A 72,089-nucleotide genomic window follows, 5' to 3' on the forward strand; every position below is an offset into this window, starting at 1 on the left:
TTTGTGAGGTGTGATTGGAGATTTTATACATCTCCTTTTGTTAATTAGCTAATGGAAGTAAGGGTCACTCTACTATTTTTACATTCATGCAATTCTTCTCCTTCATCTCCTTTCTAAGTGTTGTTTTCTCTTTGTGTGATTGCTGATTTTTGCATCTTATTATCCATTTCATGTGTTTGATAGTCTTTAGGCTATCATTTGGTATCAAATCCATGTACTAGAGTTGTTCCCACAACTCTAAGTCTTGAATCTAAGAAAATCTCAACAAAAAAGAGTGTAGAAAGTCGAAAATCTCACAAAAATAATTGTAAATCCATTTTTGTATTTTGGCAGATTTTTAAATCTTAGATCTACATGTTTTTTGTGTTGTTTTGTTGGTTTCAAATGCTAGATTCTTGTTCCCTAGCACCTAGGGAGTTTAGATCTATATTTGGAACAAGATTTGGTTGTTTTGAGCTAGATCCACCATTGTTGTGACTTGTTTGAAGCTTTTGGAGGTGAGATCCATTTTGGATTTGTGTTGGTGACATAGTTTGTGGCTGGTTTTGTGTTGGTTGCACTTGTCTTGGCAAAAAGAACCTAGATCTAAAAGAAAAATTGAATTCGGGGTTCATTTGCCCAGTGGTCAAACCTTGGTCAACTCTTGAATATTCATATTGTTCTTCCTCAATCTTGATATCTTGTTGGAGAAGAATATTCAAAAGTTTTTGTTTGATTTTAAAAAGGGAGGAAAGAGAGTGTACTAGTTGTTCAAGACAATTTCCAAGAAGCTTCCCAGTCTTCCCAAAAGAAGAAAACAACAAAGACAAAAGGAATCTTCAAGTACAATTACAAGTACAAAGGGGGGCCAATTCATTTCTAATCCATTTTGAAGCTTGAAAAGGCTTCAAACTTGAATATTTTCCCCCCCAAATGAATTCTCTTCCTTTCGTAAGTGTTGTTTGGCTGAGACAAGAATTTAAGAATCGAAAATTTTGAAAAAGTGACGTCCAATCACAAGCTGCCACATCATCACTATATAAACAACCAAATTGTTCTAAATTACATTTCTAAGTTTCTATTTGTTGTTTCTAGTTGCTTTTGTGTTGATTCTATCACTGATTAGCAAACTAGTAAGTACCTACTAGGCTGATAACTAGTATTGAGTCTGTTTTGTTCGTGTCTTTGTTTTTTGTGTGCTTTTCTTATTTTTAAGCCGTAGTATTTTGTTGGTTCAAGTCCATGCATAATTTTATTTGAGTCTTATCAAATAAAAATCAATTCTGGACCAAGGCATATTCACCACTCAATTCACTTACCAAGTATCAACACTTGTAAGACCAAGTGTGAGGTAAGATCCGAGTGTGAGTGTGTGAGGTTATTTGAACTAACTTGTTTGTTGTTTTGTAGGTGTTTTCTCTTAGTTCCCTTGACAATGGAAGGAACAACATCATCCACCCCGAATAGTTATAGTATTTATACTACCTCGGATCCTTTTGAAAATTTCTATCAGCACCTTAAAGGTCTACGCCAATTGATAATTCAAGCATGCCATATAAGCCAAATCACCACTAACCAAGATACTAGCATTTTGCCTAGTATCAATTCTCCTTGTTTGCAGGTTCAAGTTAATATACTTCCACCGAAGGATTCGGGGAGAGTTCCTCAATAACACATGGTTGATGATCAAATGGAGCTCTTGGATAAGAATTCTAACTTTGGAAAAAATGACAAAGAGGTGATGCAAGGAAGAATTCTTGACAAACTCCCTTGTAATGAGATATTCCCAAAGGAACAAATAGGTTGCCATGATCCAAACCTAGGTGAAGGCCATACCTCATGTGAGCTAAAAAGTAACAATGTTATCTCCTACACTCCTATAAATTTAGAATGTCATGATGTGGCTAGTAGTAGCTAAGTGGATGTAGTTGATGGTTTGCTTGGAGGAGAATTGCATGAGTTTTCCCTTTGTGATACTCTTGATGTTGTTAGGTTGAATAAGGACCAAACTCTTGTTGTGAGTATGCAGGCACTAGTTGATCTTTTAGACTACAAAATCAATTATTTTCGTAAGAATGATTTGTGTCCATCTAGTGCTAGCACTTATAACTTGAATAAGGTTCCATTACCAAGTGATAAAAGTATTCACACACTAGTTGACCCTTGTGAAAACCAAAGTGAGTCTACATTGGTATGTGAGTTGCCAACAACTAGTGAAGATGTGAATGATAATCAACCTACTCACAAATGTAGCCCACTACTTGAGCATATGTGTGGTATGTTTGATAAGTCTCAAGTTAGTGATGAAATTGATGGATTTGATCATGGGATTGGAGATGATTCTTTGAGCATATTGTATGATGAAAGCCATATTGCTAGATTTGCACAAAGAAACCAAGAAAAGGCACAATCGGGTGAAGGTGACCTTGAATTGCTTAAATATTTAGGAAACCCAAATTGTGATTCTTCTTGTGAACATGTTTTTGTGTATGATCCCTTTGCTGCTCATGGTGATTTATATCTATGTGGGGATTACTCTCTTAAAATAGAAAGTGGTGCATGCTTAGAAATTCTATCTATTTCTTTTTTGTATGTTCCTTATATTGAGCATCCTAGTGGTGATGAACTTGGAACTAGTGAGTACTTGTATAAGGGCACCATATTTGAAGTTGATTTGTGTGATACCTTTCTCTATTCTCTATTTGCCTTTGATGATGTGTATGTTATTGTAGAGAGTATGTCTTTTTAGATTGGGTAAAGCTTATAAGGGAAAAGAGTATTGTGTAGATCCATGTCTAAGGCCACTCTTTCCGTTTGACCCCGGTGTAAAATATGGATATGATGATGTTTGTACAACCACCTTGTTGCTTAGTCTACATGACAAGCAAAGTATTATTCTTGAAAACTTGATGGCAAAAGTGTCATTGTCATCTTGGAATAATGTTTCTAATTATGCATCCTTACTTGACACACTTGTTCTTAAATTGAGTAAATCCCAACTTGTGGATGCCAAGTTGATGTTTTACTTGAGGGGAAGAAGTCATATGTGCTTAATTGATTTAATTCCATCCTTGCGTGCCTTATGTGCTATATCTTTTGGACCAAGTGACCCTCTTGTAGATGACAGCACCTTGGGTGATGTCTTCACACATGATTCCTTTCTATACTACCTCTTTGCCTATGATGATAACCATGTTAGTTTTGAATTGGTATTATGTAGAGGTAGTAAGTTTGGTGGCTGGTTTTCTTGCTTGAATGATGATGATTGTGAGTTTGGTAGCCTAGTGAAAGGGTGGGTCACCTCGGATTAACCCCTTGTCTTCTACTCCTATTTGACCCCGGAATACTTTTGAGTTGTGGAAGGTGTAGTTTTGGTTCATACTCAATTCCTTTTGATGTTTATGCCATCCACTTCTTTATACCTTTTTATGTAAAGCTTTTATGTCAAATTTTAAAGATATGTGGGTGTATATCAAGTGTGATCAACCATGGGTTGATGACATGGGTGTGGTACTAATACTAACCCTCCTACCAAGAGGATTATGTGCTTGTTTTTCTCTATCTTTGGTTTTACAAGATCTGAATTTGAGAACAAATTCCTTTCAAGATGGAGAGGATGATACAAGCATAAAGAGGCCAAGGTTTACAAGGTCTTGTAGAAGGTTTAAGATTCGGATTATCAAAGGATCAAGTCTCGAATTTGCAAGTGCTTGAAGACCTTTTGGAACCATTACAAAGCCTTTTCAAAATTAAAGAGAGAATAAGGGATTTCTACATCACATAGGCGCCTCAACTAAGGGCATTGTGGTCTTTTAAGACCTCCCTTTTACACTCCAAAGGAGCACCCTTCATTAAGGGCATTGTAGTTATTGTTATGTAATAGTATAAATAGACCTTTTAGCTTCTATTTTCATTAGACTTTTGATGACATTGAATATTACTCCTGATTTGGAGCTTAGTCTTCTAGTTTTAGAACCCTAGAATCCAAAACTAGGTCCTTGGACATTTGAAATTGGTTTTTCACTTGTCTTGGATAATTTGGCAAGAAAGGTGTGGTTGAGAAAGTATGAGTCCTTTGGGTCACCTAAGAGAGTGGTTTGAACTTTCATTTGTGAGGTGTGATTGGAGATTTGATACATCTCCTTTTGTTAATCATCTAGTGGAAGAAAGGGTCACTCTACTATCTTTACATTCATGCAATTCTTTTCTATCATCTCCTTTCTAAGTGTTGTTTTCTCTTTGTGTACTTGCTGATTTTTGCATCTTATTATCCATTTCGTGTGTTTGATAGTCTTTAGGGTAACATTCACACTCAGGGGAAACCTTAGGTGCTTATAGACAAAGAGAATAAGGCGAAGGATTCTCAGGGGTATCAGTGACAAGGAGAACAGGTGGATAAATAGGCTTGAAGGCATGTGTTACTGAAGTCCTATTGTGTATGTTGTGTACTGTATGGATGCTTGAAGATATTAAAGACTGCATGGCTTTGTCATCATCAAAAAGGAGGAAATTGCTAAGTTCTTAGTTTTGATAATTGACAAATTGTATGTTAAGACCTGTTTCCTGGAGAGTGTGTGATGACAAAGCTGCTATTACGTAGGGAACAGATTTGGCTTACCTGTCACTATCATAGTTAACCTCATAGATAGACGAAAGTACAAAAAGTTAATGAAAAGTTATTGTCACCTTTTTGTCTCAGCCAATGGATTTCTCTTAGGTCTTCTTGTGTCATGCATCTATTGCTCATCTTTTCTAACAAGAAAACAAAGCTTTCATATACTTACAACATATATCTTTCTCGAAGCTCTTGGATCAAAGAATCATTTTGCAACAAGAAACTGATAGCTCATCAAGTTGTATTTTACTTTCTTGTTGTATTTGAGTTTTTGTATTATGATCCTAAACGTTCCCTACTTCTACTTGTTTGATTATTAGTAGGTGTTGTGGTGTAAACTTTATTTCTGTGTAATCATCTAGAGTTAGGTGATTCTCAAGCTAGAGTTAGCTTGTCATTCCAGTTAGAGCTAGCTGGTGTGTGGGTGTAGTAAAGTTACTGTACATCTTCTGTATAATAGAGTTATTACTAGGAGAAAAAGCATTAGGAGTTTAATCCTTGAAGTCTGGAGTCTGTATTCTAGTTGCTTGAATATAGTGGAGCTTTGAAATCCTTGAGGCAGATCTTGATTTTTCTTCCTTGAGCAAGAAGTTTCCACGTAAAATTTTGGTGTCTGTTATTTACTTTTCCCATTCAATTTATTATTAAGTTTCTCCTAGTTTTTATTGTTTGAGTCTATCTAGAAACAGGTTCCAAAGTTAAGGATCAACCCAGTTTAACTCTTCAAGTTTAATTTAAGATAGACTTGATAAGATCGGCTTACATGAATGTAAAGGTTTGATCACCTTTTATTAAAAATTTGGGTTGTCATTTTAATGTGCTCCAGAGATTCATGGTGTATGCATGACAATAAAAACATTTTTGTTAGTATCACAGAGTTTGCATAGATTTAAAGATTTAATATCTGTTGTATGGGTTTCAACCGGAGTCTATTCAATCAGAAGTACTTTACTTTATAGACATTGATTTTTGCCTCACGTCACTACTTATCAATTCAAATCACAAACAATTAAAATTAAGTATATAGTCCTCGCTTTACACAAAAATTGTTCTTATTTTTTACCCTTACATAAAAATGGTCCATTTTTTCACTTACTTCCTTATCTAATATTAAAGACTCATTTGAAGTTGGGGTTGGGGTGGTGTCCCGGGAAGAGTGTGGGGATAGGGTCTAGGATTGAGAGTTGGGGTCAAAATAGGAAGTCAAGGTTGGGGTCGGGAGTTAGGATCGTGTCTTCGATCAGATGTCAGGATCAAAACTCAAAAGTTAGGGTCGAGTCCTAATGAGTGGTGATTTTACCACTCACTCTCACTCAATGTTTATACACATTACCTTGTTCTGGATGAATAAACGAGACATAGTTATAATTAAATGCACTAATATCCACTCTTTGAAGGCATAGAGTTGAAGGGATGGAAAGATGTGGAATGGAGCTCAAAATGATCATAAAGGGAGCAAGAAAGTGCATATGAAGACCTGGAATAGAAGGGCCGCAGTTACTGCGGTCGCGGTCTGCTGACCGCGATCGCAGCAGTCAAACAGGGTCAATACATCGCAGTTGTATTTACCTATCGTGGTCGCGGAAGCTGCGGGCGGGGCCATGCTGGCGCGATCACGGCTCAGAGAAAGAGTTCAGCCTAAGGGGAAATCTGGAAATGTACGTGGCTGATCCTAATTTTGGCCAAAAAGACCCAAAACCTTGACTGAAAATCTTATTCCATCTTTCCCAATAATTTTTTAGCTTTTAGCTTTTGTAGTTGATAAGCCTTCATTTTTGGAGAAGAAAATATTGTATAATTTTTGGGTGAAGAATATATTAGAGACTTTCTAAGTGGAAGACTAGCTCACTTCCATTGTTGATTACTGGGAGTCTCAAGTTTGAAGTAACATTCACCTAATCTTTAACAAGACACTTCAATGGAGATTTTGGGTATATCTATGCTTATTTATCTTATGTGTAGCTAGATTTCCTACTTGGGGTTATGTGTGAATAGGGGTTAAAATGTGTGTGGGTTGTTATTGATTAGCTTCTACTTAGTAGTTCATGTTTATGGGTTTTATCATTGCTAAGCTAATTTGGTTGGGTTTTGATGGGCGAAAACCCCAAATACCCATATGGGTATGATGGGTGAAAGCTACATGCTTTAGAAAACCCAAAGCATCTTCGAAAGAAAGGTTTTGGGTGAAGTTTAGGAGTTCATATCATCCTTGAAAGAGGGATGTGGAGACCAAAGCAATGATAGACAATTGTGTGTGTAGTTTGCTAAATTTTCACTATCTTAGACATAAAGGTAAATGTGAGGTTGACTACACCAGGTATCATCTTAGAAATAGGGATGCCTAGATTGAGGTTGTGGTTACCAATTGTTGAACACCCCTATTAGGTGTTTGAAAGAATCAATAGGTGAAAGTTTGGTGTTTTGTTGAAAGACTAGCATCAAAATCTATAACCAAGCCTACCCATATTTGGCTACTAAATTGATGTTGATTGCTAAAACCCACATATCACTCCTTAGTAATGCATAATCCTAAGATCCGTGCATAATTGTTAAAACTCTAATTATTCGTAGCCCCGAATTTGTACTAGAAAAACCCATAAAGAAATAGTAGTGTAGATATCTATTTCCCCCAATTTTACCTTCTTGTAACATTGATTTGGATTTAGCTCGCATCTATTATTTTGAAGTAACTTGATTGCCACTCACATTGTTCCTCGTGGATTCGACCCTGACTCCAAAGTTGGGTAAATATATTGACGATGACTATCTTGCACTTAAATCGACGTGTAAGTTGAGTGTTATTGAAAAAATGGCGCCGTTGCCGAAAAATAATTTGGCGTATTAAGTTAGTTTGGAATTTTAGTTCCTTGCTTGGATTCAAGATTGTATATATTTGTTTATGAGTTTCTTTGTTTCATGTGTTAGGTAGATTTTCTTTATTTTTGTTTATTTCTTACTATGGCATCAAGGAATGAATGTGGGTTTGGTGGTTGGAAAGAGTATCTTGATAAATCATGTCCATATTATGGTATACCTCACTTTTAGCAAGATTTTAGACATACTCCTCGGAGAGAGATGTGTGCACCATCTCAATCTTCTAGGGAGTATATTTGTTCTCTATGTAGTGGTCGAAATGGACATGAGAGCGATTGGAACGAGAGTATATTTGTTCTCTATCAAAGTTCTTTTCATGACTTTGATAGGACTTATGAGAAAGCAAGGGAAGAAAAAAGCACGAAAAATATTAGTGTTGCAGTAATGCTTCAACGTATATTGCAACGAGCGAAATCAACGGAGGACGAATTAGAACATTAAAATGATTGTTCAAATACCCCCACCCCTCGTAATGCTATCCCAAATGCAGGTTCTTCTTATGATTTTGATATGCCTTATGATGAGAATAAAGAAGAACAACCTATCGGGTCCAAAAGATTTGAAGCTATGCTTCAAACTATCTTGGATCGGGTAACTACAATAGGGGAGAATATGCAGGACATACATCAATCCAATGAGGCATTTGGAAGGGAGATTGTCAAAGTAAAGGAAATGGGCAAGGAAATAAATCTTGCAAATGCCATTACCCTTCTCATTTCCCAAGATGAGGTTAATCAAGAAGAGAAACCAAGCTATAATGGTGAGCTTGCCAACAAAGAACCTTCGACTTCCCAACCAACCAAATCAAATGATGACGAAGATGCCAAAATAAAGAAAGGGTTACTAGAGTCAAAATAAGAATCAAAGTACATCCCGTATGACGAATCTAGTCTACTTTGGTACGGGAAATAAAATCACACCAATCGTGGTAACATCCGTAATCATATACTTGACGTACATAAGGAAAATAAATCTGAATGGGTCCAACTTAGACCGACTAACAGAATCATCAACTGAAGCACCACGCACACTATCTCTAACTGAAGATGCCACAACATCACGGGTTGATCTGAATGAGCTAAATGACTAGAAATTCCATGTCGGGGACACTTTTTAGATCAGTAGTCGATATCCCTATAGTTGTAGTAATTCCTGAAGCATCAATATGACGGGGACACAAACTGAGATAAAATGGCTGGACAACTAATGTTGAGAAAAATATCTAGAATTATATCCATACTTTTGTAATCATATTCTATCTCAAGGACTCTAGGCTAACGGAGAATACATGTTAACTCCATCTGATAAACTATCTCATAGTCTGAAATACTAACTACGAAGAACTGAGGGGTTGTAAATAAAGGTAAACTCTATCGAAAGGATCCTCACTCCCGAATACGATACCAATAGCACTATACTAATGACATGGCCTCTTGCCGCCACTTTCATAAGCCTCAATACCTGTGCTCTCTATGGTCCTGTAATACCCCGTACTTTTCCCTAGCTTAAATTCATCCCAAAAATGTCAAAGACTTGCTTTAAAGATGAATACACTTTTAATTGTGTGGAAAATTGAATAAGCTTTCCATTGATACCAAATTCGTCCAAATCCGACACTCGAGCGAAGAGTTAGAGCCATTTTAGTAAGACAGTGTACCACCTGGTACTCTAGCGCGTCGCGGAGGCAGTCCAAATAGCATTTGTCATATTCCAGTGAGACAACGTGATACCACCGCATCGCGCCACTATCCTTTTTTCCAATTGTCACTTTTCAGTGTGACTCCACGATCATGGCGCATCACGCCAGAGGGAAAATTTGCAACCAGTGAGACACTGCGTCGCTCCATCATCCCAGTTTCTAATCGTCAGTTTTCAGTGACACGGTGCGATAGCGTCGCGTCGCACCAAGTTCCCAACTCGGGTTTTCAGTGATGAAAATTAAAAACTTTCTAGGGGCAATAGGGTCTTTTTCCATGATCCATATCAGCCTTTGAACATGAAATTATGCCCTAAATATCCTATTATGTCATTTTTCCTCACTTTCTCTCAAAAACAAAATCATTCTCTCTCAAGAGGCAGAAACCCTAGTTCAATAAATTAAGGTCAAGCCCAAGAAATCCTTCAAGAATCTCACAAATTAAGGTATGTTAGGTGCTCATCTATGGGTTTCTTTTACCCATAGAGTCCAAGAATCCATTTTTTCAAATATACAAGATCTCATATTTATGATTTCCATATCTGGACTATGTTGAATTCATGTTTATGATATTAGTTGGGTTTCAATCCATGATTTATGTGAAAGTTTCGTGAAATTGAATAGCATGTGTGATGAATATGTGATTATCTTGATAAACTTTTGAATTTACAAAGTGATTAATGTATCTATGATGTTAATTGGGTTTTAATCCATGATTTTTATATGATTCATGACATTAAAATAGTATTTAGGGGGAATTATATGAATTATATGCTAAACCCTTGAATTTGCAATTAAGTATTGTATTCATGATGTTTTATGTGATGACCATTATCATATGAAATACTCATGCTCCCCAAGTATTTGCTAAAATGCCTATGTGAAGTAGATAGAGGAATCATGAGATGTTATTATGAGATCTTAATCATGTACAAGCTTACGCCCTACAAGTGTTTGATAAAATGCTTATGTGAATTGACTAGTGAAGGCATGACATGTTATTATGTGATCCCATTCATGTACAAATTAATGTGTTACAAGTGTTTAATGAAATGTCTCTATGAATGAATTATGACCAAGTGAACATTGTTATGTTATTCAAGATTATGCTTTGCTTTACTTTTCACGCTATCGAGTCCTGGGGGTATTTAATAACCGATAATTTAGCTGTTTACTTAGAGCCAGTGTCAGTTACAGAATAGTATCAGTCATGTCATAAACAGTAGTACTCTCAGTCAGTTACAGAACTCAGGAAAACTCAGTAAACTCAGTCTCAGTCCAGTCCCGTTCAGTATACTCAATTCAGTGTCTTTCAGTTGGGAGTAGAATTGAGCACCGAGCGAGTGCAAGGATAATAGCTTCCCAATCAGATAGGCAGAGTCGTTAGTAGCAGTCCCTGTACTCTAGAACAATGTAGCTAGTGCAGAATGAGGAGTCACCCATCAGACTAGGCTTGACTACCTCCCAGGTGTCACCCGTCAGATTAGGCTTGGCTCCGCCCAAGTGTCACCCGTCAGTTAGGCTTGGCATTCTGGTTTTCTAGTGTTAGTACCCGTGGCACGGTATTAGTACCCTTCCAACTGAGGTTACAGGTTAGACCCCTATCAGCTCAGATTTGGGGCATGTCGGTTAGATAATTATCTGCCATAGTTTTCGTTTCAGTTTCGATCTTCAGTAGGGAACTCAGATCAGTTCTACAAAATTAGGACTATCAGACACAGTCAATTCAGAACCAGTAATTCGGTTATCTGTAACTCAGATATCAGTTACTCAGTTATTAGAATTTACTACTTAGCTTTAGAAAATCTCAGTCACAGCATGTATATAAATGCACAGTATTGCATACTCAGTATTTGCCATAGTTCAGATTATCCATGTACTCTCATGTTCAGTTATTCTATATCATTTAGTCAGTTATTATTCATGCATATGAACCCTTGCATTCAGCCTTACCTCATCTAGCATACCAGTATATTCCCACGTACTGATGTATACTTTTCTGCGCTATGATGTTTCATATCATAGGTTCGGATACTCAGGTTCCCGACCGCACTTAGACAGATTCAATCAGCAGTCGCAGATTTAGTAGTGAGTCTTCATCTATCGAGGATATGCTTTTATTTTAGCATTTCAGTAGATTCAGCATTTTTGTTGTTGGAGCTAGTTGGGGGCTTATCCCATCAACTCCACTTTCAGACAGTTCAAATTAGAGGATTTCAGACTAGATTTTCAGATAGTATTCAGTTTTACGGATTGTTATTTTGGATATTATATTTTGTCAATATTTTAGATTTTGAACCTTATGGCATTTCAGCCTAATTTCGTATTTATTTCAGTATTATTATCCAGTGTTCATAGCAGATATCAGTCATGGGTTAGCTTGTGGTCCTTCGAGATCGTAAGCACCATGTGACGACTAGGGGGTAGTCTCGGGTCATTACAGGTCCTTTCATAATTTCCAACCTGAGGGAAGGAAGACTCAACTTCTATCAAGTGCTCTGATGCCAAATAGAGTAGCAATGCTAAACCTCTAATGATTCCATGCACCATGCCCAGCTCAAAAGGACATAACATAGGAATAAATCTAGCCCACTTAAGAAATCCAATATCGTATTCAAAAATTGATAAAGAACCCTGATGAATACCAATAGATCTAACTCTGGTCTAAGAACTGCTTGATGAATCGAATGTTATCCATAGTTGTGAGGGATCTACAATATGGCTTGAATGCCCAATGTTGAACCTCAAAGGCTGAAGTAGTAACGAGCTCAACTGAAGCCTAAATTGTCCCTAAATCCTTTGGCTGATGCTGAAGATCGTTGACATCCATCTTTGATTCTCTAGTCCAATGTTGCGTAAAACTCTAGAAATGCATGTTGCAGTCTTGTCCGCATCTGTGCATATCATCGTCCATCTTGCATCATTCATTAGGGACAAAATAAAGTCAAATGATATGTTCGAGGTTCATAGCAATGCTGACAAATAATAAGAAGTCAAGAAGTGAATTTTCTAAAATGTCCCCATAGCCTCCCAAAGATAGATTATGGACATCTCCACACTGATCCGCAGGACTCTACTAACACTTAGCTCCTGTACTAATACGCTGGTGAAACCTAGGCTCTGATATCACTTTGTCAGGACCTAAGTTCTCAGGTCATTATGACGCCTACTATAACGTACTAGTAGGCAAGCCCAACCTGTAGTCCAAAACAGCTAGTAATAGACAACTCAATAATATAAAGAAAAGAATGCGGTATAAATGAAATAAAGACAAATTACATAAGTGAATCCCAAAATCTGGCGGTATCAATACAATAACTTCTAATATAATAGGACTACAAGAGTGAAATATCAATGGAATTACAGTGATACAACTTGTCTTCGAATACAATATAGAGACTAGTCTAATATATAAGAGGGATGTAAGTAATACCCTGAACTTCAGGAGCTCACTCTAAATCTCTGAATCATGGCTGCTCTGTACGGCACACACATCAATGGTGATAACCTATACTATAATCTGCAGGCTGCAGAAGTGTAGTATGAGTACCAAAGGAATGGTACTCAGTAGGCAACTACAAACTGAGCTCCCAAGATAAAGCAGGTATGTACAACATATAAACAGTATGAAAATTACACCCAAGAGTCCATAAATCATATAACAGGTCAATAAGACAATAAGGATAGCCTATTCTATTCATGTCCAAAAGACTAACATAATAAGGCTAAGGAATTATCAAGGATGAACTATCCTATTCGTGTCCAAATTTGTAAATCTCAATACTATACCATATATGCCACGCTAATATGTGAATAAAGGGTGAAAGAAAGGTAGATAACAATATACAAGGCCAAGGAATAAATATACAATATAAACAAATGAAGAAGGATATACGGTAGTACCATAGCTACGTATAGCTAGATATATATATATATATATATATATATATAGTTATAAGGTCAACTCAAGGCATAACCTAAATCATCATGTTCTTATTTTAAGACCTCATTATAATCTAATCAGGATTTAATACTCTTATAATCATGGTTTATAACCCACATGTCTAGACATGAATTAATCATGTATAATAATACAATCGTACAATAAAAGAGGACAGGAACATACCTCAAATATCGATACAGAATCAATGACCAATCTATCATAAGCTAGCAATAATAGTGATCATAACAATGATAATAACAATATCAATAATAGTGCAAGTAACCGGTTATTCTGGACAACCAAACACCGATCCGAGCCTATGCGTACCCCCACCGCCCCAAGCTTAGAAGGTTCAATCAATATGCAACAGCACAAGTTATATTCATTACCCATATCCATACAATCGTCCTATATCGATTAATAGACATAGGCGCATACTGGTGATAGGTGATGCGTATGTAAGGTACACAATCAACATCACAATCTCATTATCGTAACCATCATCATCATCTTAATCAACCTCCGGCCTTGCTGGATATCAATATATCATCATAATATCTTTCGGACTCAAACTGGGTATATATCATCACGACATCCTTCAGAGTCAAATCGGTTATATATATCATCATAATCATTAATACATAAATAAAGCTATATAATGGATGCACAAACTCAAGCCATGGCTAAAAGAATGTAAATTCGTAAGTCTGTTACCCAAAATGATCTTTGAGACTAAATCATTGTAAAGTGTAGAAAGGGTCAAAATATCTCACGACCAAAGTAAATAATAGTGTTAAGTCATGGACCAAAATCTGGCTCGATTAAATCTCCAAAATGATATTTTACCTCTTTTATATGTATACATATTCCATTTAGTTAGACAATTATTATAGTAAAGAAATCCATTGTCAAGAAAAAAGGTGGATTTTACCCATTATTTAGAAAAATAATGATAAGGTCGTATTTAAGCTAGGATCACATCAATATCGATATAATAATCATGAGTGTACCAAATCTATGCATGCCATCACCATTATTCAGTCAGTGAAATCGTAGGCAACATAAACATATATGTGTCCATATTCTACAATCATATCCTTTACAATGATAAATACTTTTCACATATCTAACCAATCTCATAACACGATCCTCGGCTCAATAATATATATGGAATAATCACGATATCATAATCATGACCATAGGCCCATATACATATCTGAAACTTATATCGACAATCATATTTATAAGCCGTAGCATATCTATAATCATCTCACATATAGGAAGCATCTCATATCTAGGAGACATAATATCAATAAGCATATCACATCTATTAGACATCTCATATCTATAGGTCATACATCATGACCAAGAGGAAAATCATCTCTATAAGACCAATAATCATAACTAAGAGGAAAATCATCTCTATAGATCAAATATCATAACTAAGAGAAAAATACATCTCTATGGGCCAAATATCATAACTAAGAGGAAAATGCATCTCTATGGGCCAAATATCATAACTAAGAGGAGAATGCATCTCTATGGGTCAAATATCATAACTAAGAGGAGAATGCATCTCTATGGTCCAAATATTATAATTAAGTGGAAAATGCATCTCTATGGGCCAAATATCATAACTAAGAAAATGCATATCTATGGGTCAAATATCATAATTAAGAGGAAAATGTATATCTATGGGTCAAATATTATAATTGAGAGGAAATAATATCTCTAAAGGCCCAATATCACATCTACGGGAAATTAACATCTCTATAGTTCATTAATCATAATCCAGTGAAAATCATCACAATTTGTCAATTCACCAAGTAAATCTCATAAATAAGGCTCATTAGTCTCAACTAGGCCTACTATCCGCAACTAAGCCCATAAGGGTTAACACAAGTCTTGGCCTACATGGGCCGGATGATTCCACTTCTAATCCTCAATCTTCATATTTAGGTAAACTACGCCCAAAACTAGTCTAAGGTATCTAGTTCAACTTGTAGATGTCAAGAAAGCCATAACCAATCCTAAAATAGGAATTTCGTCTAGAAACATGAGCAATTATGTTAATTCTACCCCAAGATACGGTTTCAAGATCACTAGACTAGCCCAACTAAGGTCAATCACACTAACCATGATTCAAACACTTGGACCACATCCCAAACCTAGCATCATAACATTTTCATACTACAAACTAATTCAATCTAAGGAGAAGGCAATATAATTCTAAAAAGGTCATAAACATACTACCTTACGGGTCCAAAACCCTCATCCAATTCCCCAAACATCAATAATCAATATTAGGTATTTATTCATAATCAAGCCTAGCATTTATATTCACATGTCATACATAACACACATCATCTTCGAAGAAGTGTAGGTAGAAGCCTACCTCAAGGCCGAATCGCAAAACCTCACATCATGCACCACATGCTCGTCTTCACTTCACAATCCCCAAAATGCTATCATGCTATCAAAAAAATAACTTACTCATCAGTACGAGTCTAATGATACCTATATTGCCCTATTGTGCTGCAGATCCAAAAAAGACACCAAAACCCCCGAGTGGGTCCCACATACGAAAATTACATTTTCGAGATTAACCCAATGTTTATACGTCACCAAGGAATCATAACCCTCGATTAATGGGTGCAAACAAACCAAATTTGGGGCTAAATCAAGCCCTAATCTAAATTAGAGTTTTGGGTCAAGAACTAATAAATTCACCAACAAAATAATGAAATCTTACCTTAATCCGGATGATAATCATGATAAAAGATGTTTACCAAGCTTTGTACACACCCACAAGACTCTATTTTATCATACCCTTTTAGGGTTTTAGGTCTCAATGATGAAGGAAAAATGCCTAAATTTGCGATCTTAGGGTCTATTTACAGACCCTCTCGGTGAAGAGATGCGGTATCCCCATGACAACAAAGTCAAAAACTTATTTTTGACCCTCAAAACTCATTCGGAACACAAATCACATGATCCAGTAGTGAAATTTGAGTGTAAACCACATTTCAAATCCGTTGGAATCATTAAAACTTTCATCCAAGATCTTTTCGGCAAAAGTGGCGCTGACACCTACAGTTTTGTTTTTCATAAAACCCGCTTAATAGCCCAAAATAAGTTCGAAAGCCTTGAAATATGAACCAAGGATCCCCCTAGACTAAAATTGATGTTTCGGATGTGATGGATAAGTTGGATTATCAATTCGAGGTCGTTTCGACCAAATATGGATCCCACACCCATATTTTAATTTTTCAACTTTTTGACCAATAGGTCGAAATGAGCTCGGGTGCATTGAAACCCAAACCAAAGATCTACCTAGATTAAAATCGATATTTTGGATCTACGGGCAAAGTCAAAATTTGTATCCGAGATCGTTTCATTGAAGTTTTTGCCTGATTGCCATTTGGAATCAATGAAGACTTCAAAACAAGGAATTGGCTCTAAAAATCAAATGAAATTATCCGGTAATTGAACCATCGGTCCCAGCAAGTCATAAATGACTGAGGCAGCTATAGAAAAGTCCTAATGAAGAAGATAAGCGGAAATATAAAAAATAATCGTAAGGGTCATTACAGCAAGGTAAGACTTTGTACAATAGATACTTGTGGTCTGACTATACACCAGACCCCAAGCATGGCAAAAACTTTTGTGCACCGGACTACCCTTGACAAAATTGTGGAGAAGGATAACAATATCTGATTCACTACTCTTGACTAGTATGATTAACAACAAATTGAGGTCATTTTTGGGAGTTGAAGCCTATTGTGGAGCATATTACAGTACTTTGATTATAATTGTGAATTTCTCTTTTAGTCACAAACTCAACGAACGAAAAAGGGTAATATGATGATTGATTTTTTTACCTAATCACGGTGAAATCTCAAAAGTGTATAGTACCTAGAATACTTTGAGTTGTGTTTTCAAACATCATAAAGCGTCCTCAGGATCCTATTAAATAGAAATAAAGAACGAAACAACTAGAAAAATTGTCATAAAATGATGGAAACAGACCAAGTTTCAGGATCAAGCCAAAAGGAAATCACTTTGTTATTGATGATATTTCCTACGAATAGAATTCCTTTGTGTATAAACAATTGATAAACAAAATCTTGAAGGTAAATTAATTTTAAAGGTTTTCTTTTGTTTAATCAGTACAACGTATCAAGTAAGAAACTTTTTTGATGTATTAAAGTTGAAAAGTCTGAGACATCTGATTAAGGGCAGGGACTCCAATCATTCGACTATAATCTATATTAATACGCGGAGACTCAATGTCAAATATATAACAGGTATTTTAGTATCCTACATGTGATAGATACGAAGATAAATAAATATTTTATTAGGTATATTCTCTGACGAAAAAATTTTCTCTCTTTTTATATATCAATTTTTTACTAAGGAATAAGTTAAAATCATGATTTTTTTTTTATAAAATGTCAGTTGACTTTTTTACATTTAAAATTAAATATATAAAAAATAAAAAAATAAAATAATACACATGTGCAACGCACATGCCTTGAACTAGTAATTCATAATAATCAGAAGATTGTTATTCATAAATTACTTACATTAAAAAATTATTTTAAAAAAAATAATTAATATTTACATTATTAATGCATGTATTTTTATTCCACATTCAACTCTGTAAATAATATATTGATTGCCAAATAATAATAATAATAATAATAATAATAATAATAATAATAATAATAATAATAATAATAATAATATATTGATTCTCGTATAATCTTACAAGTATCATTTAAAACACTAAATTAATTATATAACAAATTCTTTTTGTTATGCGACCAACCAAACGTTATATTACTCTATAGGATGAAATTTTATAATGAAATCAATTGTTCCAAACTATCAACCAAACAACCCTTTAGAATAAAGTATAGTTTATGATGCAAGCTATACAACTTTTCTTCAATAAAAAATCAACTTATAGTAGTTACTCTACAAAATTATTCATAATTATATTTTATAATGTGACAAATATTACTATATTAACGTCAAACGTATAAAAGTTTAAATATAAAATAAGTAAAATGGTTTAGTGGACCCTTATACTAGTCCGAGTTTGTAAAGTGAACACCTCTACTTAAACTTTTATTATCTGAATCCTTCAACTCAATAAAACTCAATATTTTAAACTCTGTTTCGGTGTGTGTAACATAATTGTCTCCACGTCAACTTTCATGTCATTTTTAAATATTGCATTAAATTTCACGTTATTTTTAAAATGCCACATAAGAAATTAATTATTAAAATGAATGGGAGTAACATTTAAATTATTATGCTTCAGAAAAGTAACATTTAAATTATTATGCATAACATTTAAATTATTATTATCCAACTGAAGCTTCAATTATTATGCAGTTTCAACATTTTAAAATATGCTCTTGATGTTTGCTCACAATTGAGCATCAAATCCATTTCAAATAGTTAAAATTCCTCTCAAATTAATTTAAATTTTCAACTATAAATTCAAATACCCAAACACAATAAATTTTCAACTATAATTCAAATATATGATTTTATTGTATTTGTATATTTAGATTGTACTAGTTTAGGTGTACGCGCCTTGCGCGTGTACCTCACTTTAATGATTTCAAACATTACATTAAATAGGATATTTGTTTAAATAATAAAGATGCATATAATAATTAAATTTAATATCTTTTGAGTATGTAAAGATGAAGAATTTATTTATTAAACTTAATCTCTACCAAAAATATTTTTAAACCTAATTATTAAATAGGATATTTGTTTAAATAATAAAGATGAATATAATAATTAAATTTAATATCTTTGGAGTATGTAAAGATGGAGAATTTATTTATTAAACCTAATCTTTATCAAAAATATTTTTAAAAGTTAATCGGCATTCATCTACCATCTGTAAATTGCAGCAAAACAATACAATGATACAACAACAACAACAACAAGCCCAGTGTATTCCCGCACAGTGGGGTTTGGGGAGGGTAAAATATACGCAGTCCATACCGCTACCCCTGAAGAAGTAGAGAGGTTGTTTCCAATAGACCCCCGGCTCAAGATAAAAAAAAAAGGTAATGAAACGTGAAGCAGGATGGGTGGCTTAACAGAAGTAAAGAATTAGAAATAGTAAAATAGAACTCAGAGCAATACAGGATCCGGGAACTAAGAGCCATAAGCTATAAGAAATAAGAAAAACGAAATTTGGAATAGGGTACCCGCCTAGTAGTTACCTACACTCACAGACTAAAGCCACCCACCACACCCAGTCTGTCCTGACTAGCGGCTCTTACCTATCGACACAGTCCTGCTATTACTACCCCGGCTAAATTGGGACTCTCCTAATTACTTGCTACAACCCATGTACTCACCCTAGCCTTCTACCCTTATCTGCGACCTCCACACCTTCCTATCTAGAGTCATGTCCTCAGTAAGCTAAAGTTGCTCCATGTCATATCTAATCACTCCCCTCCAATATTTCTTCAGCCTCCCTCTACTTTTCCTGAAGTCATCCAAGGCTAGCCTCTCACACCTGTGAACTGGGGCATCACACCCCTCCTCATCACATGCCCAAACCATCTCAGCCTTCCTTCCTGCATCTTGTCCTCCACCGAAGCCACTCTCACCTTCTCCCGAACAATCTCATTCCTAACTTTATCCCCACTTGTAAGCCACACATCCAGCGCAACATTCTCATTTCTGCCACCTTCAATTTTTTAATATGGAAGTTTTTGACAGGCCAACACTCCGCTCCATACAACATGGCTGGACGGACTGCTACACTATGGAATTTACCTTTAAGCTTAAGGGGAACCTTCCTATCACACAACACTCCAAAGGCGAGCCTTCACTTCATCCAACCAGCTCCAATACGATTAGAGACATCCTCATCAATCTCACCATTCCCCTGAATCATAGACCTAAGATACTTAAAACTATCCTTCTTACATACAACTTGGGAATCCAACCTTACCACCACTTCGTCTTCCTACCTTAAGTCATTAAACTTGCACTCTAAATACTCCATCTTGGACCTGCTCAACTTGAATCCCTTAGATTCTAGGGTTCGCCTCCATACCTCCAATTTTTCATTCACACCCCTCGCGTCTCATCAATCAGCACTACATCATCTGCAAATAACATACACCAAAATAATACAATGATAGAGATATCAAAATAATACAATTAAATTTAATCTTTACACACAAAATTTTTCTCAAAGTCTTCCGACACTCATCTACCACCTATAAACAATAACAACATAATACGATAATAGAGATATCAAAATAATACAAATAAACCTAACTTTTACATTAAATAAATTTCTCAAAGCCAACCAATATTTATTTATCATGTGTAAACTGCAACAAAATAATACGATAAAACTGATATCAAACAATACAATTAAACTTAAATTTTACACACAAAAATTTCTCAAAGCCGATCGAGATTCATCTACGAACTGTAAACTACCACAAAATAACAAACTAATATAGATATTACAATAATATAATTAAACCTAACCTTTACCTAAAGAAAATTTTCAAAGCCGACTCACATTCATCTAACATCTGTAAATTAAAATAAAACAATAAGATAATAAAGATATCAAAACAATACAATTAAATCTAACCTTTACACAAGAAATTCTTCAAAGTCAATCGACATTCATCTACGACCTGTAAACTATAAAAAAAAATATAATAGTGATCACAAAGCTTCGATTTTGATCCAACTAATTATTGTCTGAGCAAAAATTTTGATCCTAAAGAATGATTTTGAATGAAAACAAAGAATATATATATATATAGATATAGATATATACACATGTTGAATTCTATTATGCTGACAAAAACAGTGAAAAAGTTGAGGGTTAGAAAATCAAGCATCCATCATCTAGACATGCAATCGAATAAAGTTAGATGAGCATCAATCATATTCTTTCAATAGGCAAACCGTTTGCTCTCTATTTTAATGTACATCTCAATATTTATAAAAGTATTTCATTAATAGAGTCCTATTTTAGGAGTATTTTCTAATTGAACAGTAGAAAGAAAAATATTAATTAATTCTCCTACCATATATTTTAGGTTGTCTTGTAGAAAGAAAAATATTAATTAATTCTCCTATCATATATTTTAGGAGTCCCATATATTTTAGAAAGTCTAGTAAATATAATAAAAAATAATAAATAATAAATTTAAAAAAAAATTGAAAAGACCATTTTATCTAAAGAAGAGTCTTTTAATGAAGGATAAAAAGTTCAAATCATTTTTCTAAGGGTCTTCAGACTTTTAATATATTATAGATATAGATTATAAATTATAAATATAGATTTGGATTATACTTGTATTTGTATTCTATTTTCGTCGATATCTTTTTATTCTTAAAAAGTTATTTTATATTTGTATTTGTATTTGTAAGTTGATTGCATATTGTATTTAGCCGTGACTATGTATAATTTATTATGAGAAAATGCACAATAAAAAAAATATTAATTAATTCTTCTACCATATATTTTAGGTTGTCTTGTAGAAAGAAAAATATTAATTAATTCTCCTACCATAAATTTTAGGAGTCCCATATATTTTAGAAAGTTTAGTAAATATAATAAAAATAATTAAATAATAATTTAAAAAAGTGAAAAGACAATTTTGTCTAAAGAAAAGTCTTTTAATGAAGGGTAAAAAGTTCAAATCACTTTTCTAAGGGTTTTCAGACTTTTAATAGATTATATAGATTATAGATTTGGATTATACTTGTATTTGTATTTTATTTTTATCGATATGTTTTTATTCTTAAATAATTATTTTATATTTGTATTTGTAAGTTGATTGTATATTGTATTTAATCGTGACTATGTACAATTTATTATGAGAAAATATTCTATTTCTCCCTTGAACTATACCCAAAATGGCTGAGACACACCTCAACTTAAAGGGGTCTTATTATCCTTTGAACTAATTAAAAGTGTAATTTTGACACCCTTAGTGTCTATGTGGCACATATGTGGCACAACACACTGAAGGGTCCACGTAGGCATACGTGTGTGCCACATATGTGTCACGTAGGCGCTAAGGATGTCAAAATTATACTTTTAATTAGTTTAGGGGGTAATAAGACCCCATTAAGTTGAGGTGTGTCTCTGCCGTTTTGGGTATAGTTCAAGGGTGAAATAGGGGTATTTCTCATTTATTATTTGTATTTGTATACAAACAAGCAAATGCATTAATTGTATTTTTTCTTGATTCTAAAATATATAAATATATAATGTATCATTTGATACAAATGTACCATTTTGTATTTGTATATCAAAATTATCATTCATATTTGTAAGAGAAAATACCCAATTATCCCCCTGAACTATACCCAAAAAGGTTATGACACACTTCAACTTAAAGGGGGTTTTATTACCCCTGAACTAATTAAAAGTGTAATTTTGACACTCTTAGTGCCTACGTGGCACATGCATGGCACACACGTGTGCCTACGTGGATACTTCAATGTGTTGTGCCACATAGACACTAAAGGTGTCAAAATTACACTTTTAATTAGTTCAGGAGTAATAGGACCCCCTTTAAGTTAAAGATGTGTCATAACCTTTTTGGGTATAGTTCAGGAGGTAATTGGGTATTATCTCTATTTGTAAATAAACAAATATCACTTAATGCAAATACAATTACAAACAAATGAAACAAATGATTTTATAAATACAAATATAATATGTATTTGTATATATTGTATTTGTATAGAAATTTAAATTATATTTATTTGTGTGAATAAATACAACTCGTATTAATAAATACAAATAAGTATTCGTAGAAAGAAAATCAATCGTTCCTTTTTAATTTAAAAAATACAAATGATAGTTCGCATTTATACTTGTATTTTATAGTTCGCACTTGTATTTATATGTTGTAGTTCGCATTTATATTTTTATTTTACAGTTCGTATTTGTATTTGCATGTTATAATTTTCATTTATATTTGTATTTATAGTTCACACTTGCATTTGTGTTTTGCTAGTTCGCACGAATGAAAAGAAGAAGAAAAAATAAAAGAGAAAATACAAAAACAAAAAAAAAAGGAGAATAATAAAAAATAAAAAAAGAGAGAAAATATGTGAGCAAGAGAGGGGATATCAAATTGTAATTAGGAATAACTACTAGTAATTAAATCAAATTTAAGCTAAATGTAATTATCCAAAACTATTTGAATTTGAATATGAAAAGAACGCCCGATTTCCCCAAATGCAGACCTAGGGTTTGGGTTTTGCAATAATCAGAGGAAATGGGGGATTCATCATCAGGAGAAGAAGAAGGGAAGGTTCGAGGAGGAAGGCAGGAGCTAATTGTAGATGATGAGTTGCGGGAGATGGGTAAAAAAGCAGCATGGAGTGTCAGCTCTTATAAACCGGGCAATGCTGTTCTTTCCCTTCGCGATGATAACCTTGATACCTATTGGCAGTAAGGAAAATGTTTTCTTTCTGGCTTCTCTACTTTCTTAGCTCATTTTTGGGTTTTTGTTTTCTGTGTATGTATGCAGATCAGATGGTGCACAACCTCATCTTGTTAATGTTCAATTTCAGAAGAAAGTTAAGCTTCAAGTAGGTTCTATCTTATCTTATTTACATAAATACTTACGAATGGCACATGTCATTGGTTTGGTGCATTCACGGGATGCGAATTAATTTTTGCAGTCATGTGTTGTAGCTAATCACTTGAACACTGAGACTGGTTTAATATCTTTGTTATCTGTTTCTTTGTGTTATTTATCCTCAGTTAGTCGTCCTGTATGTTGATTTCAAGCTTGACGAAAGCTATACACCTGGTAAGGTCTCTATCCGAGCAGGAGATGGCTTTCACAACTTGAAGGTAATAGTATAATGGAACTCTGAGATTAATTGTCAAAGTCCTGAATAGTTATACCATTAAATTTTCAGAAACTTGAGACGTTATGTCATTTTTTTCTATTTTGAAGGAGATAAAAGCAGTGGAGCTTGTCAAGCCAACTGGATGGGTGCATATATCTTTATCGGGTAATGATCCGCGGTAAGAAATCGAGACTTTGGTCTCATGATTTGGCAAGTTTTTGACTTATTTCCTTCACTTCTTCTTTTTTCAGATTATGTTGCATATTATTCAGTAGCTTTACACAATTCAGTCTTTCTAGAAAGTTTATGATGCCAAATTTGGTTGTGTTTCTACAAGACTACAACCACTATGAGGTATTCCAATAATTAGAACTCATTAACCCGACAGACCACGTGGACATAAATGCGAAGAAGTATTGAATTTAAAAATCTTAAATTGTTAAACAAGATGTAGTTTCTCTGATTTCTCTTGCCAATTGATATTGAGAACATTCTTTTCCTTTTTAATCATAGATGTAACCCGAGTTTGTTAATGTTTAATCACACACTTATACTGACACGTTTTGTAGGAAAAAGAATGATTTTTGATGGTTATATTTGCAAAATGTTGATGATGGGGACTAAATACTAGCAAAGCTATGAAAGACTTAAGTTTCTTTCTTCAGCATAAGTGAGTGGCTATATCTGAGCAAAACTATAATGAAAGATAATAGTATTGCTTTCTTAAAACGTAAATGAAAGTCTTAGTTTGTATTTGGGCCATATTTGGTTGAGTTGTAAAACAAGAGAATTTGGAGTTGAAAAAAGTATTTGAAAGTTGAAGTTGTGTATGGCCATGAAGTTCACTTGAAAAAGTGTTTGCACATGTTGAAGGCTTGTGGGTCGAAAGTATCAGTTGAAATACTGATCAAACCATTATTTCAATTTCAATGTCTATATTTTAATTAGAAGTTGAATTAATCAGCAAATTGTGTCCAAATATTCATCTGCAAATAATATTCATGTCCAATGGCACCAAATCTAAATAAAACTAATGTGGAGGACTTTAGTCGATTTCCTTACGAAAAAAAGAAATTTTAGTTGATTTTGTGGAGCTACACGGAGGATTAAATTGACGAAGACTAGAATGATTTAGTCGTTTTCCGCTTAGAATAACGAGGGACAAATTCTACAGGGCGGTAGTCCGTCCGGCCATGTTGTATGGAGCGGAGTGTTGGCCAGTTAAGAACTCGCACATCCAAAAGATGAGGGTGGCAGAAATGCGGATGTTGCGCTGGATGTGTGGGCTGACTAGAGGGGATAGAGTTCGGAATGAGACCATCCGGGAGAAGGTTGGTGTGACTCCAGTGGAGTGCAAGATGTGGGAAGCCCGATTGAGGTGGTTCGGACACGTGAAGAGGAGGGGCATGGATGCCCCGGTCCGTAGGTGTGAGAGGCTAGCGTTGGATGGTTTTAGGCGGGGTAGGGGTAGGCCGAAGAAGTACTGGGGTGAGGTGATTAGGCGGGACATGAAGCAGTTACAGCTCACCGAGGACATGACCCTAGATAGGAAGGTCTGGAGGACGCGAATTAGGGCAGAGGACTAGGGCCAGTTTGAGTCGCTAGTGTAGGGAATTACTTGGTGGGGGTTTTTTCTTGTTAGGAGTCCGTGTTCCATGTTTTATTATAAATCTGTGTGCTTCTCTCTGTTTTATATTACTTATGGGTGTCGTATTTATGTTATGTAATCTTGTGCTGTGCTTTACTATGTGTTTGTGTGGTATCTCGTGTCTTGAGCCGGGGGTCTATCGGAAACAGCCTTTCTACTTCTTCAGAGGTAGAGGTATGGACTGCGTACATCTTACCCCCCCAGACCCCACTAGGTGGGAATACACTGGGTTTGTTGTTGTTGTTGTTGTTGTCTAGTCCTTTTCATTTTTCTCTTCTATGGATTTGGAGTCTATGTTCTGCACTGACAGAATGCGTCAGCCAAAGATCTGGATAACTTGCAAACATAAATTGCTATTATGAATTTAACATATTTTCTTTTTGTTTTTGGGATGACCTCCAATTACCTTGTGGAAATATGTTCTGCAAGTGTTAAACTCCATTCATGTCTCGAGCTCTGGTGCTTTTATTCTATGAAGAGTAGATGAGTTCCTCACCCTGTTTTTGATAGAAAAAATACAAGCCTACAAAGTTATCATTCGAAAAGAGGGAAAAAGGAGCATGTAAGTTTGTGTCGGTGAACATCCTGCGCATGCTCTGACTTAACTTTTTCTGTGCCACGTCTCGGGATTAAATTGTTCAGAGCTCCCATACAAAAGAAGAAAATCTCAATTTACTCAGTATTAAGCTTAAGAAATTGTTGGATGGGCATAAACTTTAAACAGTATCAGTTGACTTATCATCCCATTACCAATAAAATACATACCTTATCACAAAAAAGTATTCAGTTGACATCTGTCATGTGCCTATGAAAGCTGTTTCTTTCATTATAAGTTCATTGAGTAACCATATCCTAATTTATGTGACAGTGAAACTTTTGTCAACACTTTCATGCTGCAAATAGCTGTGCTCTCAAATCATCTTAATGGAAGGGACACTCATATCCGCCAGATTAAAGTCTATGGGCCAAGACCGTGTGTCCTTTATCTATATCTTTTTTTTTCCTCTTTTCCTAATGTAAAACATCAGTTCAAAGAATCTGATTAGATGGCTTATGCAGGAACCCTATCCCTCTTCAGCCATTTCAGTTCACTTCTACAGAGTTTGTTACTTATTCTGCTGTGAGATGAAGCTCAAGGGACTATCTCAGGAGGATAGATTTCAACAATATATATTGATATCAAAATGCAAACTGGGGGTTAGAACAGAGTCCTTTTTTCTCCTGAAACAGACCAATCCCCCTGTTACCAAACCTGAGATCCGGTTCCTCGGATGACGTGAGTAATAAGAGAATGGAAATTGGGTCCTGCAATGGCAGAACCTCGTGAACCAGGCTTACTACTTGACTACTTGCTTTTCTTCTCTAGGATATTGATCAGTCTTAGGCCCATTGGATGTCTATGGTTGGTTTGTGTTATTCTAGGAAATATCTGTATACAATCATATTTGGTTTCACATAAACCTGTCACTAACAACCATGTTGGTTGTATTAATTTGTAGAGTCTCCCAATTTCTCAGTAATCTATCTGCTATAGTATACCTGGAAGAGCGGATTTGCTTGCTGTTTCAGATGTTTTTGTTTCCAAGGCATATTGGCTTCCAAGCTCTATGTATCTGCATTGGGACTGGTCTTACTACCAGTTTCACCTAGATAAGCTAAACTCCAGATGTTCTTTTTATATGATCATTGATTGATTCAAAACCGTCTATCCTTATATGCATCCAATCATAGCATGCTTGTGAAAGAACAATCATTTTCTTATGGTCATATTAAGCTTTCATGTTATTCCACAACATGAGATTTTTCGTAGTAAGATATTTCATTTTTAAACCTTGATCAAGATAGTGGCGCATGAGCAACATTGCCTTGGCGTGATTTTGGTTTGGTATCTGATTTATACCTTGATTTCAGCATATGAAACCCATGACTGGTAACTTTTGCCCGAAATGTCTTGGGTTACCATTCCAAGTTTAGTATCATTTGCCATTATGTAGGAAGAAGAAAGTTTGTCCCCTGGATGTTTTCAAATTATTTACTCAGATTGTAAGATTTTGTGATTATATTGTGTTATAAAATAAAGATTACAAAATAAAGAAAAGAATAGAGAGATTGATATCTTATTTCACTTGACATTCACACGCAAATGAATGCTTTAGCTTCGATTTATAGAAGAAAATAAGTTGCTATGAGGTTTCCAGGAAGCTGCTACAAGACTTCTTCAGGAGTTGCTTGCTTGCTTGATTGCAAGTCTCAGAAAATTCCTCCAAGGCTTTTCAGCAAGGTATTACAAGGTTTTTGAAGAAGTTGCTTGCAGAGTTTACTAGTTAGCTATTCGTGGGGCTCCCATGGTGTGTTTGGTGAAGGAAACATTTTCAGAATTTTCTTTCAAATTTTTCATGTTCGATTGGTCAAAATATTTTGAAAAACATTTTCTCTAGAAAAATGTGTTCCTTAAAAATGAGGGAAATTTCCTTGGTGTTAGTGCGAAATTTAAGTTACATAAAGTAACAGTTTAAGTTCATTGTCTCCATCCTACCCATCCAATGCTCCCATCCCCCAACTCCATCCTACCCACCCAAATGCCCCCAACCCCGCCATCAAATATGAATTATTCATTCGTTCAGCAGAGTTGGAATGGAATTTAAATTATTTAGGCATTTGGCATAAACACATACGTAGTTACATCACAACCTAGTCGTAAATACGTTTGGATTTAAACTACATACAATAATAGTGTAATATTATCAGAAACTTAACTTGTGATTACTATTTTCCGCAAATCGCCAATTATTATATATTTTTTATATTAGTAAAAGCATAAAAAGAAGAAGCAGCTGAAAAGTTTCGGAACACATAAAGTTCAGAATATATGAGTCACGATAACTCAAAAGGCTTTAAAGATTAATGCTGCTTTAGCATGATAAACAAGCTTTGCAAATATATAGATATTGATACAGGTGCTTCTATCTAAACAGCTACTGTTGGAGAAGATGAACATTGCACTACAAAAATCCTAATTCATAAATATGACCGAAAATCGAGAACATTATGAAGAAAAATAAAGGTCAGTCTGTCGTATACAACAATCTGCATGAAATCATTCAGAGTCTGGTTTCATGTTAAAGCTGCTCAAGCATATTGCAAAGGCTTGAAAGGCAGAAAATGGATAGCGGTAATCCATGGTGAATATATCTTTTCCGATTTTTCCGAACTGCAAAATTACTTTTTCTTGTTCTGCGGCAGGTATGTTGTGAGAAGGAGCAACTGCTGCCAGTAGCTGGAAATTTTTTACAGAAGCTACTGTAACACAACCTTTAAAATCTAGGCACCAACACTGCAGTTGTTCATGCCATCTAGAGGCCTTGATTTTTAGTACAAGGGACTCTAGAAGAGGCAATGGCACCGCTGAACTTGAAATACTAGGTGAACTGACATCTTTGGCTGGAAATTTTGCATCTGAAACTGATGGAGGAGATGTCTTTTCACCAAAAAGACTGAGGGAATGATGTTGGTGTTGGAGCACTGCCTCCTTCTTGGATAGAAGAGAAAGGAATAGAATGCACTGCACAATGCATTCTTCTAGGTCCTCTTGTACGGACAACATTGAGTTCATATGAGATGTTGCCAATGCTGTAGTTGCATGCAGTACTGTTGGAGATGCCTGATTTGTGCGGAATCTCCTATTATGTCAACTACGTTCTTGAATAGACTCATCACTGGGAGGTTGGCTATCATAGATGGTGAACTTGGTCCCAAGAAAGTTAGACCTGCTCAAGTTGTTTTAAACAGTACATGAACAAAATGAAAGGACGAGAACTTCGATGGGTATTGCTTGCTCGAGAAAAATCATCTGCAACCAATGAAATTACAAAGTGTGTGCTTGTTGACCTCCTGATCCTTCTAGCAGCCAGCAATAATTTATCACTCACATCCTCAGCTGTCATGAAGTAAAAATTCAGATGTCTAGGGAGTTAAATGGATAATGCCAAAGACAACTATGGAATTGCTGCAGAGCTGGTGCATAAAGGGTTGGTAAAGTACTGAATACTCAAGCACTCGATCAACTCCCCTTTCCCCCAAACAAAGAAGCTGTCTGGTGGACAATTTGAAAGGAAAGAAATGGAAGAAAAAAAATTTAAAGCAAAAGTGAATCATTAATTAGCATTAAGTACAGATGTGTCTCTCTACTATTTTTTCCGTCTACCATGGTAATTGCAAATGAAATAAAAACCATGATAAGACTTTTTTGAGTTCTTTACACTCGTAACAATAAAGATCTTTCTGTAAATACTTCTACCGTACTTTCTTGTTGCTGGATACTCAATAAAATGACTTTTACAATCAAAAAAAGAACTTCAGATGTGCATCTCACAAAAAAAATTCATGTGTGCGCCTTGCACTAGTAATTTTTTCCAAAATTACAGACCACTAACATTAAGCAGGAGTGTTAAAAATTTTGTAATTCTATTTCGGTGCAATAACTTGAGAAGTATCACAAAAGACCCATCAACCCAGGTGTAAGTTTATGAGATGAAAATTGATTTATCAATCAAATACACAAGGTACATCTACAAGTCGGCAACAAGGCACACAAATCATTGAATAGGAAATCAATTTCATAATGCAGTGTCAAAATGGAAAATAGAACAAGGTTGAAGAAGAGTGTGACTTAAATGGAGTCAAGCCAAAGTAGAGGCGATAAACTGAATTATCTCTGTCCCGTTTGATAAAGCAATGAATCGAGGATTCACGAGGACCAAGCTGGTCAAAGCAGAAACAGAAGAAATGCTTTCTTCATTTCATTTGACACATTGGCAATAAGAATAAGATGATAAGTAAACTGTGTATGAACAGTTACCTGCTTCAGTGAAATGGGAAAAATGAGTCTACCACATTCCTCAGGAGTCCTGACAATCTCTTTTGTAACTTCTCTCCATAACTTCAAACAGATGCACAAAAGAGAAGCACAGTTCGATCAGGCCAAGTTATCTCACTCTCTTCAACCCTGCGGATTATATCCAAAATTAGCTCCGGTGGTAAATGCGTCCATTGCCCTTGTTCACTTGGTTCAAAAGGGGCCATATCAGGGGCTATATGTGACCGGATTCTTTTGCGCCAATGGTGGTGGAAATTGATGCAGTTTATACAAACCATTTCAACAGAGGCTAGTCTGATAGCACGAGGACAGACAACAAATGTTTTAGTCCATGCCAACCAAATCCCGGGAAGATACTTCATGGCTGCCAGGCCTTTCATGGATGCTCCGGTACCAGTAGACAACAAGACTGCAACTGCTATATTCCAGTACAAGGACATCCCAGAAACTGTTCACCCTGTACTTCCTAACTTGTCTGCTCCTAATGACACAAAATTTGCATTGAGCTATGACAACAAGATCAGGAGCCTAAATTCACCTAAATATCCAGCAAATGCTCCACTAAAAGTTGATCGAAACCTCTTCTACACCATTGGTCTAGGAATCAATGCTTGTCCCACTTGCGTAAAGGGAACTCGGTTCAGCTTCTCTAAACAACATATCCTTTGTCATGCCACAAACTGCACTTCTTCAAGCTCATTACTTCGACATTAAAGGTGTGTACATTGTTGCGATCCTACCGCACACGCAAGTGTACGTGGTCATACAAGTAATAAAGGCCCTATCGAGCCAGATGTCGAACCCACAGGGACTTGTGTTCAGCAACAATCCAATTCTAGCGTTACTAAGGAAGTTAAATAAGTGCAAATCGTAACTAAAGAGAGTTCAAGTTTGAGAATCTAAAAGTAACAGTGAATAATAACGAAAATTTGGACAATAATGAGGAAAAATTCAGGGTCAAGGCACTATGAACAATCCTACTAAGCTATACAATCTCGTTGGTTAAGTTAATTATCTTGGTTGTTGATTTACGGGGTTGACAACATGATTATGGTCACACCCTTATCTCAGAGCTCTGAGGGTGTGGCATGGCATTCCTCTGAGCACTATTTTTCTTAGTAGTTAACTCCTTCTGTTTGTCTCTAACGCTGTACTTGGTTTTTTTAAGATTCAGACGTCTGAATCTGAATGCGTGTCTAAATGATTAAGATGTTGTCTCTAGATCTGAAAACTGAATGATTAAGACTGTTTGTTTTTCAATAGCTGAATGTGCAAACAAAAGTTATTTGTATATACAATAAAATTATTATTTGATTGAAAAAAATATTTATGTTTGTTACTGATAGTGGAGATGATTTATAATGGTGGTTGCAATGACAATGATTGATATTAGTGATTAGTAATGTTGGTGGTGATAGTTGGTATTGTAGTGATTGTTATGATAGTGGCGGTTGATAGTGGCGGTGGTAGTTGTGATGTAACGTTGCTTGATGTTAGTAGTTAAAGATGTTGATTGTGATGGCTGAAAAATGAATGCATGATGGTTGACGATTTGTTGGTGCTAGTTGGAGATGTTGTTAGTTGTGATGGTGGAGATGGTTGTTAGTAGAGATAAACTGTAGCGATGGTAGTGGTTGAAGTGATGGTAGAAGTTGTGTTACTAGTGATAATGGTGTTGGCGACCGAAGAATGTGTGAAGGTTGTGATGTATTATGAGTGGTAGTTAGTAATGGTGCTGGTCGTGATAGATGAGTTGGTCGATAATGATTGATGATGGTGGTGCTGTTGATGGCGGTAGTGGCGATGAATATAATTAGAATAATAGAAGTAGTAGGTGTGGTAACGGTTGACAATAATGGTTGGTAGCGATATTTATTGTCGATGGTGGAGGTGGTTGGTGGTGGTGGGCGGTGGTTGACAATGGTAGCAGTGGCAGAGGTGGTTAGTAGTGGTGACTGATGTTTATGAATAGAGTGACGGTGAATATTACCCAACACCAGAATACCTTTTAGACCTATTAAGACTTGATTTTAGATCTGAATGATTAAGACCTATTTAAACCTATTAAGAGCTAAAATCTTAATAAAAACCAAATGCACTTAATGATTTGAAATCTGAACCATTCAGATTCAGAGCTTCATTAAGTGCAAACAATTGAGCCCTAAGCTCCATACTTTGTAGTTGCCTTTCCCACATCATTTCAACTTGTATTTATTCCCGACATTGCTCCTAACATCTTATATTGTCTCCTATAACATCAAACAACATGAATCAGTGCACACAACACAATAGGTTCCATCGAGATACACTAGAACAACACATAGCTCAAACTAGTAACACTAGTTTTCTCGTCTAAACTCTATGTGGACAAGTTGACTCTTAACTTGTTTTGAATACATCTTAAACATTCTAAACATGTTCTCTAACAATTAACTACTCGATTAAATCATTAACAACTCATTAAGCACACTAGACGTCATCAAAACTAGGCTAAACATGCATAGATAATCACACTTAGGTAAGGCTGGGCATATTTTGGTTTAAACCGATAAAACCGAAAAACCAAACCGAAATTTAATTTTGATTTGGTTTTTCGATTTTTCGGATTGGTTTCGGTTTCAAATTTTAGAAATTTGATTAAACGGTTTGGTTTTTGGATTTACAAAAAAAAATCGTTTAAACCGAAAAACCAAATTTATATAAATAATATATTATAATATATATAATTTAATATATATGTAAATATACTAAAAATATAATATAATCTGATATAACATATAAATATACAACATACCCAGTATATTCCCATATAGTGGGGTATAGGGAGGGTAAAATGTACGCAGTCCATACCACTACCCCCGACGGGGGTAGAGAGGCTGTTTTTGATAGACCCCCGGCTCAGGACTAAGGACTGTAGACCAACAGGCAAGCAAAATGATAAAATAACATAGCACCAATATCCACAAAAATAAAGTATAATTAACCAAAAGTCAAGCATTATGTTAAAGTAACAAAGAATCAACATTCACAAACAAGACGTCTAGTTAACCCACCAAGGACCCTCCGTCCCCCAAACCTAGAGCTACCAACCAAGCTACCCTTAACCCTCCCATCTACAGACTACGACTCGACCCCACTCCTTAGCCCTCTAGCTTAATACTCTTCTTCCAAACCTTCCTATCGAGTGTCATGTCCTCAGTAAGCTGTAAATGTTCCATGTCACGTCTAATCACTCCTCTCCAGTACAACTTAGGTCTACCCCTACCCCGCTTAAAACCCTCCAAGGCCAACCTCTCACACCTATGAACTGGGGCATCCATACCCCTTCTCATGACATGGCCAGACCATCTCAACCTCACTTCTCGCAACTTATCCTCTACCGAGACCACTCCCACCTTCTCTTGAATAATCTCATTCCTGACCCTATCATCCCTCGTAAATCCACAAATCCAACTCAACATTCTCATTTCCACCACCTTCAACCTTTGGACGTGAGAACTCTTAACCAGCCAGCACTCAGCCCCATATAACATGGCCGGCTGGACCGCAGCTCTATAAAATTTACCTTTAAGCTTTAGAGGCACCTTCTTATCGCATAAAATTCCCGAGGCAAGCCTCTATTTCATCCAACCTACCCCAATACGGTAGGAGACATCCTCATCAACCTCACTATTCCCCTGTATCATAGACCCATGATACCTAAAACTATCTCTCTTACAAACAGCCTGTGACTCCAACTTCACCACTACCTCGTCTGTTTGCCTCGCATCACTAAACTTGCACTCCAAGTACTCTGTTTTGGTCTTATTCAACCAGAATCCTTTAGATTCCAGGGTCTGTCTCCAAACCTCCAGCTTATTATTAACTCCCCGGCACGACTCATCAATCAAAACTACATCATCTGCAAAGATCATACACCAGGGAACCTCCCCTTGTATATCACGCGCTAACACATCCATCACCAAGGCGAATAAAAATGGACTAAGAGTCGAACCCTGATGCAGCCCTGTCAAGACCAAAAAATGCTCGGAGTCCCCTCCCACTATCCTTACCCGGGTCTTTGCCCCCTCATACATGTCCTTAATCGACCGAATGTACGCCACAAGTATTCCTCTCACCTCCAAGCATCTCCACAGAACCTCCCTAGGGACCTTGCCATAAGCCTTTTCCAAGTCGATAAACACCATGTACAGATCTCTCTTCCTCTCTCTATACTGTTCTACCAGCCTCCTCACTAGGTGAATTGCCTCAGTCGTTGAGTGACCAGGCATAAATCCAAATTGATTCTCCAAAATAGGCACTATCTTTCTCAACCTCCGTTCCACTACCCTCTCCCAAATCTTTATCGTGTGACTCAACAACTTAATACCACGGTAGTTGTTGCAACTCTGAACGTCAACTTTGTTCTTATATAAAGGAATCATCATGCTCCATCTCCACGTCTCGGGTATCTTAGCGGTCTTGAAAATATTGTTAAACAAATGGGTAAGCCACCTCAATCCAGCACCGCTAGCAAACTTTCAAAAATTCACCGAAATCTCATTCGGCCTCATCGCCCTGCCTCATCGCATCTTGCGAATAGCCTCCCAGATTTTCTCTACCTTAAAATACCTACAATTGCCAAAGTCGCGAGATTTCTCAGTGTGCTCCAACTCCCCTAACACAATACCTCTGTCTCCCTTATCATTCAAGAGCTTATGAAAATACGACTGCCATCTTTTCATAATAAGAACGTCCTAAACCAAAACTTTTCCATCCTCCCCTTAATTCACTTCACCTGGTCCAGATCCCTACCCTTACGCTCCCTAGTTTTGGCGATCCTGTATAACCTCTTTTCCCCGCCTCGCTCCACTAGACCCGAATACACTCTCTCAAAAGTTGTTGTCTTAGCAGTCGTAACTCTAACTTAGCCTCTTTCTTAGCTAACTTGTACTCCTTCTTGCTTACTTGTTTATCCTCTTCTTCGTTACTCTCAACCAACTTAATGTACGCCACCTTCTTCGCCTCCACCTTCCTCTTAACTTCTTCATTCCACCACCAATCCCCCCGATGCCAGCCAGACCAACCCTTTGTGACACCCAAAACCTCTCTAGCAGTTTTCTTAATGCAACCCGCAGCCCTATCCCACAAGCTATCTACGTCTCCCCGAAACTCTCACGCCCCATCCCTTCCAACTTCACCTCTATCTCTAAAGCACTGGCCGGAGTCAGGCCACCCTACCTAACTCTAGGTCGACCCTCCCCACCCCTCCTCTTTTTGCCCATCTTTATAACCAAATCTATCACCAGGAGTTTATGTTGAGTCGCAAGATTCTCATTCAGAATAACCTTACAATCCTTACACAAGGCTCTATCCCCCTTCCTAAGCAACAAAAAGTCAATCTGGATCTTGGCTAACTTACTACGTAAAGTAACCAAATGCTCTTCTTTCTTCGGGATGCTGGAGTTCACTACTACCAGCCCAAAGGCCCTCGCAAAATCTAACAGAGCAGTATTCTCATCATTTCTATCCCCAAAACCAACGCCACCATGTACATCACTGTAACCAATCGGTAAATGCCCGATGTGCCCATTGAAGTCCCCTCTTATGAGAAGCTCTCCGAACTAGGCACGCCTCAGATCACCTCATCCAGAACCTCCCAAAACCTCCTCTTCTCCTCCTCACCCAGTCCTACCTGTGGCGCGTAAGCACTACAGACGTGCACCGTAGAACCCCCAATGACCAACTTAATAGTCATCACCCTATTATTGACCCTATTAACCTCCACTACCTGCCCCCTAAGCTCTTCATCCACTAGGATACCTACATCATTCCTACGCCTCTCATTACCTGAGTACCACAACATGTACCCATCTACATCCCTAGCCTTAGAACCTACCCATTTAGTCTCCTGGATACATACAATATTGATCTTTCTCTTCCTAAGAATCTTAACTAGCTCTATCGACTTACCCTGAAGGGTCCCTATGTTTCACGACCCTACCCTCAACCTAATATCTCCCGACTCCTCTCCCCTAAAACCCCACTCTCCGCGTCTTACCTTTAACCCAACACCTGACCCCAAACCCACCCACAGTCCTCTACACCCCCCAGGCCCAGCAGGATATGACCCTAGTCCACCATCTACTATCCCCACCGCCACTACTCACACATCGAAACACAGCCCCAAACAGACAAGCAAACTAACAAAGCAAACAATAGGAAAATAGCGGTCACGCACAAACCCCTAACTGGTCTAGCAGCTAGAATAAGACAACAACAATCTACCAACAAGTGAACAGAGACACAACAACACCAACAGTAGTCTACACAGTACACTAATATTCCTAGCAGCTAAGACAAACCAACACAACCCCAAATCCAAACAAAGCAGCCAATTTCCACTACAAAGACCAGTAACAGTAAACAGATGCAGAAAAAGGAAACAGAAACAAAAAGAAAAAAGAAAAAAGAAAAAACAAGGGAAACTGGAAATAAAAAATATAGACGGATCAAAACTATATGTAGTGGCTAAGTAAATAAAGTTTAGATGTCACTGGTACACCTGTGGGCTGCAGGTTCCGTCAGCTTGGTTATAGAGATTGCTTCCAGAATAAGATCGCCGAAGAGACACTGGATTAATATTGTAAAGACTTCAGGGTGCCACAGATGAAAACCTCTCTTGTTGCCGGAGACAAACCGATCGGGACGCTGAAATCCGCCTGTGATAGCAGCAGCGGGACAAGCAAGGGAGATTTTGGGGGGGCGAACCTACAAGGGGGCTGAGGCAGCGAGGGATCTGGGGTGGGAGATAAGGGTCGACCTTACTTTTTCGGCTCGTCGATGTCGTTGTCGGCGTCAAAAGCTGCCGGTCAGTCAAAGTTGGCGTGAAGCATTTATGAGACCGTTAGAGAGAGAGATCGAGAGCGTTTTTTTACAAGTCATAATCAATAATCTTACACTCCTTAGCGCTATAATTTTTTAAATAAATTATAATCATTTAGTAATCCTAAATCCTAATATACTACTTTTCTTTAGACCCTAACATTAACGTGAAGGCTGCAGCGGCGCTTAACCATTCTCAGTTCGTCAATTCATTTGAAATTTCAACATCGCCAACGACAGTTGTTTGCTCAGTTCGTCATTGCCGTCGGCAGTTGCTGTCGAGTGCACCACTGCCGTCACGCCAACGATGATGACTCAGCGAGGTCGATATTTATGATTATTTCATACGTGTTGAATTAATTATATTTGAAAATGAAAAATAGGTTTGAAAAAAAAATTATTTTTCTAGAAAAATCACCAATTTTAAATGTTCACTACTTTAATCTTTAAAACCGAAATAAAAATCCAAAATAACCGAACCGAATTTATAAAAATCAAACCAAACCGAAATAATTTTGGTTTGGTTATAGTTATCATTTTCGTCAATCCAAAAATCAAAAAATCGAACCCATATTCAACAATCAAACTGCACAAACCGAATGCCCACCCCTACACTTAGGTGCATAAATACACCTAAGATCATTACCCCACACTTAAAGTCTTGTTCTTCCTCGAATAACTCTTCACATTAATCACCATCCTAGGAAGACTCCAACATTACTACTACAAGTAAGACAGTCAAGCTAGAACTACGACAATTACATGAATAGCAAGTTGCATATTAAGAATGTCATATACAATTGAAAACTTATGAATACTACTTCAAAACATCATAACCTCAAGAATTGACTCTATCAAGTTGAAAAACTCATGCATATTACTCAATCAAAGAGATCATAAAAGTCACCTAACTATTATTAAACATGCACCCTCACCACAAGAGAGTTACCCATATTTACTCACTGATATACAATTTATCATAAGAATGGGTGTAAGAACCAAATTTCGCGCACTCTCACAAAGAATTCACATTCCACATAAGATGAACCATAACCTTTCCCTTAGTGTAGTACTCCACTAATATTAGCATATAACGGATCAAGATCAAGGACTTAAAGGGTAGTAATGTAGGCTAAGGAATGGGTAGGAACTATTCTGACTAGTAACAATGACTATCTTTCCTAAGTGATTTAATACATCACATTATACATTAGGCTCCTCTCTAAACAACTAATTTATCACCACTTCTATCTTCTCACATCTCTTTTTGTTTTTCCCAATCTCTTTAAACTCGTTCACATATAGTAAGGAGGGATTATTCTCTATGCAACTCATAATTCACTTTTGATCAATTTTTCTCTTTTTATTGTACCACCCTCAACCATAACACATAAAGTTTTCACACAACAATAGCTATTATTTTCTTGGGGCTTTACTTTCTCTCTTTATTTCTTAAATCTTACACTCCTTAGCCCTATAGTTTTTAAAATAAAGCGCTTAGGAGCTTTGAATTAAATTATGGTCAATCAAAAAAGGGGAATAAGCTACATATGAGGCTACCAAAGAACAGGTTAAAAGCTCAATGAGGCTAACTAAGATCAAGTAATAAGGGTAGATAAAAAGGGTATAAAACATGATTATCAAAGAATTGCCTACATTTTCTCCTAACCGCAACATTCTTTATTTCACTTTACACACACCGGGCAAGTTCTAGACATCAATATGCAACAAGAAATATATAAAAACTTCACTCACACATGATACATACTCAAGTCAAGTAGGATCTCTATAGACTCTAAACCAAGCAATAACAAGAATGCAAAATTAAGCCAATAGTAAGAATACAAAATTAACCCACATCAAGAAATATATAAATAAGTTTAGGTGTCCCAAAAATAGTTATTCAACTCACTATACATGCTTTAATATACAATCAAGTCACATCATGTAATCATACATACCACATAGCAAGAGCATCTTATTTATTCATAAAAAAAATTACTCCTAAAATGAAAAAGAGGTACTGGGTTCAAAGAGCGCCCTTCGAAAAAAAAAACAAAAAAAAAACAAGGGATGGGTGAAGTGTGGCCCTACTAGACTAACATCAACAACAACTAAACAAACAAAGAGAAAATCTTTTTGTATTTTTCAAATTTATTCAAAACTAGAAAATAACTTAAAACAAAAGTCCTATAGAAGCACTTCACCTTAAACAATCGGAAGATTCCCCTCCCCACACTTAAAATCATACTTTGTCCCCAAATTATAAGTTAAAAATAAGGATAGAAATACTCCTTGAGGCCTCTAGGCCCATCTAGCAACATCTTAATCATTAATGAGGTCCTGTGGATCCCACACCTAGTCTTTATCATGCTCCTTAGATTAGATCTTCAGTACTCAAATTTTTCGTAAACCTATGACTCAAACAAAAACCAAAAACAAAGGTGACACTAAAGAAAAAACAAGAAAATAAAATGTCTACCTTAAATTAGGTTGCCTCCAAAGCAGCGCCTGATTTATTATCATGACACGACTCACATCACTACTTTCAATCGTATTTCTTTATCTTTTTTCTCCTACTCAGAGCCCATCCTCATACTGTTTTCTAACCTCTTGAGTGCTTACTCTTGAGGTCTACAACTTTCTCCACACTAGCCTTATCAAGATCCTTTTCAAATTTCTTAATCTCGAGCTTAATGGGTGGCTTGGGCTGCTCTATGAGAGATTCCGAAGAGATCATTGAAGGTTTGTACTCCTCTACCCTACACTCATCCACTTCTATGACTATGATCATACACAAGTCCTTGTAGTGTAAGGGTGTATGAATTGTTTTATATACCTTGAAGACCACCTCCTCATCATTCAGTCCATTATTCGATTGTCCTTTCTAACATCAATAAGTTCTCCCTCTCTCCCCTCCATGATTGCCAAAAATGGATGCCAATATGATTGGTACCCTGTCATCTGCATCATAATCAAGAACAATAAAGTCAGCAGAAATAATGAATTTACCAACCTTGATGAGAACATCTTCGATGATTCCCTCAGGCACCACTCTTATTTTATCCGCCATTTGGAGCACCACAGAATATGGCCCCCGCTTCCTCAAACCAAAAATTATTAAAAACGGATAGAGGCATCAAGTTTATGCTCACCCCAAGTCACTCAAAGAGTATACCACATCACTTTCACCAATTTATATGGGGAAGGCGAAGCTTCCAGGGTGCTTAAGATTTTTAAGCATCTTACTCATCACCAGTGAATTGCACTCCTCAGTAAGTATTACCATCTTAATGTCCCCATCTTTGTTTTGTTGGTCACTACATCTTTCAAGTATTTGGCGTACTTAGGAATTTGCTGAAAAATATCTAACAAATGAAGGTTAATGTGAAGTTCTCTAAACATGTCAAAGAACTTCTTAAATAAAGCATATACACAGACTTTTTGAGCTTCTGAGGAAACGGTGGTGGTGATCTCTCTTGTGTACCATCAGTTGTCTTTGTTTTTGGGTACTCAAACTTCTCCAAATTTTTAGCTTCTTTGGTTTGCCCTTGCTTCTCACTGCCTGCTTTAGGACTAACTCTGCGTGTACCTCTTGATTTTTCTTTGGAGTTCTATCGATCAAGTCTCTACCACTTCTCAAAGTGATTGCCATTACCTGCTTTGAATTTTTTGTATCACTTGGCAAGCCCCCTTGAGGTCTTGTATTTTGTGGCTGAGTTAATTGTCCCAACTGTGTCTCTAAATTTTTCTGAGCAAGTTTCTAATTTTTTTATCTCCACGGTCATTTGTTCTTTGGTTGGCCAAGATCTTTTTCAAAGTCTCCTCAATATTATTGGACAAGGAGTTATTCTGCATGTTCTGTTGCTACTGAAACTGCTGGGTTTGAGCCTGATTATTGCCTCATGAGTTGTTAGGATGACACTGGAAATTGTAGTTATAGGCATTACCATAGTTGAGATTTTCCTTCTGGGCATTGCCCACAAAGTTAACCTACTCCGGATTTGACCCTCATGAATATGAAAAGTGACCACCAATCCTATAATCTCACACCCACGACTGAGTTTGTTGCACTATATTCACTTAGGCGTGAGGTTGATTCACACTCAACATACTGAACTGTGTCATCATTTGATTCTAAAAGGAGGCTAACTAAGCGGCCAAAGTTGTGACACTGCCAACCTCAATCATACGGGCAGACTTCTTTACTTTTTTACCATGCCTCTGGACATATCAGCTTGTCATTCTAGATTGCATTGTGTAATTCAATTTAGGAGAGTATATAGCTCATCATAAGTCTTTTCTAATGCTTGATCACCTACAATTGAATCTAACAAAATCTTTATGGTATGGATAAGAGCTTCTATGAAAGTATGAGCTAATATCTTGTTGGTCTACTGGTGGTCCGGACAATCACTGAGAAGATATTTGAACTTCTCCCATACATGATATAGGCTCTCATTGGACCTTTACTTAAATCTTAGGATCTCACTTTGTAACTTTGTAGTTTTGCCTGAATCGGATAAGCAAATTCACAGCAAGTCATCCTAAGTGGTGATGGAGTTTGAAGGTTCTGCCTTTAACCATTCTTCGTATCCCTAATAGAGAGAAGGGAAAGAGAGTGAGCCTCACGTAGTCAGTGGTGACTCTAGTGGGAATAAAAGTATCACTGATTTTCAAGAAGTTCTATAAATGAACTTGTGAATCCCCATGTGACAAGCCTGTGAACAGCTCACTGTTGTGCAACAATGTCACCATATTCTGCTTGAGCTCAAATCTACTTTCAGGTTCTAATCTGTGGATAGCGGAGGTCACATTAGTTACGAGTGGTATTGCCACTTTGCCAACTTTCCTGCGAGCTGGTTGTTCTTCATCCATGACTGCAGGAATAGCTTTGTCTAGTTGAACTTGCGAAATGCGATAGAGAAGTACTGCTTCTCCTTAACTGATGTAAGTATCGCTTAAGTTCAGGATATGGATCTACCAAATCTTTTTCCCTTGCCAGCTTACTTGAGATTTAGACCTGGACCAATAAGTTCAAAAGCTAAGACTAAGTTGTTAGCACTTATAAAACAAAGTAGCAAAACTAAAAGTTTGCTAACCTTCAAGTCCTCGACAAGGCACCAAAAACTTATTACGATTCTACCGCATATACAATTATATAGGGTCGTGCAAGTAATAAAGTAGTCCTTTCAAGCTGGATGTCGCACCCACAGGGACTTGTGTTTAGCAATAATCCAATTCTAGTGTTACTAAGGAAGTTAAATAAGTACAAATCATAACCAAAGAGAGTTCACGTTTGAGAATCTAAAAGTAGCAGTGAATAATAACGAAAATCTAAAGTGTTTGGACAATAATGGGGAGAAATACAGGGTCAAGGCACCATGAACAATCCGACTAAGCTAAACAATCTTGTTGGTTAAGTTAATTATCTTGGTTGTTGATTCATGATGTTGATAACATGATTATGATCTTCTGAGCATCTAATCATCTATTTAACTTAGCCCCACAACTACATCGTTGAGTGGGAATGTGAGAACTAAGTTAAACGTGTTTATATGTCATCCTGTTTTTGAACCAAATGGGGCGAATTAGGTATATTCCCATTCTAAACGGCGAATCCTATCTTTAATTCATTTAAAGTATAAGAACTCACTCCATATATTCCACGATCTCATCTATTGTTCCTCTTTCTGGGCTCACAATAGAAATATAGATTTATCCTAAGAGTCGTGAATCCGTAGAATAGTAATAACAAAAATATATGAACAACTAAACATTATAATCAAAATTAAACCAACTCAATTATAAGCTAAGAATTCATGTTCGTAGCCTCAACGCTAGAACAAGGGTGTTTAGCCACTCATAGTTTTACAACGAATCACAAGATTGAAATTCAAATGTAAAAAATAAAAGTAGAATAAAGAAAGAAAAAAAAAGAACCCTAATTGCAGCCTCCTCGTGTGTTTCTCCATCCTCAAAGTTGTCCAAGATATTTACATTAAGAGCCAAGTGTCCTATTTATACTATAGAAGAAATCAAGCCATCTTTTACCCTTGGGCGTGCACGCCCTTGTTTCTGTGCAATTTGGGGCATAACAAGCCCTAACTGTGGATACACACTGGTTTGGCAACTTACTTTGTGTCTCAGGGAATGGAACGTCCTTATCTCAGAGCTCTGAGGGCATGGCAAGCCCTTGTTCTCAGAAACGCCATTTTCCTTAGTAGGTAACTCCTTCTATTTGCCACTAAGTTCCACACTTTGTAGTTGTCTTTCCCACATCATTTTAGCTTGTTTTGCTTTCCGGCATTGCTCCTAAAATCTTACATGGTCTCCTATAATATCAAACAATGCGAATTAGTGCATACAACACAATAGAGTCCATTGAGATCGAGATACACCAGAACAACACATAGCCCAAGCTAGTAACATTAGTTTTCTCATCTAAACTTTATGTGGCCAATTTGATTCTCAACTTGTTTTGAATGCATCTTAAACATTCATGTGCTTTAATAATTAATTACTCAATTAAACTATTAACAACTCATTAAGCAGACGAGAAGTCTTCAAAACTCGTCTAAATGTGCATAGATAATGACACTTACATGCATAAATACACCCAAGATCATACACTACAGATTTTCCCGACAAGCCTCCTACTCCTTTCAATTACAAAGGGGCTCCTCTTACAGCAAACCTCAGGACCAGTAAAGGCACATGACTTAGTAAAATTGCCTTCAACTCTACTGTAGAGTTGGTAATCCAAGACACCAACTTGTTGACAGTAGGAATACAACTTCTTTGTTGTTGGAACTGGTATCGGAAGCATTGACCCCAAGAAAGATTTAGCAAAATACAAATTGATCGATCCTCCCGAAAGAAATACCGTAGGTGTTCGAACTGGTGGTTGGACTGCTATCCGGTTCAGAGCTGATAATCCAGGTACTTAGTTTTTATTAAAGTTTAAGGTTGTTTCAACTTTCATAAGGTCTGCTGACATGTAGTTGCAATGTTCTTTTCTATGAAAAGGTTTGGTTTTTCCACTGTCATTTGGAGGTGCACACTGGCTGGGGACTTAAAACAGCATTTGTGGTGGAAGACGGACCAGGATCGGATCATAATATTCTCCCTCCACCAAAGGACCTTCCACCATGCTAATTTCACAACGCATTCTTTTTTCTGCAGATTGATTTCATGTCACGTCTATGATTCGCTTTTATTGCCCATAATGCTACAAACAAGTGAGGCAACTCTGGAGATCATAAACATTTAAGACTTATTAAGCACGGTTGTTTTGATGGAACTTGCCTGCTTTCATATAGAATCTGTTCTTGAACTAGCATGAACGAGTTAAATTGCTTTATACTTCGGGGACTGACTAATCATCCACTGGTAACTTAAAATCCAAGTAACCTTGAGAAATTGTCAAAAGCTATTTCAATTTTGGGTTGCTGAAACCTAATAGGAGTTGTTGTAGCCTGTAGTAATTGCTTCAATGAACATCTAAAACTCAGAGAGGGAAAAGAAGCTACAATTTTCAGATTTCTAACTTCAGGTAGGGGCCTTTAGTCCCTTTTATTTGAATTTGACTGTATAGGTAGGTTTTGGCGGGGCTTGCGTAATGTAGTTGTAGTTAAGGCTAAAGTAGCATCTTTTATTTTAGAATATCTACAGTGTAAGTACCAAAGGTGAAGGGCTTCCAGGCAGAATCCTGTGCGGGAAGCGAGACCTGAAATGTAAGCTTATGACGATTAGTTCCTAGCACTAAATAATAGGCATTAGGCATTTTAAGCTAAAAGGAAACAAGCAAATGAAGGGAGATACTATGGAACAACTACAAGAAAAGCAAAGCTTCGTAGACTATCAAATCACTTATAGAATGCGACGACTATTTTCCATTTAACAAGTGAAGGGCAGAGGGAAGTGAGGCTTAACAAGCTTTATAGGGACGACCACTACATAAGCCAGCTGCTAGCAGAGAAAGCAAGCTCGAAGAGCTTCCCTTCATTCATTACTAAGCCACGGTCTAACTAGGCATTATTCCATCCAGAATAGGATAAAGAACCCTTAGGTAAGATCTTCCAAATTATTGAAGTTTTGAAACATTTTAGAATTACGTACAAATCCCCGGTAAATGAAATATATAAGATGAACTAGGCATTAGGAATCTTTTGTTCAACATTTCAAACTGTGTGTGTACAACAGAAAGGAAGAATTACAGATCCAAATTCCAAAGAATGTTAACCAACAAACAATGAAAGTGAAAAAGATTTATATCAAGAGGTCAACAATGAAATTAAGCAAATTACTAAGACGATCAATCCCACGCTGTATACCCAACATATTTCCCTCCTCCTTCATCTGCTTAGCATAAATTGGACTGTTAGTTTCTCCACTAACAAATCTTGTAGCAGCAGCCATATTTTGCTCAATATCATCAACTTGTTCACCATGGTTCTCAACAAGAACAACCACTATCAAGAAAAACTTAATGCTCGCCCAAACCTCTCATACCTCTCTTGGTTCTCAAGATTCAGCTCTATTTTTACTTCAAATATTTCAGCTTTCGCATTTCCTCCTGAGACCATCTGCTAAATCATTTCTACTGTTGGCACCTGACCTGTTGTATTAAAGTACTTTCTTGCAAGACACTCTTTGTAATCTAACAATAATAGTTAAATTAAAATCTTGTTTCAATTCACAACAGTAAAGTAATAGTTTCTCTCACTTGAAATTCTTTACATGCTCTGCCACTTGTATAAATCTTTAATATGGCCAAAGAGTTGCTTCCAATGAGCATAAAACCTAAGGTTACGTCGTACCATAATACTTATTGATGCCTATATACATTGTAGGTGTATTGGTGTGTTTTTACTACTAACTTATTGCTTTTGTTTTCATATAGTTTTGAGTAGGGAGTACGTTAACCCTTACTAGACAACTCTCGAATCTGGGTTAGTGAACCTAGTGAACTCCAAATACTGGTTCATTATGCGAAAGACTGTAACTGGCTTCTTAAGCTCACCAAGATCCAATCACTATAGTTCAATCCCCATTCCACTTCCCAATGATAACTTTATAAATAGCAAGGAAAAAGGGAATAAGAGAAAAACAAAAAGAAGAGAGCGGAAAGAATGGGAATATGCATGGATCAACAAACACATTTTACAGGTTTACAGGTAAATGTGGAAACAGCTCCAGTAGACTCTGAAGAGATGATTATTTTTCACAATAATATCACATCTATTATGGCTACTGTTTCCTTGTGAATACTAACAAAGCAAATTGAAAAAAACAAAGTTGAGTCATGAGTACAGACAAGAAAAGTTAACTCCGGCTTCTCGGATGGTGGTCCCTGAGCTTCTCAGCTTCAAGTTTTCTCAAAGCAGTAGAACTCAGTTTGTCTCCACTTGATTCTTCAAAGACTAGATCCACAACTTCGATCTTTACAACAATGCCGATATGCAATTCCACAGTTGACAAAACAAAATAAATGACCGAAAGCCGAATACAGCAGGCCAAAGACACTGCTCTTAGGAGGCAGAAGTCAGACCTTTAGCAGCGAGAGTCCGTTTTCAGCCCTCTTCCTATTCACAGATAGTCCACCAGGCAAAGTTTCCTTGCTATCACCCAAAGGTCTAATTAGAAACATTAAACTACCACTAAGGTAATACACTTTCCATTTCAAGAAAATAACAATAAAATACCTCTAAATATTTCTGATAAATTACAAATTTCTTTCACAGTCAACTTATGCTTTAATAAATTTGATATTTATGACAAAAAGAATTCTGCTAGAGAAATGTTATTAAGATTCAAGATTTCAAACCTTAAAAGTGTCATATTGTTGGGAGGAAATTCAAAAGCAATACATAAATGCATAATTTGTAGAAAGAACTAGTTGAGGAGATACCTAGATAATAATTCTGCCAACAACCCATAGTAGCCCCTAACTCAGGGTATAAGAGATGTGAACCTTAATGGGGAAAGGGAGAAAGAGATCGAAATAGATAGGAGCAGATGTAAGGATATTTTATGCACCAGACAACAATAGCCTCCAAATTCTCATCGACGATTGATGGACCGTAGGCATCCACTATTGGTTCTACTTCCACTATCAGCTCAGGTTTTATAGACTGGATGTATGGTTTGCAGCAAGGAAAATGTCATTGTCATTAGAATACATGTAACTAAAGCCTTCTGCATGCTGGATGATGTATGTGGGTTTGATGGAGCACTAATCTGCCTCCAAATCAAACTCTAATATGCTACTGACAGTCTAAGCATCAACTACAACATGTTCTTTTCTACGCCAAAGCCTTTTAGAAAGAAAAAGCATTTGTTGCTCTAGGCAAATTCACATCAAACAGATAAAAGTTTGGACATATTTCATTCAAACCCGCCATCTCAGCTGGACCAGTACAGAAGGCTCATTCTATGAAATTCAACATCAAAATATACTTGCCAAGCCAGTTGATAGAAGAATATATGAACATAAAATTATGCAGCTTCAAGTAACTTGATGTAAGCTTCAACATGTTGCATTCTTAGGTCAATTGGCTCTATCAGATCAGCATACTGCCAAAGGAAGACAAATATGTAAGCACTGCATAAAAAGATAAGACCGAAGGAAGACAAATATGTAAGCACTGCATAAAAAGATAAGACCGAAGGAAGACAACAAAAAGTCACAAATGGAGTAAATCATTGAAACTTAACAGAATTAGAATAAGAAGATTGGACTCATCTGAAAACATTAGTTGATATAGTACTGTTTTTTCTGAAAAAGGTAAATAAAATAATATAGTACTTCAAACTCAAAACCGTCTTCCTGGAATAATCAAGCACGGGATTTTAACAACTTAGCTCATTGAATGTCCATAGAATTGATTAAGAACTAGCTTTAAAAGCCCTAGAAATTTATTTACATCACTTGCAAGGATACATTTAAACTGTTTAAATAATTCTTTTTGCAAATACTATTTAGATAAAAGATAAGGTAGAAAGAAATCTTTGGTCAGGAAAGTGATGGTAACGTAGTGATGCAACTAGAACCTTGAGCCAAAGAACACAAACAACATGTGAGAGCATAGAGAGATGATCCATAAGATGTACCCTGTAAAAGGCTCCTCCATGTAATAATGAACTTATTTACAACAAAAACTCACAAATGGAGTAAACCATTGAAACTTAACACAGTTAGAACAAGAGGATTGGACTCATCTAAAAACATTAGATAATATAGTGCTTTTTTTCTGAAGGCGGTAAATAAAATAATATAGTACTTCAAACTCAAAACCACAGGATTTTAACATCTTGGCTCATTGAATGTCCATAGAAATGATTATGAACTAGCTTTCAAAGCCCTTGAAATTTATTTACTTCACTTGCAAGGATACATTTAAACTTTTTAGATAATTCTTTTTGCACATCCTATTTAGATAAAAGATAAGGTAGAATGAAATTTTTGGTCAGGAAGGTGATGGTAACCTAGTGATGCAACTAGAACCTTGAGCCAAAGAACACAAGCAAAATGTGAGAGCATTGAGAGACGTTCCATAAAATGTATCCTGTAAAAGGCTCCTCCATGTAAATAACGAACTTATCAGCAATATCATTTAACAAAATTGAAGATGGAATCAAGAGGATAGCTTGGTACTGCGACCAGTAGCAACTTTTTGTATTTAATTTAAAAGTATCAATAGTTGATAAGTAGTTTCATACTCGTTTCCCAACAACAAAAAACAATTCAAGGACTACAAATTTCCAAAGTAAAACAAAAGTAAAGAGAACTAGGCATGATATGCGGCAGATATTCAACAAACACAATGGACTAAGAGATCAAAATGTGATTAACTGGAAACATATAGCATTCACACTGAAAATAATGCCCAGCTTATTTACACAACACGTTACTGTGGAAAATTAAAAAAACACAAGAAAATAGAGCAGATGTGAAAATGATCATATTGAGTTACACATGATAAACATATATGTCGCTCTTCCTCAAAATACAACACTCCTACGCTCAAGAATGCAGTGGCCATTGGCCATAAAGTGCAACAAAACCCATTCTAAAATGCGGGTTCAAAGCAGTGATTTGGCTGGAATTATCATGATAATTCAGCTTTAAAATACAAAGAATAATCTGTTACCGAAAGCAGCACTAGCAACAATGATTTTCATCAATATGAAGCCATAAGTTAGCCCAAATGTAACAGAGATGGGCTAAAAATGCAGCAGCTATTCGGCCTCAAATTGGCACGCATGTGTAAAAGCAGAAGAATTACAGCATTGCAATGTTGCACAATAGATACAAGAAGGTGCATTAATTGCATCAAAAGCTCACTGAACACGGAAGTCATCAGGACTTTTTCTTTTTCTTTATTTATGGAACTTCCCCTTGTATACATCAAATTTTGTGCATCCATAGTACGCATTGCACTGACCATGAAAATCGAAATTTAAAAATCCTGAAAAATACAAACAACAAAAAAGGTGGAAGAAAACTCCAAATATGGACATCACGACATGAGCCAATTATACTCTTATGTCATATTTCCAAGTTGAAGATCCTAGAAATGAAGAACCACCAATCTTATTTAGATTCCCAAATAAACAGTAACTCTATTTTCAAATATCTTACATCATACTCTATCCAAAATTTACAATCAATTTGTGAAATTTTCAAGACTAGCATGACCACTCTACAATTTTCTTCAAAAGGTTCTACGCATGTTACCTTCGCAAAAGGAGGAAAAACAAGGAGTAAAGGTGTGTTTGGTATGAAATCATTTCAAGAAATTTTTTTTCCATTTTCCTATTTTCGGTTGGTCAAAACTTGTAGAAAATATTTTCTCTAGTAAAAGAAATTCCTTACAAATGGGGAAAATGACTTCCCCAGTGGAAATAGTAAACACAAGTTCCTCAAGTGGCATTACATTTTGATTGTGTCTTCTTCACCATCCAACACATCTCATTTTCATCCCTAACCCATCGGCCCCATCCTTAACACCCCTACCCTACCCCATTCTCGTAGTATTTGTTTTAAGAGTATATGCAAATGCTTTTTGAATAATATTTTTTGCTTATCCCGCGAACACAAGAAAAATAAGTAATAAATCCACTTATTTTCCTGAAAAACATTTTCCAACATACCAAACACATCCTAAATAAAAGATGCCATTTTCTATTCTCCTTTACACCTCACTGCAAATTTTGCTTCTCAAATCTAAGTAGCCTCTTGAAAGAGGAAAAAAGAAATCTAAGTAGCCTCCAATGTCGTAGAAGTTGTACCAGCAATTTCAACATTCCACTTTCAATAAAGGATGTATCAAGAGCTCATCAACATTACAATTTAATCACAAAGCATAAAGAAACAAACTGAATACAAAAGAGTATAAACAAGAAAATCTACTGCACCCAAGGGTGTGGTCTAATGGTTAATGAAGTGGGATGTGAACCTGAGATTCAAATCCCAGCACAGACAAAAATGACACTAGGTGATTCTTACCATGTGTCTTAGCCTTGGTGGACACCACTGTTATCCAAAAAAATAAAATTCCAATCCTACCTGTTTCTTAGTCAACATTGGACCATCACAAACACCAACCACAATTCGATCCTTTGCTAATCCCGCAGCCGACTAAAAAAAAAAACATTACTTATTAGTAAGATAAAGATTCTTCATTTTGATGAATGAGATTAGAAGCCGGAAGAAAAGGGGACCTTAAGAAAAAGGCGGTGGCCATCATGTAAGCGATCAAAAGTACCACCAAGTACAACCGCCCTGTAGGTATTAGGTGGGGATAAAGTGGACTTGGGATTTGCTTCTTCCATTACACCTCCAATCTATTGTTTCTTTCCATATGATGCTAGGCACTACACTATTTTATTTGATGGATCACACACCTTGTCTGTTGTTTCACGTTATTTGTGAGTTATACATTGTTTGGGATTGATTTTTTCACAGAAAAAAAAAAACCATTTTTTTGAGAAAAAATTACTTTTTTTTTTTAAAGAAGGGTGTATGGGAAACTTGCAAAAGTGTTTTTAAAAAAAAGCAAAAGCAGTTTTTCTGCTTCTAGAAAGAAGCAAAAAATTTATTTTTTTCAGAAAAAGCAAAAGCAGAAAATTATTTGTTTCATGACAAAAATATCTCTATCACTTATACACAACACACACACATACATGCATGCAATCTCTATCACTTATACACAACACACACACATACATGCATGCATGCATACATACATAAAATTCTGTTGGGAGCGCTATCCCCATAATAGGCCCTGCAATGCGCGATTCGGATTAATTGGGGTCCAATGCAGATATCGAATACCGGGTGGGAAATAAAAAAAAAATACATAAATACATATATATACACAGACACAAACACACACACATATATATCCTTTATTATTTAATTAGCACATCTTATAAGTTTGATTTTAGAATTTTATACTTGATATTTACATCATAATTCTTTATTTCATACTATTATTTATATATTATTATTTTATTTTACACCCATTTTTTAAAATAAAATCAAAATAATCATTAATGATGATGATCGAAGAATATATAACTTTTTATTTTTTATTATTAATGATAATAAATGACAGACGAATCATGTTGCAAGATCAAATGGTATTTTGACAACACTTGTAAATTTTTTTCTCGAACATTTAATTTTAAATAAATAATTAAAAATATTATAATAGATATTTAAAATATTATAATAACAATATCAGATCAACTAAGCCTTTCCTTTAATGGAATAGGAAAGGATTTAGAACAATGAAGCAACGTAATTGTGAAATTTCACTCAAACAACAATAACATACCCAATGTAACCCCACAAAGTAGGGGTTGGGGAGGGAACAATGTATGCAAACCTTACTGCTACCTAGGTAGAGAGGCTGTCTCCGACAGACACTCAGCTGAAGAAAGAAATAGTCCAAAGCAGTATAGAGAAAGAACTAGCAAAAATGAGGAAGTCATGACAAAATTCTATAAACAAACTGACAAATCATCTCGACCAGTAATCATTACAACAACAACAACAACAATAATAATAGTAATTAAATAGTAATAAATGTGGTATTTCAACCATCAAATGAATATTTTTTTGGACATGTTAAACATCACCTCCCCGAACCCTAACAACAATTCTTTCCCACTTATCTCTTTTGATACTCGAACCCCCAAATGTAACCCTAATAGTTAGGCTGTTCTTTTCTTGTCTATCTCAAGCAAATATTTATGGAAAATAATTTCCCCTTCTTTAACTACATAACCATATTTTCAACTAGCAGATCTTAACAATGATGATCATCATTTATATTTAATTAAAAAAGATTATCTAAATTTCCTTAATAAGAATTAAATCCCATATTATTATTTTTTTGACCCCTCCTCGTCTAGGTGGGAGATTGTAGGATCTGCAAAAAGGTATGAATAGATTCCAATAACTTGGAAGAAGTAACTATCTATATTTCGACGATTTATTGCGTAATCGATGAAGAAAAATCAAAACTATATGAATCAAGTAATCCCAGATGGATATTTGTGATAACACCAATTCAGAAATTTAAAATGTCAATTTCCCTAACCATAAAACAATAGAAAAAACAAATTCAAAAATTGGGGATCCCATAGCACCCAGAAGATAAATCTGACTAAACAGCAAAAATGAACAAGCAACAAATTGAGAAAAAATGAAGAAAAAGGAGAAATTTGTAGAGCTGGCAAAGCAATCCACCCACCCACAAAATGCCAATACCAACAACAACACATATTAAATCTCAAAACTAATAAATCCTGGTTCTCAACACGAACAGCCATATCAAGAGAAACTTGATGACGCTCGTCCAAACTTCTCATACCGCTCTTGATTCTCAAGATTCAGCTCTATTTTTCCTTCAAATATTTCAGCTTTCACATTTCCTCCTGAAACCATCTATTCAATCATTTCTTCTGTTGGCACCTGACCTGTAGTATTAAAGTACGTTCTTGCAAGACAGTCTTTGTAATCTAACAATACTAGTTAAATTAAAATCAAGCAAGTTAAGATCAAATGATCCACTGTATGAATTCTGAGTACTCATTACAATACTAATCTAGCATCTAATGACCGTCGTAATATTCCAAATTCCTCTTCTTCACCTTATAACTTGCCCAATTAAGAAACAACATCCCTTAATTCTAGTGATCATCACATCTTTCATTTCGCCAAGAATATTCAAATAACCATCAATCTTCTTCAAATTTTCATGAAATAGTTCTTTCTAATTGGATACCTAAACTATCTAATTATGAGAGGAACAATCTTTTTGCTCGTCTTAAATTACAAGGTGAACACCATTATAACCATCACAATAGTAAGAATAATATTCCTCCTATGTTGGCTCATGAAAACATCAGTGTTATTGCTTTTGATTCTAAGTTTAGAGTTGTTGTGGCCACTGCTATTTCTTCCGTCCTTAATAAAGACAAAAAGATCATGAGGAAACCAGTGGTGAGAAAAAAATTAGGAAGCTACAGCAGAAAATTGGAATTCGAACAGGCAACTTCGCTGGAGAATTTTCACAAACAGCTAACGAGCAAAAGCTGACTTAAATAACAAATTTGCAAAGATATCATGCTTCTTTTTCCCCAAACAAACAGGCCGAAGAACAAAGATTGAATTAATAAAACTAACCGCAAAACTTATTTCCCCCCAAATTAGTCAGACATTCATACAATCAATTTGCAAATATAAGTAAAAAAAGTCCTGCTATTTGGAACAACAACCGAGAAAATAAAGAATGACCTACAATTTTTTCAATAGTAAAACGCACAAAGAAACAAACCTCGCAGTGGATAAGCTGAAATTCAACTTAAAAGGAATTATAATTAAGCATATAAAGAGAACGTCAGAGTAATCAACACACACAAAAAAAACAAAGGAGATTGATTACCTGAAAACGTAAAAGAAGAGTTGTAAAAGATGCGAAATCAGCCAGAGCAAATTCAGATGGGAGAACAGACCTAAAGACTAAATTACCCCTGTGATGAAGCAGACGCGGTCATCAACAGCTGCTTGCTTAGAGCCCCATTTGGCTTAGCTTATTTTAACTGTTTTTAAATCAAAATTGACTTTTAAGTGTGTTTGGGTATATTTAAAAAGTATTTATAAGTATTTTATTTTAAGTTAAAATATTAAAAAATAAGTTAAAAGTCATGAGTTAGAAATTTTAACTTATGTCATTTGATTTAAAATATTAAAAATAAGTCAAAAGCTATAATTTAAAATTTTTAACTAACTTATAGCTTTTGACTTAAAATATTAAAATTAATGTAAAAGTATTATAAATTAGAATTTCTAACGTATGACTTATAAGTCAAAAACAAATTTATAAATACTTATTTTAAACTTTTAATCACTTGAGCTAAGAAGTAATTTTTTAATTCTATCCAAACAGACTCTTAATCATGTTTTTATACAACATTAAAGTAAAGTAAATAATAGTAGTAGTAATAATTATTATCAAGTACTCCCTCCGTTTCGGAATAAGTGAATTGTTGGGGTATTATTGGTGTTTCGAAATAAGTGAATCATTGAATTTTTTTCTAAATTTGCCCTTATGATTTGACAATCAATTAACTTTTGAATGGGGGTTGTTTTGTTGTGTTTTGTGTGTTGGGGGGGGGGGGGTGGTTAAAAATTGAAAGTTGTGTTAAATTTATGTTTTTAATGTGTTTTTCTTAATATGTGTGTCAAAATCTAACAATGAATTATGAAACGGAAGGAGTATTATTAAACGTTTTGTTTTCGTATCTTGTTTTGGAATTGGAGAAAACGCCAAAATTCATCAGTTTTTTATTAAAAAAATTCCAAACCAAAACTCATGTACACCCATAGCTTTAGGTACTGAAAGCTATGTCTTGTGGTCTGTGGATGTGTATTTTGTTTTTTTCCTGTCTAAATTTAGTAGGCCCTAATAATGGAAACAAAAAAATTTTATTCATATGGTATGATTTCAAATAGTAACTATTTTTATTCATATAGTACATGATTTTTTTAATTGAATTTATTTAATATCTTCAAAAGATGATATTCTAATGTTTACAGACAATTAATGAATCAAAATACCATAAAATTTGATTCACAACAGTATGAATTTGTATTTCCATGCCATTTCATAATTTTTATATTCAGGAATTATTCTTGGCATGTAACCTTTTAAAACTGTTCTTTTAGATATCCAATAATTAAAAAAAAATCAGTGTAATATTATAGATGGAGCATGGGAGGGTTCAGAATAAGCTGGTAGTGTAAGCACACCATACTATCGTTAAGAAGGTAACGAGATTCAACAACAACAACAAACTTAGTATATTCCCACATAGTGGGGTCTAGGGAGGATAGAGTGTGCGCAGTCCATACCACTACCTCTAAAGAAATAAAGAGGTTATTTCCAAGAAGGTAACGAAATTATTTCTAATAAATTCTTGACTGAACAAATGGTGAAAAAGAGAGTAGCAATAAGCAGAAACACAACAAAATAATAAGATAGCAAGACTAATGAAATAACATATTGTGATACAAAATCTAAAAATAAGAAAAAAATAATAAAGAAATAGACCTTGTATCTAACTCAACCTCAAAAGTTATCTCCGGAGGCGAATTGCCCAAAATCATATAAGAAGACCAAGGACTCTTTGATTGGACATCTGGAGCGTGGACAATATAAAATGAGGGACCCAACATTGAAACCAATGAATTGGATGGGCCTGGCTCTGACACTTGGGATAAAGAAAGTATAAACAATATAAATCTCATCCTAAATGAAACTAATTACATAAGATCCCGAATTGACTTTCTCTCTCCCAAATTTGGAAAAATACATATACATGTCAATGTACCTCATACGTAACTCCAATGTATGAGGAAATTGTTTCTCCTAAAATTATGAAAATAAAATCAGAGTCAATTATTCTCTTACCTTGATAACGGCTGTAATTAATGTTCTGATTTTGAGGATGCTTAAACATAGCAATTGTAATTCAAATTCAAAAAATATCCTGAAATATCTCTCTTCATCTCCCTCAAAAAAACCAACGACGCCACGCTAGTTTACGGCTGTCACCACCATTCACCGCTCCACTCCATTTCCTCACGCCGGTGAACATGCAAGGTCGACTAGCCGCCAAGATCGATGTTGTTTCTCGTTCCTCTTCCACTGTCGCCACAACCGGCGCCATCACGAATAGTCAACAACGCCTTCACCACTCCACTCTTCTTCCTCACGCCGGTGAACACACAATGGCGATCAGCCGCCAAGATTGATGTCATTTCTCGTTCCTCTCCCACTGTCGCCATCACCGGCGCTATCACGAACAGCCAATGACGCCTCCGCTCCCTCTTAGTGTATATGTTTTTTAGTAAGAACTTGCACAGTATTGTATGTGAAATTATAATACATTACCCAGTTTGAATGATATTTTGACATTGTTCATGAAATTTACACGTATGAGAATGTATTTACATATTTTTTTTCTAAGTATGATGTCAGTGTTATATGTATGATTTACACTCCAACAACAACATGCTCTATATTTATGTGAATGTACTATACTTTACTTTCTATGTATGATTTATATTTAAGTAAAACATTTAACATTATATGTATGAGAACGTATTATACTTTACTTTCTATGTATGATGTCAGTGTTATATGTATGATTTACACTCCAACAACAACTGTGTTATATGTATGAGAATGTATTATACTTCACTTTCTATGTATGATGCAAGTGTATTTGTTTTTATTATACTTTACTTTCTATGTATTTGTTTTTATTATACTTTACTTTCTATGTATGACATTATAAAAGCAGATAATTTGGTAAAATCATACGTGCAACCAAAAAGGAGAAATAATTTGGATATTATAGTTCAAATCAACTTTTAAGTTGTTGACTATAGAAATAATTGGATCTGATTTTATTTCCATAATAATTTGTAATGCATATTATAGTTCAAATTAAGATATAGAAGAAATAATGGATCTCTCTTCTATAATATAGAACAAATTTGAACGACTTAAAATAAAATGCATTATTTGATTTTCTGGAAATTTATTATGAAATAAGTTATTTCCATAGTAATTTGAAATAATAAACCAACTAATTATTATGGAAATTTATTATGAAATAAATTATTTCCATAATAATTTGAAAAAATAGACCTTATTTGAATAAATTTGAAACCCGTCAGATCACGTAACTTGAAATTAGGCGTAAAATAAGGAGTGCAATAATGAAGCAAAATTCAGATAAAAAATAGAGCAAAAATTAGATGTTTTGGGATGTATAAGGCAGAAGAGAGAGAAAGTCTAAAAGTAAGGGATTTTATTTAATTAATATGGGATTTTGTAATTACTTTTCAAATAAGGAATTTTATGTAATCAGTAATAGTTACCTTGTGTATATATGTAATTTTTTCATAAAGAAATAGACCTTGGACCTAACTCAACCTCAAAAGTTAGCTCGTGAGGTGAGGATTGATCAAATCCATACAAGGAGACCAAGGACCCTTTAATCCACCGGTGTGGTACTCCAAAAATATTAAAATATTGTTGCATCTGTTCATTGGACCGGGTTGATTCATCTGTTTCATCTCACTGTATATTCATCTGCCTGCTGTAGTATATAGCTTGGGCCAGCTTTGGTTTCAGCCGCCTCAACATGTTGATTTCAGTCCAAATTTTAAAAAATCTTATATATTATTTTATTCCTTTTGTACATCCTAGATAAATCTTTAGTATATATCTCTAATATTTTGTACGTTATTTAAGAGTGTATCCTACCTTATTCAGGAGTGTATCTCTTTATTATTTTGTACCTTATTTAGATGATTTGAAGTCGGTTTACTGTTGGGTTTTAATTAGGTTTATTTTGTTTTTATAAATAAGATATTGTACCTCATTTTTATTCATTCAATAATTCAATAAACATTCATTTTTATTATTGAATCAATCAAAACTCAATTCTCTTTCAATTTTCCACAATCTCTCTGTCAAACTTCTTTCAAATTTTTAATAATAATACTATTACTCTAAAAAAAGGAAATGAAATATCTTTGACTAGCTACTAACCTTTTATCCTAAGTAGTTAAAGCCTAATTAGCTTTAAAGATTTGCATTCAAAGAGAGAAAGACCAACGTCTCTCTAAATTCCCACATCAGCCCTAATTCCTCGAAGTTATGACCACCTCCTTTTCCCAAGCTCGGACCCCACCAGAACCACCAGATATCCCCAGCGGCCATATGGCCATAGACCCTTGTTGTAAGCCCATCTTTAGCGATATAGTAAGGGAGAAAAATTCTTCCACCTCTCTCCCTGAACTCGAAACTGTATTGAGTTTTAACTCAATTTAGAATAAAGGTGAGGCTGACGGCCCAATCATACTATCCTCATAGGAGAAATGGAGAATCTACTCCCTCGGAATAAAACTCCACTACCGGTACTTAAAAAAATCTAATTGACCTCGGGAAATTAAAGAAATCTTTCTCTTTGATTGATTTGGGGTTGACTACTATACAGTCAACTTATTAGAAATAGAGTTGCAAAAGAGGATTTTACAGGAAGGGCCCTGGTTTGTGGCCGGCTATTACCTATCAGTTCGATTGTGGGAACCTAATTTTGTCCCCAAGAATTCCCTAATACAATCCATGGCGACTTGGATCAGGTTGTCCCAATTACCCACTGAGTTCTATGATAACTCTATACTAGAGAGGGTGGGGCACAGAGTGGGTAAATTACTCAACATCGACGCATGCACCCCCTCAACGCTTATAGGAAGATATGCACGTATTTACGTACATGTTTCATTGAAAACCCCACTAAAATCTTCAATCAAGATCGAAAATTACTAATAAATAATCCACTACGAGGGCGAAAGTTGTCTTTGCAAAACATGTGGATGTTTGGGCCACACCCTAAGCAATTTCACAATAATCCACTCCAGCAAGGAGGATAGATCCTCAGACGTTTGCGGCTCACCAAGACCAACAGAGGAGGAATGGACGACAGTCAGTTTTAATCGCAGAAAGAAAGATAGAGTTCAATCAGTACAAAGAGGTAAAGCAAGACAAAATAACATCAAGGTTAAAAGGTTTGATGTTACTTCTGGTAAGTTTCTAGACCCCAAATCCTCTAATGCACTAGATGAGTTGAACGCCGACGATCTCTCATATGCGACTAAAGGTAAGTTCCCGAAACCCCTTCTAAACCCTAATGGACCGGGTCCTTCAAGACCTAAATATGCAGTCGGGCCTAAGAAGGGCACGGCAAATAGTCAGCCCAATTCTAGTGGGCAGTTGCGGCCACATCCCCCTCCCTTTGGGCTGACTAATGTTGAATACCCTACGAATAGAAAAAGGCCCATCAATTTGGGCCATTAAGTTTGGGAAAAACCCGTGGCCTACTTCTAACCATCCCAATAACCCAACCTTATCCCTCTAGCTTAAAGAGAATTCCTTCTGATGCTGATCTAGAAAAGAAGCCTAGCTACTCTCTCTCTCCAAACGTTTGATATCCCATCTGAATGTGTTTTGCCGGTATACATCAATCAAAAAACTGAGAGTATCTTTTCCAATAGACACTCATTAAATGCTCAACCAGTCAGTAATGATGGAAGACACATAGTCCGTCCATCAGACACTCTTGAAAAAAACTCTCACAAGTCTAGTAAATTGGATTCTATCACTTCTATTTTTTCTCTCTCTCTCTTGCTCACTCTCTCAATGGCTTCATCGAGTCAAGACCACCTTCCACCTATGGTCTTCTCCACCAAACCGTTGAACCCAAATCACTTCCCAATATCATGGTTATAGATATGCCTATCCCAACAGACTATCCTCTTAAAGCTAAATGTGTAGGGGAGGACACCCATTCTCTTAATACAAGACCCTTGCTACCTAGCTCAACTGATAAGAGAGGGCATGAGTCAGGGTCTGACCAATTACGATCAGAACATATGGATGGCTACAATGAGAAGCGTCTTCAGCCAAGGTCTTGCGAGTAGCTGGTCAACGGACTTGATTACTTCGAAACTCTCCAACATGAGCCAAAACTTGCCATCCTTCCCTCCCAAAATGATGGAACTATTTTTGTAGGGTTCTCTTTTTGTGAGAAACTCTGGGACCCCTCCCCTCCAGCCTAGGCCCACTCAAACCCTCCACTATCAATGTCAACCTTATTATCACTCGAGATGATAGAATGAAAAAAGAGCCTGGAAGCCTTGAGAGAAAGCAACAGGGAAATGAAAAATATACTAGCCTCCCTGAAATCTCTTCATACAGAGGTCATCACTATAGAAAAACCTCTTTCTCACTTGTTCGAGGGCCATATCAGCGAGCTCCAACTAATTCTCATACCACTGGAGTTCAATAAGTTCGATCTAGAACTAAAGCTTTCAGGAACAGAAATATTTTATCCCACAAAGCTGACCCACTCTCCAAGAAGAGGAAAGAACCAATAAATATCTCGTCTCCCCTTCTAGAGAGGGGCAAGGGGCTAATGGAGAATATCCAACCAACCCAAATCAATTCCATGATGAACATCATAATATAGAATGTTAGAGGGACAAATAATGTCGAGTTTAGGAGACATTATCAAGCCATGATCAATATTCCCAAGCCCACCCTCTTAGCTCTTCTTGAAACTTTCATGGCTGACCACAAAGTTATTACTCAAACTCTTGGTTTTAACAGTCAAATCCAATTCCCAGTCACTGAAAACTCGAGGGGTATTTTCATCATGTAGGATAGTGCCTCTCTCACTCCATCTAGGATATTACTGTTCACCCACAGGGCATCCATGTTGTTGTGAAGGTAAGCAATCCTCTCTTTAATTATTTTTTTAGTTCCATTTATGCTAGTACTGATTTCCATGCTAGATAGTCTCTATGGGAATATCTCATTAACTATGCTCATTTCCATAATACCTCCAATAACACCCCCTGGCTCATTGGGGGCAACTTCAATGAAGTCCTCAGGGCTTTAAAGAAGTTTGGAGGTGATAGTATTAATAGGAATATAGTCAATGCCTTTTGGAACTGCATCAACCAATGTAAAATAACTGACCTTGGATTCAAAGGTAGCAAATTCACCTGGACTAATGAAAGATAAAGAAATAGGAGGTCTCTGATCTTAGAAAGGTTGGATAGATATTTTAGTAATAAAGATTGGCTATATATTTTCCCGGATACTACTATAACTCGCTTACCCCACTTTGACCACTACCCTCTTCTAGTTAATCTCCATAAACCACCCCCTAAAATTGAAAAACCTTTTAGAGTTGAATTCATGTAGTGCTCCAATCCTAGTTTCATTCATCCCCTAAAATTGAAAAACCTTTTAGAGTTGAATTCATGTAGTGCTCCAATCCTAGTTTCATTCAGGTTGTCCAAAACTTTCTTAGTAGTGAAACCCCCCTCACTGAAGCTACCTCTCTATTCTAAGATCAGGCCAAGATTTGGAATAGGCTCACTTTGGTAATATTTTCAAAAATAAGAGGGAAATATTAGTAAGGCTTTCTGGAATCCAGAAGTCCTCCACCTACCCTACTAGTCTTTTTCTTTGGGATCTAGAAAGGAATCTCGTCAAAGATTTCAGCCTCATTCTTAGGTAGGAGCAGAAATTCTGGAAACTTAAATCTAGAATAACCTAGTTAGCTGAAGGGGACTCAAATACTAAGTTCTTTCATACCTCTACCCTCAATAGAAGAAGAAGGAATAGGATTAATTCTTTGAAGGATGGAGTTGGTAACTGGATTGTTTCCACTGAAGTCATCAATCATCATATTGTCTCCTATTATAACTCTCACTTTAAGACTGGTCACAACTCTTTCTTCATGTATTGTCAAGCTAATCCTTATTTTAGAGGATCTCTCCTTTCTAAATTCACATATTTCTTGATGGTACTCCCTCCACTGAAGAGATTAAAAACACCATCTTCTCCTTTAAAATTAATAAGACCCCTGGCTCGGATGGTCTCCACCCTTTTGTGTATCAGAAATACTGGCACGGTCTTCGGACTGAAGTCATCAAGTTTTGTGAATAGACCTTCTCTAAAGGCATAATGGATCCAAAGATAAGCATCACCTACCTTTGCCTCATTCTGAAATGCCCCAATGTTTCTAGGCTCAGAAACTTTAGGCCCATTGGGCTTTGTAATACACAATACAAGCTCATCACCAAGATTATTGCTAGATAACTTAGACCTCATTTGGCTAAGATTATTAGTACTAGTTAAGCTAGCTTTCTTCCTAACAGAAAGACATCTGAAAATATTATGATTGTCCAGGAAGTGATCTCTCACTTCCAAAAAATAAAAGGCAAGCAGGGTAGTATGGTCCTTAAAATAGACTTAGAAAGGGCTTTCGACTGAATTGAATGGTATTTCATTAGACAAGCTGTTCATTTCTTCAATATCCCTCCCAAGTTATCGTCTCTCATCACGTCTTACATCTTTTCCTCTACCATTTGTATCCTTATCAATGGGGAAAAAACTAAATTCTTCCAGCCCACTAGAGGAATAAGGCAAGGAGACCATATTTCTCCTTACCTTTTCATTATGTGCATGGAGCTTCTCTCTAGGATAATTCATTATGAAATTGATACCTTGAACTGGCACCCCATTTCTATCAGTAATAGAGGCCCCAAACTTTCTCATCTTTTCTTTGCTAATGACCTGGCTCTTTTTCCAAAGCCACCAAAGGGAACTATGATACTATCTCTAAAGTCCTCCAGGTTTTTAGCTTTTACTCAGGTCAAAAGATCAATCACTCCAAGTCTAATGTCCTTTTCTCTAGTAACTATTCCTCCCATACCAAGGATTAACTTTCTTATATCCTTTCCATTAGAACCTCTAATAGCTTCAGTAAATATCTTGATTTCCCTATCTTTTACTAGAAGCCTGTGAATAGGGACTTCAACTTCATCCTAGATAATCTCAATGCTAAGCTGTATGATTAGAAAGTTAACCTCTTAAGTATGGCTGGTAGAATAACCTTGGCTAAGTCCTCTCTTAACAACATCCCAACCCATGCTATGTAGTATACTTCCTTCCCTAGTACCATCCTCTCCCAAATTGATAGAATTCAGAGGAATTTTATCTGGGGAGACCCCCTCTGATAAAAGGAAATTGCACCTCCTAAGTTGGGATTTCATTTCCAAACCTAAGTATGATGGGGGACTTGGGATTTAGAGAGCTAAAACAAAAAATGATACTTTCAGTGTTAGCTTATCCTAGAGATACATACCCCAAATAGCTTGTGGGCTTTCATCCTCGGGAGCAAGTATGAGAGACCTAACCTCCCCCCATAAGTTTTTCTCTAGAATCTGGAGATACATCATCCATGGTAAGATCTTATGTAAACTTGGGGCCCACTGGATTTTCAAAGATGGTAGCAAAGCTAACTTCTAGGTAGATAGATAGATCCCCCACCTAGAGCTCCTAAGAAAGCTGATTCAGGGACCTATCTCTCTTTCTGAGTCCAACTTAACCCTTGCTGAGGTCTGGAATGAGGGTGTATGGAACTTCTCCAACCTTTCACTCCAGCTGCCTAATGATCTTATTCTCAACATCCAATGTTCCTTTAAGAGGAACCCCAGATTGTCTGATTTGGGGACTCACTAAAAATGGGTGTTTCACTATCAAATCCACTTATAACCTTATTACAGGTACTAGTAAAGCTCTGGCTAATCTCACTAGCCATCATTTTAAGTGGATCTGGCATATCAACTGACCCCAAAGCTTAAAACCTTTCTTTGGCTTGCTCAACACAACAGACTTCATATATCTTCTTATCTTGCTAAGATAGGGATGGACATCAGCCCTACGTGCAGGGATTGTAATAGTCATCTAGAAGATATAGCCCATGTCTTTTTTGAATGCCCCATCACCAAAGTATTTTGGGAACACCTTTTTGAAACTGGATCTAAGATTAATGGTCTTAGCATAACTAGATTTTATCCCCAAAACTAGTATTTTACTTGTTTTTTGTTGAAGCATGGGAGTTTCAATAAGTTGCTCACTTGGCATAATATCCTTCCATTCAGAGTTTGTGTTTTTTGGAAGAATAGAAACCATAATACCTTTAATAACACGGTTGCTCACCCAATCTGAAAGCAGGCTTATGATGTGACCTTAGAGTATATCACTCTTGTCTCTCCCAATAAATAGTCCCACCATAAAGTGGACATCAACCTTAGATGGGTCAGACCCAAGCCCGGGTTTTTTATGCTTAATACTGATGGGGCTTGCAAGGGAAACCTAGGTAAGTGAGGTATTGGGGGGTAGTTCAAGGTTCTTATGGTAGCTGGGTTTTGGGGTTTTCTAAAGCCTACCCCTGGGCAACAAACAACCAAATGGAGCTCATTGCCCTTAACGAAGGGCTACGCCTTGTGGAGGAAAATAACCTTAGGCCAATCGAAATTTAATTGACTCGACTGAAGTTTTAACTTGGCTTGCCAATGAAAATTTATTTTATGATTCCATTATTGATGAATGCAGGTCAAAAATAAGAAGACTAGGAAAGCCCATGGTGTCCTACTACTATAGAGAATAAAATGGGGTAGCGGATGCAATGGCAAAGTAGGGAATACAGTTAGAAACGCAGCTGAATGGCATTCTTTTTTAAGTTCCGCTGATATGTGCACAACAACCATTGTGGGCAGACATGACTGGAACTGTTTTTGCAAGATCAATGAAAGATTTTAATTTGTACCCCGATAGAGGGACTTGATATTGTTTTGTACTTAATCCCGACTAGTTAATGCCAGGAATACCCCAACGCACTCTTTTAATTTAATGCAATCGTCTTGATCGAAAAAAAAAACTTTTATCCTAATTCCCAACCTCCACACTTTTCTTTCAGAGATCATTTCCTATGTGAGCTGAAATTATAGCATATCCTACCTAATCATTTCACGCCATTATTTCTTATAATTATATTTTATCCCTTATGCCAAAAAAATGAATTCCGCGTTTCCTATTAACTTTAAGTAGAACTTTGATTGCTGAATCACCAAGCCTAGGTCAATTTATCGCTCAATCAAATTCTAAAGGGTCTTCATGAATTGTGTAAAAAAAAAGGGTGTTCATGAATTTTTTCCTTTCCTATTGTTAGACATTTCATGGATTTTTTTTTTAAAGAAAACATATTAAGACTTAAAATGTGAGGAATAAAAGAGCATACTTTAACTAAACATAATAAGACTTAAAATGTGAGGAATAAAGCTAATGAGCAAAATTTGACTATCATAGTGGGAAAAAATATTGGTGTAATATATCACAAATTATAGTAGTTATAGTTGAAATAATAAAATGAATAAAAATTAAAGAAAATAAGATTATATTTTTTGGCTGAGGAGCGGATATCTCGCTCTCTTTAAGGAGATTCATGTTCACTGTGGTATAATCTACACCGATCCAGCAGTATATCTCGTGACTTGTCCTCTCCAGGATACAACAACCCATCAACTATATACAACTCAAGAAACTCCGAATTAGTTGAATAGCCCAAAACTCCACCATAAGAACACCTTCTTTCAACATATATTTACGCTCCTTGTATAGTGAATATAGTTAAAGACTTAGAATATCTTTTTTGTCTCAACTCTCTCTTTCACTACTATACTCTATAATCTTTTTCAAACTTATTATATTTTTTTGTACATACAATAACATGCAAGACCACCTCTATTTATAGGTGAAGTATTTATCCTTGTATTGAATAGGAAGAATGTGGTGTAGTAAAGTGGGTACATTAATGATCTTTAGGTTACAAATGTTACAGGAGTTACAAGAGTAATAAGGTAGACTAATGGTAGAAGTTAGAAGAACTAAATGTCACATTTACCATAAAATAATGAGTGAAATAAAGTGTTAGTGGTTATGAGAATTACACAAAGTAAATACACACTTTTGCTCTTAATAATATTCCACTAACATGCATTGTGCATTGGAGAAGTGCAACCATCAACATCACACATTGTCAATTTGAGATAATACACATTGAGATATTAAAATGAACTAACATCCCCCCACTCATTTTAATATTCATATAAGAGAGTTCACCAAGTTAGTTGAAGGGACACTATTGTGCATAATGAAGATGTGCTCTGCATTGAACCTTCACTTAGTAAACAGTAACCTTTATTCCAGAGTAAGTAGTGATCTCAGACTTGAACTATAATTGTTCATGGAAAATAAAGTATCACTGCTTACACACAACAATAAAGGTGTTGACATAAGCTTTAATAGCCAACACATTTCGGCCTTGTGCTAGCCCAATTTTTCATGAGTGTCTTTGAGAATAAGCCCCATTCTCATAGGAACCGACCTACTTCCACGCTCACATAGGTTAAATCTGTCAAGGGTTGTCCTATAATTTCAACACCCCACTCATACGAGATACGAAATTTCATTGAGAGTTCTAGACTCAGCCTTCAAAAATCATTACAGGAACAAAATGCACTCACATCATAGAAAGAATTAAATAGTAGTGCAACCGACACCAAGTCATCATATGATTCGTTCTTCCCGTAGAACCTGATTATAGGATCTCTAGTTTCTAGGTTTAGTTTTCTCATATGTGAGTCTTGATTTATCTTGCCAAGGCCTTGATTAGTTCATCTGCAAGATTATCACAAAGTTAACACAATTAATATTGATATACCGTTGATCAATATGATCTCACAATATTGTATTTTTTTCCTTATGGTCTGAATTTACCATTATAAAAATGGCTTATACTCTACCAATAAATTTTGGTCCTATCATAAAACTCAAAATTAGAGAAATCAATTTTTCAAAATAAAGTGATTGGTCAATTCACTTTTTCACTAGTTGAAACTAAAATAATTAGTTCAACCTCCATAGTAGAGTTAACAAATAATAATTTGCTTTTCCATTTCAACAAATAACACCAAAAAAATTTTCATTGCATCAACAAATATTTTAGCAGAATATTGTTTTTCTATAAAACAAGCTTCAACTTTGTACCAAGTAAATGCACCTGATTTGCTTGTATCTGCTAAGTACTTTTAATTAGTGCATATACATTATGATGCCAAATGCAATAAGTCACACATCTCATTTTTTCATCTTTGTATTGATTAGAAAGAATGTGGTATAGTAAAGTGGGTACATGAATGGTCTAGGTTATAAATATTGCAAGACTAATGGTAGAAGTTACAAGAACAAAATGTCACATTCTGCTATAAAATAATAAGTGAAATAAAGTGTTAGTGGTTAGAAGAGTTACACAAAGTAAATACACACTTTTGCTCTTAATAATATTTCACTAACATGCATTGTACAGTGGAGAAGTGCAACCATCAACACCACACATTGTCAATTTGAGACAATACACTTTCAAATATTAAAATGCACTAACAAAAAGTATAAATATTCTTAATCAAATTTTGGTATTTGAAAAGGACCTCGATAATTATGGAGTGTGCCATGTATATGTTTGTAACATGGCAAAATCATGACTCGTTTTGAAGTTTGAACCACTTTAGTCAGAGTTACATAGAAAAATTATTTCAAGTGAAATTATAAATTGTAAATTTGTAACATATCTAATATTTATATGGAGTATTTTATTTAAACTGCTTTGCACACAAATTATGATGTGAAAAATGTAGTGCTACTTCTCCATCTCCCTTTTTCGCATAGATAATACCTTTTCTTTTGCGGTAGGACGCATTGGTAATAGCTATCATAATTTATATAGTTTTACTCATATATACAATCCACTTGGGAGCAATTTAGTATTGTCCTGTCGGCTTGCCTCCCAAGAGCTATTTCGTTATTACACTGCACTGTATATGTGGTAACCTCATTGTATACGCGTTAGTCTCTTGTTCCACCTGCTGCACGTATAGGCATGAACATAGTCTCAAATTAGAACACAAAAGTTCTATCTCTCTTTCAATTTAATCGCTGAAAAAAGGGCATTTCAGTCTAATGATCTTGTTTGCTGAGCTCCTTCTTCTCCTCAGGTGCGTTCACAGTTGTTATTGTTATGCTGCTTTGTGATTTGTTTTACACGTGGCTAAACTGTAGTTGAAATTTTAATCTTTCAATTTTTTTCTTCAATCTTGTAATGATCCTCACTTTTTTCCTGCATGTTCTTTCATTTGGTTTGATGATTTGTAAAGTTTAGTATTTCCCCTTTCAGTTTTCTCTTTGGCTTAGCATTTTTCTTCAATTTTGAGATTTGTTTGAATGAATTTGTTAAATTTAGATTTTATTATAAAAAATGTAAGAAGTGAAGTAGAGGGAGATAACAATGATGAAAATAATGGGGATTTTTATTTTTGTTCTTATCTCAATTTAGGCGGTAGACAAAAAAGGTATTAAATTGCCCTTCATGAAAAGAGGCATGTTGACCCACCGCAGGTCATTATGGAATTTCCTTATTTTTTCTATAGGATTTCGATTTTAGATACTTCTCTTTACGATTAAAGTCTTACATTCATAGATTAAGAGGACATTATGTTATTTTTTGAAGTTTATTCAACATATTTTTATAGTACTTAATCTAGAATTAGATTTATCTTCTTGCTAATTTTATTGGTTATGCTTAGTAATTCAATTGATAGGTTTTGCTCTATGCTTATCCTTCTGTATTTTCTCTCTGTTATATTTTTCGATGTTACGGGTAGGTGTTAAGAAGCAACGATCAATATGAATATTTTACCTTAATTTTCATATTAATTGATGTATGATTTTAGGTTTTTGAAAAATAATTTGAGGAGTAAGTAATTAGTGTTGAGGGTAGAACATGAAAAGAGATATATTTTTCTATTTATATGCTAGCAGCAAAGAGTAGTTATTAAAAATGAAATTTTGCTGCTTCAAAATAAAATGGAAAATGATCACTGTTTGAGTGCATAGTTCATTCATTTTGTCTGTTAATTTCCTATTTAGCTTAGGTTTGTTTGATGGAGCAACTAATATGAAAAATGCAATTGCATTCCTTGAAAAATTCATCCTTGTAGAGAATGACGTATTTTCTATAGTTGATAGAAATGATTTGTCTTCTCCTCTTAAAAGCTGGAAATATTTTTTGGTTTGTGTTGGGTTCTCTCAGATTGAAAGAACGATAAATGTGATTTCATAATTTATTAACATCTATCAGAACTATCTACCTGAAACCATTATGTGATAATCCTAGAGTTCCCTAGAGTATATGCTATTTGGCAATAATGCAAGGCCAAAATCTAGATTTACTCTTTGGCTTCAATTGTAGAACAGACTACAAACTACTGATAGGCTTGGTGAGGATTGAATGTTGATACAAAATGCAAGTTATGCCAAGTGCAACTAGAATTAAGGGATCATTTGCTTGTTCATTGTTACTTCACTAAGCAACTATGGAGCAGGATCATGAATTGGTTGCAATGGCATTAGAGTGCAACAACAAGTTGTGATACTCACCTAGCTTGGGAGACTGATGATAATAGTATCAATGTGGAAGGCAATAATATTATTTATGATTCTTATTCTATTTTATGAATTCTTAGCAAGTGAGCAGTATTCATATTGACATGAGAAATTTTTAATTTGTTCTTAAGATGCGGCTTAGCGCTTATATGTCTCATTTGCTTTTCTTAGCTTGAACGGGAGCTTTGAAGTAATTAGTAAAAATTCTCCATGTGATCGAGACGTCATGGGAGGCCATGACAATAGCCTCTTGCGTTTATGCAAGGTAAAATTGCATATAATAGACCGTTGTGCTCTTCCCCAATCCCGCATATAGGGAAACTTAGTGCACTAGGCTGCACTTTTTTGGCTTTATCTTATTCAAAGAAAGAGTCTCATTTTCTTTGAATGACACTGAATATGCATTAGTTCTAAAATGTTTCAAGCTGAACTTGTTTTTTTTACCTTAAAACAGGGAGTCTAGGGCTCTTAATTTCATATTTACTGTGAACACATTAGACTTGGTACTCTGGGATGGTAAATAGAGCACCCGGAAGAACATATCTAAGAGGGTCTAACTTTTTTACGTGTTCTTTTAAGTTTTGTTTGTTTCTCTTTTGTTCATTACAAATTCAAAGATTTTCTACAGATGTGGCTAATCTTTGTACTTCCAAGGTAGATAATTGGAGTTCTATACAGGGTTGGGCTGAAGGGAAGCCTTGGAGTAACGGTAAAGTTGCTTCATGTAATCAAATAATCCTATCAAAAATTTTGTTTACATTGCTCAACTGTTATACACACCAGATTGGTACTTTCCTTATCTATGCTTTGATAATTCTCCTTTCGCTCATAGTTAGAATCAGAACGTCCTAATGGTTAGAAAAAGCTGTAGAATAAGAATGGCCTATCAATTCTAAAATATGAAAAAATAGAAAACATCAACCAACCATTATCAACAACACGAATATCGAAGTCATTGAATTAAGCAAGCACAAGGTCATGAAATTTTCCTCAGAACCAGCAATCCAATAAGACTTACCAACAGTGACACACCTTCCAACAGTACAAAAGGGATTAAAATGTATATAAATGTTAACTTTTTATTTCTCTTATTTTATTTGAATTTTTAAATTAAAATTACATCGTTAGTATCTTAGTACGTTTTGATGATTAGCTAACTTACCTACTCTAATAAATAGTCACAGTGCCCCACTTTATGGGATTTCACTGGTATGTTGTTGTTGCTGGTGGTTTGGTTTATTTCATTTGACTTAATGATTTTTTTAGGCTTCGTTTCTGCTAATGTACTAATTCAACCTATTTCTAATTTCATCTTTCTCACCAAAGCGTGCAGGAAAACGTGGGACATTGTATGTTGCAGTGCCTTTAGATGCCTGCTCAACCTTGACTAACAAGATTCAACCAACTAATAACTTCGTAAAATAATCGTTTGAGCTGATAATCAAGGGTGAATGTAGCTTTGAGGATAAAGTGAAAAAAACACAAGTTGCAGGTTTTAAAGCAACCATTATCTACGACAATACATATGGTGATATAATTACAAGTAATGAGCTCTTTCATTGTACAATTGCTTTATTTATTTGAATTATTCATTTAGTTAGTTCTAAGTTCTGACTTAATGATAGTAAACGACCAAGTCATATATTGAACCCTCTGATTTCAAGTTTTCGACTGCATGTTAAGTTTGGATGTATTTCTTAGTATTAATTATTCAAGTATCAATTGTCCTACTAATTGATTTTAGATCTTGAAAAAAAGTAGCAGCTTTAAGCTTTTATTAGTATCTTGTGGACAAAATGGCTTCATGAATTGATGGTTGTTTGATGATTCTACCAAAGCATAGAAATTAACATTGATGAAATGAAAAATTCCGCATTAAATAATCTATTTTTAATTTTCAATAAATATTTTGTGTGTTAACATATGAAATTCAATTATATGTAGCTCTTTTATCATCGTTACGAATCCTTTATTGCAATTTTATGTTATAAATTAATCAAAATCTACTAGAAAAGTAACTTTATAATTTTAAATTTCTTTACAGATTGAGGCTTCTAAACCAGACATCAAATATAATATACAATACAATATTAACACAAAACGTTGGGCCCATACTTGCACGGGCCTCCACCATCTAGTATATCATAATTTATATAGTTCTATATAATTTCTCTCAAATAAAAAAGAAAAA

The 72,089-nt window shown here is 35.6% G+C and overlaps 2 protein-coding genes and 1 pseudogene across 2 annotated transcripts; 1 reads left to right on the top strand and 2 right to left on the bottom strand.

Moving 5' to 3' along the window:
- The first annotated feature begins 23,213 nt into the window (after nucleotides 1–23,213).
- On the top strand, nucleotides 23,214–27,349 carry LOC107858524 (anaphase-promoting complex subunit 10). Its single transcript, XM_016703226.2, has 6 exons — nucleotides 23,214–23,593; nucleotides 23,673–23,733; nucleotides 23,909–24,001; nucleotides 24,108–24,178; nucleotides 26,517–26,621; nucleotides 26,708–27,349. Exons 1-6 carry the CDS (start codon nucleotides 23,418–23,420, stop codon nucleotides 26,775–26,777), a joined length of 576 nt encoding a protein of 191 aa, XP_016558712.1. The 5' UTR covers nucleotides 23,214–23,417; the 3' UTR covers nucleotides 26,778–27,349.
- Nucleotides 27,350–28,507: 1,158 nt separating this feature from the next.
- LOC107858523 lies at nucleotides 28,508–33,127 on the bottom strand (annotated as a pseudogene).
- A 13,582-nt stretch (nucleotides 33,128–46,709) lies between these two features.
- LOC107857764 (phosphopantetheine adenylyltransferase) lies at nucleotides 46,710–51,227 on the bottom strand. Its single transcript, XM_047406350.1, has 6 exons — nucleotides 51,117–51,227; nucleotides 50,962–51,033; nucleotides 47,913–47,966; nucleotides 47,430–47,530; nucleotides 46,942–47,011; nucleotides 46,710–46,832 (listed from the first exon to the last, which is right to left on the bottom strand). The coding sequence occupies exons 1-6, from the start codon at nucleotides 51,225–51,227 to the stop codon at nucleotides 46,716–46,718; spliced, it is 525 nt and encodes a 174-aa protein (XP_047262306.1). The 3' UTR covers nucleotides 46,710–46,715.
- Nucleotides 51,228–72,089: the final 20,862 nt, after the last annotated feature.

The sequence above is a fragment of the Capsicum annuum genome, chromosome 2, assembly GCF_002878395.1.
Source record: "Capsicum annuum cultivar UCD-10X-F1 chromosome 2, UCD10Xv1.1, whole genome shotgun sequence".
NCBI lineage: Eukaryota > Viridiplantae > Streptophyta > Magnoliopsida > Solanales > Solanaceae > Capsicum > Capsicum annuum.

Excerpts from the sequence above, each read along its gene's own strand:
- LOC107857764 (XM_047406350.1), bottom strand. The coding sequence starts at position 51,227 with ATGGAAGAAGCAAATCCCAAGTCCACTTTATCCCCACCTAATACCTAC. Across the intron at positions 47,531-47,912 it reads TGCAACATGTTGAAGCTTAC|ATCCAGTCTATAAAACCTGA; the intron begins ATCAAGTTACTT and ends TGCAAACCATAC. Across the intron at positions 46,833-46,941 it reads ACGGACTCTCGCTGCTAAAG|ATCGAAGTTGTGGATCTAGT; the intron begins GTCTGACTTCTG and ends ATTGTTGTAAAG.
- LOC107858524 (XM_016703226.2), top strand. The coding sequence starts at position 23,418 with ATGGGGGATTCATCATCAGGAGAAGAAGAAGGGAAGGTTCGAGGAGGA. Across the intron at positions 23,594-23,672 it reads AACCTTGATACCTATTGGCA|ATCAGATGGTGCACAACCTC; the intron begins GTAAGGAAAATG and ends GTATGTATGCAG. Across the intron at positions 26,622-26,707 it reads AAAGTCTATGGGCCAAGACC|GAACCCTATCCCTCTTCAGC; the intron begins GTGTGTCCTTTA and ends TGGCTTATGCAG.